At 38.3% G+C, this 72,089-nt stretch overlaps 3 protein-coding genes across 11 annotated transcripts in view; all 3 read left to right on the top strand.

The window, feature by feature from the left end:
• Positions 1-4,292: 4,292 nt before the first annotated feature.
• utp25 (UTP25 small subunit processor component) lies at positions 4,293-11,190 on the top strand. Of its 2 annotated transcripts, none has more exons than XM_084093054.1 (13): positions 4,293-4,456; positions 4,550-4,589; positions 4,959-5,145; positions 5,240-5,482; positions 5,661-5,749; positions 7,193-7,391; positions 7,498-7,691; positions 8,092-8,308; positions 8,932-9,134; positions 9,316-9,498; positions 9,726-9,835; positions 10,032-10,277; positions 10,727-11,190. In XM_084093054.1, the coding sequence occupies exons 1-13, from the start codon at positions 4,356-4,358 to the stop codon at positions 10,983-10,985; spliced, it is 2,271 nt and encodes a 756-aa protein (XP_083949180.1). In that variant the 5' UTR covers positions 4,293-4,355; the 3' UTR covers positions 10,986-11,190. The 2 variants fall into 2 exon arrangements, with proteins under 2 accessions (XP_083949180.1, XP_083949179.1); XM_084093053.1 differs by having other exon boundaries at positions 5,237-5,482.
• A 9,981-nt stretch (positions 11,191-21,171) lies between these two features.
• syt14a (synaptotagmin XIVa) lies at positions 21,172-63,114 on the top strand. Of its 7 annotated transcripts, XM_084092723.1 has the most exons (10): positions 21,182-21,196; positions 34,798-34,845; positions 41,354-41,506; positions 47,334-47,558; positions 53,669-53,940; positions 57,540-57,989; positions 58,286-58,475; positions 58,576-58,632; positions 59,060-59,116; positions 62,028-62,478. In XM_084092723.1, exons 1-10 carry the CDS (start codon positions 21,184-21,186, stop codon positions 62,339-62,341), a joined length of 1,779 nt encoding a protein of 592 aa, XP_083948849.1. In that variant the 5' UTR covers positions 21,182-21,183; the 3' UTR covers positions 62,342-62,478. The 7 variants fall into 7 exon arrangements, 6 of the variants coding, with proteins under 6 accessions (XP_083948851.1, XP_083948849.1, XP_083948850.1 ...); XM_084092724.1 differs by lacking the exons at positions 21,182-21,196; positions 58,576-58,632 and adding an exon at positions 29,945-30,076; XM_084092725.1 differs by lacking the exons at positions 58,576-58,632; positions 59,060-59,116 and having other exon boundaries at positions 21,172-21,196; positions 62,028-63,114.
• Positions 63,115-70,076: 6,962 nt separating this feature from the next.
• The window catches only part of sertad4 (SERTA domain containing 4), a 12,959-nt gene continuing 10,946 nt past the window's right edge, over positions 70,077-72,089 (top strand). The window contains exon 1 of one of the 2 annotated variants that reach the window (XM_084092734.1): positions 70,077-70,662. The gene's annotated coding sequence lies outside the window, so the exon portion shown is untranslated. The remainder of the gene's footprint in view (positions 70,663-72,089) is intronic. The other variant, XM_084092733.1, reaches the window with a different exon arrangement.

Genomic DNA, 72,089 nt, shown 5'->3' with positions numbered 1-72,089 from the left:
GAGTTCCAGCAGAGAAAATAAATGAAGAATTTAGGTAGAGTGTTGACTTTTTACTCAACAAGTTCTTGGTTAGAAATAAAGAGGGAATGGACAAAAAAAGGAGGGAGACCAGAAGCAGAGTTTATATTGATGTAGTGAAACGATACTGTGTGTGTATGCAAGAGATTAAGTGTGGTTTCTGTGCCACTTGCGACACCAAAAGGACCTGCAAAAATAATGATGCATTATGATCATAATGATGAAAAAAATAAAAACAAAAAACAGACATGTTTTGACAGAATTTAGAAAAGTCAGCCTAACTATGGTGTATTGAGTCCTCTTTGACTCCAAGGCTCCCACTGTTCAAAACAATATTGAAGGATTAAAATAAGTAACTACAATAGTTATAATTAAAATTACTTGAATTTGTTTTTAGAATTCCAGAAGTTTGGAGGTGAATAAAAAGACATAAAAAAAGTCTTGATTTTTAATTTTTAAGTCATTTTAGGTCATCTTGAGGCCCTCTTGGAAGTTTGCTAAGGTCCCCCTAGTGGGCCCCGGACCCTGGTTGATTCCACTGCTTTAGAGTAAAGTTCACAAACAGAAATACAATAATATTTTATTGGATCAGTTTGCAATTTGTTGAGTATGACTTTTTCCTGTCAACATAATTTTCTACGTGTCTTAAACAGGTGCATTCTGCTGGATGGAATAGTGATGGAATAGTGTAATGAGGTGGAGTGTATCAGGAAGCTTCAAGCCTCATTCCACAGAGTCAAGGAAACACAAACCATTAGACAACACTGTCTTTCAGAAACCAGACACTACCCTTTTCATCAGTGAACAATGTGTGTCTGCACATATTTGCTGACAGGCTGGCACGCCTCTGCAGGTAAATTGCATTTTCTTTTTTTTTTGACATCCTGTTGGCAGCTTCTATCATTCAAGTGTCTGTCCGTTATTGCAACACTTGGCACAGTTCAAATGAAAAACACTATAAAAAAAGATGCTTATATATTGGCAGGTGAAACTTGTTGATGTTCTTAATACTTGAGTTGTTGTGAGATTTCCTTCAGACAACAAACTGACACTGTTGTAATTCTCAGAGGCACTTTAAATGCAAGAATAATTTCAGTTTATATCTTTGTGAGAACTAGTGGGCTCCAGAGATGGTATACATGTTAACGTTAGCACTCTGAGGACAGTCCATGGTACATTCATGCCCTTGAGATTCATTCAATGTAAAGTTTCAGAACATTCAGAACAACGCATGCAGGCACAAAGGAGTGAATTAGTTCTCATAAAGTTGTCATCGCCGTCTTTGGAATGTTCTGGGTTGCTGTGGGCATTAAGTGTGAACCTTCACTCATTTAGACAGATTACATTCCATCTGTGGTTAACAGACTATCTAAACAAATACTAACAGGTGAAGTAATTTAATAAAATGCGCGCACACACCAACACACACACACACACACACACACACACATCTAATTAGGGTCACACCATCATTTTTGTTTTTACATTTTATTTTTTGCATTCCAATTGAGGACATCCTTGACATACAATCTCTCTCTTTGTCTCTCTCTCTCTCTCTCTCTCTCTCTCTCTCTCTCTCTCTCTCTCTCTCTCTCTCTCTCTCTCTCTCTCTCTCTCTCTCTCTCTCTCTCTCTCTCTCTCTCTCTCTCTCTCTAGAAATGTTGCCTTGCTAAAGATGCATTAGCATTAGCCCTGAGTTCAGGTCACTGTTTACTGAAACCCCAGGTGTGGGATCTCAGTCGGACATCATTTAGGCACAGTCCCAACGCGACTTTCTTCAACGCATGTCAGCCAACTGACTTCACAAGCGCAAAACGTCCAACAACAACAACATACAAAGATTTTATATATCACCCTATGCTTATGTTACCGTCTACATCGTCTGTTTGCTGCTATCCTGCCCCTAGTCTACCCCATATCACATGTATTGCGGTGCCTTCCATCTTTAGCCCACTATCTGCCCCATGCTAACACATAAGCCACTATCTGCCCCAGGCTGAGTGTTTCTGTAAAACTAACTCTGCTGCCAATTATTGGCAAAAGGCTGTTTCATTTTGATGTGGGTAATTTAACAAGAGTCCCGTAAACGTCTGCATTTTTCTTTCAGAGTGCTGTAGTTTTGTCTCTCATTTCTTTAACAAGCTGGAAAACACTTCAAGAGAAATCAGACTCCAACACATGCAAACCAGCTGCAACAGGTCAACACAAATGATCAACAACGGGATTTGAGTGTGTTGGATCCTTTACTGAACAGAATAAAGATTTTCTGTTTAAAAAATGAAGCCGTTCCATTAAGTTGGAAATTGGATAAATATTTGCTCAATTAAATGCAATTTGGGCAAGTAAGTGCTATTGATATGTGTGTGTAATTATCGTAATCTGAGAATGTTTCTATAATTGTGCAATTCATTTGATGCCAGTTTTGGAACAGGCAGAGAATATTCTGAACACTGCTCTTGCACTTCTAATGAAAATTAATGCTGCTTTATCCTCCCGTCTCACCAACATCAAGTACTTGCCTGTTAGAAGAGGTTTTATTAAATGGAAACAAGTGTGGGTATCTGCAGGTAGGAGTAATGGGCTTGTCAAAAGGTAGGGGCGTGGATAAAAGCCTTTATAATTGGTTGTGAAAGCTGCCTGCATGGGGTATGGGGTATGGGGTATGGGGTATGGGGTATGGGGTATGGGGTATGGGGTAGGGTTAGGGCAGGGGTGTCCAAACTCGGCCCTGGAGGGCCACTGTCCTGCAGAGTTTAGCCCCAACTTGCCTCAACACCCCTGCCTGGAAGTTTCTAGTATGTCGAGTAAGAGCTTGTTCAGGTGTGTTTTATTGGGGTTGGAGGCATGGAGATAAACTCTGCAGGACAGTGGCCCTCCAGGAGCAGGATTGGACACCCCTGGGTTAAGGGTTAGTTTCTGTATTATTCATGTCATAGAACTAAATGTGAACAGTTCATCTGCACATATTTAATATCTGTTGCTACTTCCTTTTCATTTTAACCGCTTAACCGCTGCAGCCAGATCATTGACATAGTGGCCTGGTTTCACAGACAGGGCTTAGATTAAGCCAGGATTGAGCATATAGGCCTTAGTTCAATTAGGACATTTAGGTAGCTTATAGTAGTACAAACCACTATTCGACATCACATTACATGAGATACATTTAAGGGAACATTTAGCAAATAAATACAAAACAAGACAGAACATCAGCTAAAGTGGATGAAGTTGCCTTTTGTTGCACATACAAAGCTTTATCACAGGAAGTGGTCACAAGACTCTCAGCCTACAGTAGATCGGCTGTGCTTCGTCTCTTTGGGACGGCGTTTTCGGTGGTGTTCACGGACACTCACCTCGCCTTCACGCTGGCACCCAACCGTGTTTTTCTAACCTTTGGTGTGTTTATGACTCACCCCTGAGCCGAGATGTGTGTGGTTCATTTGTTTCACTCCCCTTGTTTTCACTGGCCTCCAGCCCTGCTGTTATTCATAGGCACCCTAATCACCAGCAGGGAATATGCTTTATAATCACAGACCACATGTTCTCAGAGGCTGGGGGGGAGGAGGGTCTCTCAGGGAGAATTAAATAAATAAATATATAAATAACTTTTAAAAAATGTCTCCGTATTTGGTAACCACACATCTGTTTTCATTGAATGTTATGGAACAATTTTCAATGATCAAATCAATTACATACATTCTTACACACGCTCCAGCCAAGATATTTTCGGCTGCAGTCGAGTTAACGCACATCAAACATCAGTTCTGCTCTGATTCTGATGAACACCCGATACGTCTGCTGCACCTGAACGGATGGTGAGATCCATTCCTCCACGCCTGCAGTGTTTGTAATTAGTTAAAGCTGTGTGACGCACAGCCGGAGGAAAAGTCTGATTCGTTGACTCTTAGGGGAATGATAGAGCATTTTAAAGGCACTAATCATATTGTGGCAGAACATCTACTAACGTAACAGTGAGAAAATCTCAAAATGAGGTGAAAGATAAACCAATGATATGAATCTTTTGCTTTGACAGGTGCTCTAAAACATCATTGAATCAAGCCCATGAGTGCTTGTCTTATTCCTTTGTGTGCAGTAATCCGGTCTGTGTTTGTGGAAACAATTACACTTTAGAAATGATAAAACCTATTATTAAAATGTTGGTTTGAATTTTTTTTATTATTATTATATTATTCAGCAAAAAATATTTGCAATCTTGGTGTCTTTTTCGCTCTGCTACCTTTATTCCAAGCCGACAGGTGGCGACAGAGTGTGTCGACACACTAACTATCCGTGAAGAAAACACAAGCGCGAGTTACACACGTGTGTGTAGAACAGAAAACATGGGCAAAAGAAGGCGAGGAAAACAAGAGGTTACCAATTTAACTAAGAAACAGAAGAAACATCTTAAAGAATTTGGAGAACAGCACCCTTTTCACGATAAGTAAGTATCGCAATGTGTTGTTCTCAAAAAAGTAGACAGTACAAGTTAGCATTCAAGTTAGCTTCAAGTACTCATAATTGTTTTGCTTTTTAGTGTCGTTGATAGACCGGAGAAGACTGAGATTTTGCGCTTGGTAAGTAATGATAGACTAGTATTCTTTCTTGAGTGGTGACTGACTTGATCCTGCGAGTCAAACAACCTCCTTCATATTCCAGTTAATGAGCAGCATTTGACAGCAGATGGTGAATCTGAATGCATGTACACGACGAGTAACATTATATAAAGGAGAAAAAGGGAGAATAAAATATGTTTGGCTAGATCTGACAAGTATGAAAGCCCATTTCCGCCACGTAAAAAAAAAAAAAAAAAAAAACATGATTTGGTCCATCTTAAAGGGATAGTTCATCCCCAAATCAAAATGTTGTCAATAGTTGAAGTTCTTATCTTCTTGTTAAAATGGCATGTTTTGTTTGAAACCATCAAATTAAAAGAGTTTCTGCAGCCTAACAGGCCACAGCGCCGTGAACCTGACAGTGAGGAAGACAGTGATAGAGAGCAGCAGTCTGCTTATCAGAAACTGCTGTCCACCATGATCCAAGGGGCTGATGACAACAGTGAAGATGAAGAAAGTGAAGATGAGGATGACGGAGAGGAGGTTGAAGATGAGAATGACGGAGAGGAGGTTGAAGGTAAAGTCTCTTACTCTCTTATATTTGTTATCAGTTGCGGTGCTTCGTCTGAAAGAGTCTAATGGGCCTGTAATTAAAAATCATTCTCAAGTAGGAGAGAGTGGTGGAGAAGAAGAAGAGGAGGAGGAGGAGGAGGAAGGTGATGATGCTGAGGAGGGTGAAACACCTGATGATTCACAAGATAGAGAACAACCTGAAAAGACAAATGGTGACGTAGAGGAGAATAAAGAGGGAGAGATGGAGGGAGAGTTTACAGATAAGCAGAATGAAGCAGCGTTCTGTTTGGAGACCAACCTGCCTGCAGAAGAAGAGGAAAACATGGGAGAACAGGAGCAAGGTGAGACATTCCCATGATTTTTCACTGCAGCTCTTTAAATTCTGACCTGAGATCATTAATAATTGCTATTGGTGTGGGATTTCTTGTTTTGTAAACTCTTAAGTCTAGTACTCAAGATGGCTTGACAAGTTGAAAACCTAGGCCCAACTATGCCTCTGTGACTCTCTGGTTGTTGTAGACATGTTTGTGAAGCACCAGGAGATCGAACTGAGTGAAGAGGAAGTAGGCCGAATCTCGCAAGGATCAAAGATCAAGACTCAGGTTAAGGTATGCCAGTCAGTTTTTATTTGCTGCTTTGATTTTATATATATATATATATATATATATATATATATATATATATATATATATATATATATATATATTACAGTGTGTATACAGTGTGTGATTTGCTGCTCAAGAAACATTTTTTCTTATAATGTTTCGTTGCTTAAAGGGGCATTCCACCCATTTGAACATTGTTTTTTATTTAAAGTGGGTCATATATGTAGTCGAAATGTAAAATAAATTTTGAATTTGGTGCCTTCGTGACCGAGGAAAGACAAAAAATAACTTCAGGACGCATTTGTATGAAAGACAACAACTCCCACAATGCACCACATTGCACAGAAAGCGCATATCTGCATATAAGAGAAATCACTCTTCCGTCTACAAGGCTAGCTACCACCAGAGCTTGAAATTCATTTCACACAAAATGTCTAGTTAGTTGGCGAACTCATTAGTGCATTACTCCTCGTTTGTATTTCTTTCGAAAAGGTGAATTATTGCATGGTACAGTCAGAACATATGCGTTGCGAAACTAGGATAGTTCACAACACAAACGTCCGTGTCCTCGTCTGATTCAGAGATTTCGTCCAGGAGAAATTGTCATCGTTGAAATTCTTTACCGCAGACGGACTCTATCTCTGTGTTCATAGCGGTTCGTAGTTGCATAGTGAGATCACCGGCGCCACCAGTCCGCCCTAACTCGAGCCAGTCCGGGCTCCTCGTCCGCGGCAGGCAGGTCTTCTGCCTCGGCTGCTCTTCGCTATAATGCGGCTTGTAAAGGTAGCCACAAACACCTGATTCAAGCATCAGACTTCCGAAATCCTCTTCTTCTATATCATATTGAGCACTCTCCTCCGCTATTGTCATAACTTTACATCTGTCTCCACAGCGCCTGTTAGCTTAGCTTCAAACAAGATGGAGGATGTTGCTTTCAGTTTCAGAGAGTAAAGTCCCACCCACTGATCTGTAATAGGTCTGTAGCGTGAGCGGTTCCTGCCCCCTGGGAAAGATGAGGAACTAGTGCTTGTAGTCTCAACAGAAATCCCCCCCTCTTACACTTCCTCCTACAATGACGCAAAATGACGATTTTTGTGTCATTGTAGGAGGAAGTGTAAGAGGTAAATAACGGATTTCTCCCGTTTCAGGGGAAAATGAGAGAGTGTTGCACGACCATTCAATAGTATGACTGGGTTTCTAAAAATGCAAAGCTTAATGCAAATGGGTGGAGTGTCCCTTTAATGTTTTTTGTGAAAACCATGAAACATTCTTCTTTAGGATTCTTTGAACACAAAATTCATAAGAACAGCATTTTTTTTAAATAGAAATCTTTTGTAACATTATGAATATCTTTACTGTCACTTTTGATGAATTTAAAGTGACCCTTACTGACCCCAAAAAGAACTGTAAAACGTCACCATTAATTCTTTACTTCTCCCCCTCCAGTGGCCAAAGCTAGGCGTTCTGCAATGTGTGTGTCCACTGGAACGTTTCAAAGCCGTGGGGCAGCCCTCATCTGCCCCTCTTCCACCCATTCACAAAACCCTGGAGGCAAATTGGCGTTTGTTAAACCAGCCCTTCGGACCTGAAGGAGGCGCTGTGACAGATGTCTCAGAGCTACAGAAGGAATTGCTTGGGCTCATGGGTATTTCAGCAAAATCAAAATAATTTATACTCCATACATCCTAATTTTTAAAATAACACTTTGCTGGGGTTTTTTTGTAATCATCTCCCATATTTTGTTTTTACAGGTACTTACAGGGATGTGTATTTTACAAACCGCTCTCCTTTGAGGGAGGCTAAGGAAGTACGGAGTGCGTACTGTCTTCATGTGCTGAACCACGTGTTAAAGGCAAACACTCGTGTGCTTAGAAATAATGCCAAGTTGAAGGAAACTAAAGATGTGAATGAGGATTTTCGGGATCAGGGCTTAACTAGACCAAAGGTACCACTGTCTTCAGATTTATACCACAAGTGTGTTGTTTGTGCCATTGACGGAATTTTCTGTCATTTATGAAACAACGCTTCCCCGCTATTGACAATTTTCCAGCAATCCATGTTTTCACTGTTATATGATATGGCCACTATGAGAATCTTCTGAAAGAGTACAGAATTTCCAGATCAAAAAATCAGGCTTTGCTTTTTCTTTTGATATATTGCATGTTTAGATATTCACATAACAAAATATTCTGGGGGACATGAAATGATAGAAAATTGCTGTCGGGAAAAAAGTTAAAACTAGTTTGGTTTTCAATCAGTTTTAAATAACTTGTTTACATTAATAAAATAGCTTTAAATCAGCCAACCACAATCTCATAATTTTAAATAAACTCTCCATCTTCTAGGTTTTGATTCTGGTGCCGTTCAGAGATGGAGCGCTGCGAGTGGTCCAGACCTTCATAACACTATTGGAGCCCAAAGGCAAGAAGATGGACGCCAGTAACAAGAAGCGTTTCAAGGAAGAGTTTGGAGAGGAGTCGGGTGAAAGGCCACCTAACCTGCACAGACCTGACGACTATCATGCCATCTTTTCTGGAAATGTGGATGACCATTTCAGGATAGGTACAAGAACCGAAAATCCATGTTTGTTTATGTTTGAATGTTAGAGTACTAAACTCTAACCAAATATGCAGAGATACACGAACACAATGAGTTTTTTCCTTTAAAAATGTATAGTGTACTTTTAAATGTCACATCTATCAAGCCTGTGTAACTCTCAAACCTAAGGTTTTATTTGAATAAACTTAGGCCTGGTTTCACAGACAAGGTTTAGATCAAGCCAAGATTAGACATTAGTTTGATAGGACATTTAAGTAGTTTTTACAAACATGCCTTAGAAAATAACAACTGATGTGCATCTTGAGACAAAACAATGGTACTGACATATTTTAAGATGTGTTAGTGGAAGTTGCTTTCAGTTAAAACAGCTCAAACATGCATTTTAGTCTGGGACTAGCTTAAGCCTTGTCTGTGAAACTGGAGGATATGGTATTAAATATAATGCTGGATCAAGCCAAAATTTAAAGTTTCCCTTTGGTTCCCATGGTGACACAAAAATTACGTAATTCACTTTTAACCCCTGATGCTATTTAGAATGATGAGTTTAACTTTATTCACCTTTGTTTCACCTCTTAAATGTAACCTTTTATTGTGCATACTGATTACTCTTCTCTCTGTGTGGGCAGGTGTGTCTATCATGAAGCGTAGCATGCGTCTCTATTCTCCGTTCTACTCCTCTGATATTATCATTGCGTCTCCACTGGGTCTGCGCACAGTTCTGGGTGTCGACGGGGATAAGAAGAGAGACTTTGACTTCCTGTCTTCGATCGAACTTCTGATTGTGGATCAGGCGGATGTGTTTCTCATGCAGAACTGGGAACACTTGCTGGTGGGTTTCAGTTTTTCAAAAGTTCTAATTGGTTTTCATTTAAATGTTAGATTTAGATAGTTGCATTGTTGTCTGTTTAATGAGTTATTTTATATATATATATAATATGCATTTTATATTTGCAGTCAAATGAGCTTTTGGCTTCTACTTAATTTCCCATGATCCTTTGTGTGTGTTGCAGCATGTGTTGAAGCATTTGAATCTGCAGCCGCTGGACTCTCACGGTGTTGATTTCTCTCGTGTGCGCATGTGGAATCTGAACAACTGGGCGGCACATTACAGACAGACGCTGGTGTTCAGTGCCATACAAGAGCCTCAGATCACCAACATCCTTACCAAACACTGCCACAACTACAGGGGCCAGGTGCACAAACTCTCTGACAATTGGGCAGCTAATCTGATTGCCTCTGGTCTTAGGGTTGTTTTACATCATTGCTGAACTCATACAATATCTTTATATAAGTAGATGCACGTTCCCTTAGATGCATGAACTAATAAAATATTAGCCCTGAATGGAATGTTATGTGCTTTGGATAAAGACATCTGCATAATGCATAAATGTTAGATAAATAATGTTCTTCCTTCTCTCAGGTGTGCAGTAAAACCATTCCAAAGGTGGGCTCAATCTGTCAGGTTCTCGTGCAGCTACCGCATGTATTCCAGATGTTTCACTCTGACAGCTTCATGGACCAGGACGCCAGGTTAGAGACGGCTGCTGTTTTTCATTCTGAGCACTAGAGGGCGTCAGTTTGCAGAGGAACCTCTTAGAGAAAACTTTAGTGTTATAGTTATGATGTGATTGTTACATACACGTTACATACATTTTATTGTCGGTCGACCTTTGATGTTTGAGAATTATTTGCAAATATTTTAACTACATTACCCATGATTCTTTAGGTTCCAGTTCTTTGTGGATAAGATCCTCCCCCAGTACAGAGACTCTGTTATGTCCCACACTTTCATCTATGTGCCTTCGTACTTTGATTTTGTTCGCCTGCGAAACTACCTGAAGAAAGAAGACGTCAGTTTCGCCAGTATCAGCGAGTACTCTCAGAGATCAGAGGTGTCTCGAGCACGACATTACTTCCAGACTGGAGAAAAACAGTTTATGCTCTTCTCTGAGAGATTCCACTTCTACAAGAGGTGTGTGTTTGTATTATCATTTGCATACTTTATACACATTATAGTTCACAATTTTGAGGCAAGATATTTTTTTGAATAAAATGAATACTTTTATTTAGTAAGGATACTTTAAATTGATCAAAAGTGATAGTACAGACATTATAATGCTGCAAAAAAATATTTAGCATTTTTTATTCATCATAGAACAATAAGAGTTTCCACAAAAATATAAAGCTGCACAACTGAAAATAAGAAATGTTAATTAAGCAGCAAATCAACATATTAGAATGATTTCTGAAGGATCATGTGACACTGAATTTTCAGCAGCATTTGCTCCAGTCTTGAGCTTTGCCAACACAGAAATAAATTGCATTTCAAAATATATTATAGAAAAGTTGTTTTAGATTGTAAAATATTTCACTATATTTGTTTTTTAATTTATTTTAATTGTATTATTCTCTTTCTCTCAGGTACACTATCAAGGGCATCCATAACCTGATCTTCTACGGGTTGCCTGCATACCCTCACTTCTACACTGAAGTGTGTAATATGCTTCAGGCTGGAGTTAGAGAGGGTGGTGGTTCTGTCAGCTTCACCTGCACGGCCCTGTACTCCCGATATGACACACACCGGCTGGCTTCCATCGCCGGGGCCGACCGCGCCGCTCAGATGCTCCAGTCCAAAAAACCAGTGCACCTTTTTATCACAGGGGAGGAGAAAAACACATGAAGGAGGACTGTGAAAATCTAATGTGACTTTTTTTTACCTTTCAGAGAAAGAACATAATCAGTATTCATGGTAATGTACAGAAAGATGTTTTCCCTTCAATCCCCCTAAAATGAATTCATAAAACTGAATGTTATGATGATGTTCTTATGTCCTTTTGTGTTCTTTTAGTTAATATAAAGTCTTCCTTTGCTGTAGTCACAGCCCAGACCATTGGCTCCCAATGTGTATTAATGTGTGCCAGTATTAATGCCAGAGATTGAGACTTGAAGTTGAAGTGTCACCTGTCCTGTGTTGTTACGGTCTTACTTTGACCACGTACTGTGCATGAGTTTTATATCTTAACATCCAAGAACTAAATGTTTGGTTTATTGAACGTTGTGAAGTGTGCCAAGCAACTCGCACTGACATGTGCTCTTCAAGAGTGATTAGGATTAAATCTCCTTTGAAGTTAATACTGAATTATGGCAAATGTCATCTAAATTTTAGAATGGGGTAAACAATTAAATATCAAATATCAGCTGATACTGACACAAAAAAGCCAGTATCGGCTGATATGTTGCCAGTATGTGACCCTGGATTACAAAACCAGTCACAAGTAGTTGCACGGGTATATTTGTGGCAATAGCCAACAATACATTGTATGGGCCAAAATATTGATTTTTCTTTTATGCCAAAAATCATTGGGATATTAAGTAAAGATCATGTTCTATGAAGATATTTTGTAAATTTCCCACCTTAAATATATAAAACACTTACAGTGAGGAAAATAAGTATTTGAACACCCTGCTATTTTGCAAGTTCTCCCACTTAGAAATCATGGAGGTGTCTGAAATTGTCATCGTAGGTGCATGTCCACTGTGAGAGACATAATCTAAAAAAAAAAATCCAGAAATCACAATATATGATTTTTTAACTATTTATTTGTATGATACAGCTGCAAATAAGTATTTGAACACCTGTCTATCAGCTAGAATTCTGACCCTCAAAGACCTGTTAGTCTGCCTTTAAAATGTCCACCTCCACTCCATTTATTATCCTAAATTAGATGCACCTGTTTGAGGTTGTTAGCTGCATAAAGACACCTGTCCACCCCATACAATCAGTAAGAATCCAACTACTAACATGGCCAAGACCAAAGAGCTGTCCAAAGACACTAGAGACAAAATTGTACACCTCCACAAGGCTGGAAAGGGCTACGGGGAAATTGCCAAGCAGCTTGGTGAAAAAAGGTCCACTGTTGGAGCAATCATTAGAAAATGGAAGAAGCTAAACATGACTGTCAATCTCCCTCGGACTGGGGCTCCATGCAAGATCTCACCTCGTGGGGTCTCAATGATCCTAAGAAAGGTGAGAAATCAGCCCAGAACTACACGGGAGGAGCTGGTCAATGACCTGAAAAGAGCTGGGACCACCGTTTCCAAGGTTACTGTTGGTAATACACTAAGACGTCATGGTTTGAAATCATGCATGGCACGGAAGGTTCCCCTGCTTAAACCAGCACATGTCAAGGCCCGTCTTAAGTTTGCCAATGACCATTTGGATGATCCAGAGGAGTCATGGGAGAAAGTCATGTGGTCAGATGAGACCAAAATAGAACTTTTTGGTCATAATTCCACTAAACGTGTTTGGAGGAAGAAGAATGATGAGTACCATCCCAAGAACACCATCCCTACTGTGAAGCATGGGGGTGGTAGCATCATGCTTTGGGGGTGTTTTTCTGCACATGGGACAGGGCGACTGCACTGTATTAAGGAGAGGATGACCGGGGCCATGTATTGCGAGATTTTGGGGAACAACCTCCTTCCCTCAGTTAGAGCATTGAAGATGGGTCGAGGCTGTGTCTTCCAACATGACAATGACCCGAAGCACACAGCCAGGATAACCAAGGAGTGGCTCTGTAAGAAGCATATCAAGGTTCTGGCGTGGCCTAGCCAGTCTCCAGACCTAAACCCAATAGAGAATCTTTGGAGGGAGCTCAAACTCCGTGTTTCTCAGCGACAGCCCAGAAACCTGACTGATCTAGAGAAGATCTGTGTGGAGGAGTGGGCCAAAAGCCCTCCTGCAGTGTGTGCAAACCTGGTGAAAAACTACAGGAAACGTTTGACCTCTGTAATTGCAAACAAAGGCTACTGTACTAAATATTAACATTGATTTTCTCAGGTGTTCAAATACTTATTTGCAGCTGTATCATACAAATAAATAGTTAAAAAATCATACATTGTGATTTCTGGATTTTTTTTTTAGATTATGTCTCTCACAGTGGACATGCACCTACGATGACAATTTCAGACCCCTCCATGATTTCTAAGTGGGAGAACTTGCAAAATAGCAGGGTGTTCAAATACTTATTTTCCTCACTGTATTTTTGTGAGTGAATGCAGCACAATCGTGAACATAAATGGACAACTTTAAAGGCGATTTTCTCAATGTTTCGATTTTTTTTTTGCACCCTCAGATTCCAGATTTTCAAATGGTTTTATCTCAGCCAAATATTGCCCTGTCCTAACAAACCATACATCAATGTAAAGATTATTTATTCAGCTTTCAGATGATGTATAACTCTCAATTGTAAAAAAAAATGTACCCATGTGACTGGTTTTGTGGGGTCACATATATTCAATAGTAATTGTACATTATAAAGTGTTTAATAAGATTTCAGACTGTATGCAATAACATTTTTCCATAGTGTTTTTATGAATTTATAGCTGTCATGAAGTGTGACAGTTTAATGAAATTTAATTATGTATATATGTTTGGGTCCTGTAATTAAATATTTTTTTTATTAGGGATGCTTAAAATTGAACAAAAGTGACAGTAAAGACAATTATGATGGTACAAAAGAGTTCCATTTCAGATAAATGCTGTTTTTATCACTCTTTCCACATAAATATTTAGCAGCATAACTGTTCAACATGACTGGACTAATGGTTGCTGAAAATTCAACTTTACCATCAGAGGAATAAGTACCATTTTAAAACGCATTAAAATAGAAAACCATTTAAATTGTAATAATACTTCACAATATTTACAGTAATTTATAAATGCAGCAGCGTTTGTGAACATAAGTGAATTTGTTCAAAAACAAACAACAAAAAATTCAGACCACAAACTTTTGAACGCTAGTGTAAACATTTTTTATTAATAATACAAAAAAGCAACTGCTTGTAGTTGTTGGGTCACTAAAATAAAAACACAAAAACTACTGTTCAGCAGTGGGCAAAATGCGTAATATGAAAATTAGTGCAATCTGTATCCAATAATTATTGAGTGTAGCAAACACAATATATAAATATGATTTAAAAAAAAAATTAATGATCATAATCCCTGCTTTTAATTGTGGCTTTTTAAATGACATGAGCATGAGTTCACCTCTAATGATCACACTGGAAATGACTGTGATTCATCTACCTCCTGATGTGATCGTTTGGTTGTCAAACATTCTAACTCCCCGGTGATCAGATGCACTCTTCTGTTTCTGCTTTCTTTACTTAGCTATTGTTCTGTTTCTGTCTCTTTATTTGAAAAATGGAGCAGCTGTTTGGTTGCACAAACAAGCTCTCTCTCTCTCTCTGTAGCTACCACACGTATACACTCGCATGTCATAAATAATAAAAGAATTGAGTGTGTGAGTTGTTTGGTTAAGGTCAGCATCTGACTATCAAACAAAACCATTGATCCATCCTACAAATCTCCCAGTTTTTCCCCCCTGAACACACAATCCTGCTGTGATGCTTTCTGAATCCTCTCAAAACTCCACCTCTCTCACAGCGAAAACATTATTTCTGCTTAACTTGCATATTAATATACTGTATCATTTTATAACTACTGAATCTGAGGAACTGTATCAGAATAAACCCTCATATAGTGTTGGATGGATGCAAGGAAGTACTCTGTGTTAGCTTTTTCATTGAGTGGTATGTTATGAAATATTAAATGGTAAAGCTGGTGTTTTAGGTGCTTTAGCTAAGGCTATATTGTTGCATACAAACGTGGAAGAAGTGTGCGTATCTTTGTAAGTCTGGTGTGTGTGCCCATCTCTGCTTCTGAGCCCCATTGTTCTGTATTTAGAGTTTTTGGAATTGTTCATTGGTGTTTTTTATAATATAGAAAAAATATTTCATACAAGAATTCTCCATGTAATCACATCAGAAAAGCAGTTTTCAGTTTTGTTCCTCTCACATGGTGCAATTTCAGTCATATTTTTACAGTAACTTTAAATATTTGTGCATCTATAATTTCAATCAGGCTGATTGTGCAGGAATAGATGACTTGTGAAAACAGACCTGACCAGTGAAAGTGAACTTTTTTCTCAATTGCGCACACGCTTGTTTTCCATCTGTGTGAAATACTCCATCTTTCTCCTGTGTGTCCAGCCTTTCTTGTGTTTTTTTGTAGTCTGTTGCCTTGGAAACTCCTCTGTGCTCCCATCATGACTCCTGTGTCTGTGTGTAGTGAGAGAGTGAAAGCTCTGACCTGTGTTTGGAGCTCTGCCCATCAGGTGGTAGGTATCAGGAGCACATTTTCTTTTCACCTGTACTTAGACTGGAGTGTTTAATCATGTTGCATTTTGCATTATACAAAAGCTCTGGCCCTCAAATCTGATTGGCCTAGCTAGCGGTGTTCCAAGAGCACTAATATAACAGACAAACAGCACTCGAATTTTTCACTGTTTATATCACTCAGCTGGTCTGTCTACGGGCTATGCGTTCCAGACCAGTGTTGGTATTGTTAAAGGTGGGGTATGTGATTCTCTTTTTTGTCCAATTTTTTTCAAAATCACTTGAAATCCTATTCCTAACCCACTTACAGCCACTGAGTTAGAAGCACTGAAATGAAAATTAAGCAATTTAATCATCTGTGGAACGGGCAGGACTCGAAAAACTCCAGCCAATCATTTCCAAGACCACCTAGAATCATTAGACAGTAAGTTCGTCAATCAAACGGTCGTACCATACCCCCCTCCCCCCATCCCCCTCCCTCCACATGAATGGGTGGAGTCAGGGCCAGCGTTGGAGGAAAGAAGGTAGGACCATTTGAGTTGTGTATTTTCAAAATCTGCCGGCCGTTTTGCAAATCCCATACCCTACCTTTAACTAAAACTAAAAATGGTTTTCGTTAATGGAAATAAAGCTGAAATATAAAGCATAAGATGAAAAACAAACTTAACAAAAGTTGAAGTACTAAAATTACTCAAACTAAAACATGAAGCAAGGCTAAATTAAAATATAGAAATATAAAATCACCTGATTTAACCATACACATCATTATTTTTTTTAATTCATGTGCACTCATAATCATCTGGATGGATGGATGGATGGATGGATGGATGGATGGATGGATGGATGGATGGATGGATGGATGGATGGATGGATGGATGGATGGATGGATGGATGGATGGATGGATGGATGGATGGATGGATGGATGGATGGATGGATAGATAGATAGATAGATAGATAGATAGATAGATAGATAGATAGATAGATAGATAGTCTACTGTTTCTTGCTTTCTAAGATCAGGTGGTATAAGCTCCTGTGTAAATTGATAGTCACTTAAGGTTTTCTCCGTTAGAAAGCCCTCCAAAGTGAAGCTGACTGGAGAGAATGTCTCTAAAACAGACAGTTCTGTTTTCTGAAAGGTTACCGTTTTCCCTGAAGAACTCAAGTAACTCGTCTCGCTGACAGAAACAGACATGGTTAGGAGGCACATCCCTTCCCGGTTTACAAGCCCTGGGTTCTGTTCCCGAAAAAGCAAAGATCAGATTTTTCTTGCAGTTAAACAAATAGAATGTTGTTAATAAAGTTAATTTTAAGAAAAGAAAAGAAAAGAAAATGCTGTTAGCCATTTCATCAGTACGTTTTCATCTCTCCCAGAGAAAAGACCAGAGAGCTGTATTGATTTGTCTGAAGTCAGATCAATCTTCCTCTTCATCTCTTCCTGAAACTGAAAGGGTTAATAGGTGTCTGAGTGTTTCTATGACAACACAGATGAGACTGATGAGCGCAACCATTTGGAAGAGGCTCTCAATTCAGAATCCAAAAATAACCGCACACAAAACAAACCTAAAGAGATGGCAAGGGAGGAAGAGGAGGTCAATTATTGATAGACAAAATTCTGCCCAGACATCCAAACCATCCCAGTCTGATAACCTCTCACACTGACTGTAACTCAGCTGCTACTTTTAGACTAAAATAGATCTTGATGGTAATCTGCATCCAGCTTGGCATTTCCTTAATGCACAAAGAAGACAGGTTTCTCTCTAAAAGTTTCGCCCTGAACAGATGCTGCCTGTTTTCATTACCTGTAAAACACATTTTTGAATTTGAATTTTCCTTACTAAAATGTATTTGTATATACAATAAGATGCATATTCTTTATAAAATTACTTTTATCAACAGATGAAAAAGATATATCATGTTTAAACATACAGAGGATAAGATGTTGCATCCCTTTGTTAACACATACCCAATAACCACTGCTGGTTGTTGAAGCAACTCCATGGAGAACAGTTGAGGGGAGGATGATAGAAGAGTTCTCAAGTGGGCACCCTCCTTCTTTGATATTTCACTGATGAGCACATGACGCCTCCAGAGGGCTCAACGGCAAATTCTGGTGTCCCAGAATCACCCCATCTGTTTACTTCCATGCCACTAAGTTACTTTTGGCCCTAGCTAGAGTCTTGCTTTTTCATCCATAGCCACTATAATTCTTTCTGCTACCCCCAACAAGGCTTTGGTGGAAAGCTGAAGCTCTGACCTCTAATCCCCAGGTCTCTGAGGAGTCTGGTGGTTGATGCCGTCACAAAGCCTCTACATCCAACCTCCACAGGGTACACTTCGGTGCTTCAGCTGTCATGCAGAGCCTTAGCAGCTAGCTCTGCATAGCACAAATGCTTGCGTTCAAAGGCTTCCTCCACCCCATCCTCCCAGTGTAAAGTAAGTTCAACAATATACACATTCTTGAGTGACGAGGACCAGAGCACCAAGTCAGGCCTTAAGGTGGCATCAGCAATCTTTAAAGGAAATGCCAGCTGTTTGCTGATGTCAACCAGCATCTCCCAGTCACAGGCTACAAAGAGCTGGCCTCACTCTAGTGGTGGGGAGACACTTCTGGTTGCCTTGACCCCCTCTTGGATGAGAGCAATTGCCTATACAGGGTTCATTACTTGAGGTGAAAGGAAATTTGCGTATTTCGTTTACTTTCCAGGATGGAGGCGAGGCTCTTATAAGAGCTTGGTTGAGAACTCGCCAAGTATACTGTCCCTATGTGAGACTCACCTTACGAGCTGTAAGTATATGTTTGAAGGAGGCTGGTAATCAACAAAGGTCACACTCTGGGTCTTCGCCCAGCCACTGATAATGATTGGCCGGTGTTGGATAGATGTCATATTTAGCTCTGATGGTTAAAGCTCAACTGACTGACTTCCAACACCCACAAATCCTTTCAGGTAAACTTCCTCTTCTCCATTCCTTTCCACTTTGTTCATTGCCCCTGCTTGCCAAATGAGACTGCCTTGGCCCACCGTTCAGCCTCATCATGACAGTACTTCCTCTGCTACCATCTTCTTTCGCCCTGAGGCTTGTTAGGCACCAGGTACAGTTTTGCCAACACTATCTCACGACCAATTCGTACGAATGATAAAAAGGTGGCTACTTCGTACGAATTCGTACGACCTCACTCGTACGCATTTGTACGATTTGTCTAAACCCACGTGATGGGTAGGTTTAGGGGCAGGGTCAGGGGTAGGTAATTCGTATGAATTCATACGAATTGGCCAATTTGTAAAATATGTACGATTTTGCAAAAATCTTACTAATTCGTATGAGTGAGGTCGTATGAATTCGTACGAATTAGCCACCTCGTAGAATTTGTACGTTTTCCCGTGAGATCAGGTTGGTTTTGCCTATGGCAGCAAATTGGTCAGGCCCAGCCCTACATCAAAATACCACCAGTGTGATTAGAGAGGGGAACGTATGCTTTCGGATCGTTCTCGCGGTACTTTGATGTCATACACCGATAGGTCTGCACAGCGCCACTTCAAGTCAAACACACCTATTTACTTCATTTATGAATGCATCAGCCATTTGAACAATTCAGATTAATGAATGACTCAATAACTTACTCATTTAGACATTTACCGCCACCAACTGGCAGTTTTAGTTTCTTATTTAGAGTATCATTTCATTTAAAAAATCATATTTTGGGGATAGTTTGCCCAAAAATAAAAATTCTGTTTATTTACATTTACTCATGTCATTTCAAACCTGTATGACTTTCTTTCTTTTTCAGAATATAAAAGAAGATATTTTGAAAGAATTTTAGCCTGTAGCTAAATACCAATTCAGATGCAGCTTCTGAAAAAAAAAAAAAGAACATGGCCATTGTAGCCTAAAAGTTTGTGTAATAAATTCTATAATATAATATAGAAAAATAGAAAACTAAAACGTGATAATAAAACCAGATACCAGATGAAATATTTTTATTTTAACTATGCATTTTAGGGTTTAAAATGATATCATATTTGCCATGTTCCTACTTTCATGTTTGTTCGAGCATTTGATCCATTGATTTTATGTGTTGGGATCATTATCTATTTTTGCAGTTAGCTAGTGGAGGTGTGTGTCTGTGTGTCCTTGCATTTGCTCTGTCAATTATTAACAGTCAAATGGAGAATAAATAGAGAGATGGTAGCAGTCAAAACCCATTATTCCAATTTAAACCCAGAGAGAAAGAGGGATCCAAATTATTTAGTCATGTATGTGTCTCTTAATTGTCAGTGACATTTCTGTGATGTTATAGCTTTGAGAATTAGAGTAGATGACCTCATACACATCATTAAACCTCAGTCCCCGGCTCCAGTTAACATTGAAAGTTTTTTGTTCCTATTTTTAGGCTGGTATTTAATGTAAAATGGACAGGAAAGACTGAGGGGTCCAATGAGCAGATACAAAAGAGGATAGGAAATGATGGTATAGATGGAGAGAGACACTGATGGGGAACTGTTATTTCTAGCATGATGGCACATTCTTGTGTTCTTAACCAGAACAATGGGCACATGGCAACAGCTGGTAACCATGACGACTTTTAAGGTAGCCGGATGGGATTATGATTACGATAACAGTGACAATACTGTCAGGTTCATATCTTATGAAGTCCTTATTGGTATTTCAGGCACAATGTGTTTTTCTTTCGACGCTCTGAAAGGACAAAGCTAATTTCCCAAATGTGTTTCTCACCCTCTCCCTTTCATCATTTCTCCAGTAAGTGCTCTGAATGGCTTCCGGTACTTTCAGAAATCTAATGACATCCCAGTTGACAGGAAATACACAAGCACTTCTCTCAGAGCAGAGTAAAAAGCGAAGACAGAGAAAGCCCAGTTTACAACAAATAATACAGTTATCAGTGTTGAACAATGTCTCACAAATTGGACATGGTTATATAATCATATTAGGTGCTAAAAGATAAATAAATACATATATATATATACAGTATATATATTTTTTTTTTACTTCAAAATATCTCTAAATCATTTTCAAAACAATGTGGAACAATATAGAGCCTATGAGTATAAAGCTGTGTATTGACATGCTTTTGAATGCAGATGCTTTCTAAAGGTCACTGTCATTAGGCGAGATGCCTGCTGTTTGGCTATGATTTTTTTAAAAGCCCAGGAGAGCTGGTAGGAATATTGAATATAAACCATCATTGCTAATATTTGTTGCAATTCATATTTGTTCTGTGCTCCAAGCAGAAAGAGTTAATATAGTACTAGAATCAGAGTATGTCCTGTCCAAAACTATGATATACTGACTACATTATTATCCCTATTAATAGACAGCTACTGGATGGATTGATGGATGGATAGTGTCAAGTGTGTCAACTTGATTTCGATCAATCTAATATATATATATATATATATATATATATATATATATATACTTACCGTTAGCTAACGCATAATTTTGGTTTTCTACTGCTGTTTTCTAATTCATCCCACCCTTAAGCATTAATATTTAAAAACAGTTCATCAGCATCCTGCTAAGGGGCACAGCAGGAACCCAGCATAGACTTTTTTTTATTATTATTATTCCAGAATGTACCATTTGATGCGCGTCCCCATCTCCTCCCCCTGCGCACTGAAGCGGTCGAGCCCACCCCGTCTTAAGCGCGCGCCATGGTTCAGTCCAGATCAGAACATCATGGCGATAGATGGTAAGTAGGCCAATACCGCTCTCCCTCTCTCTCAAACTCTCTTCTCTTTTCAAACCTCCGCGCGCTTCTGTGCGTGCAGTGGATAAATTCGAATGTTTTCCCGCTGGTTGTGGCATTGAGTGTTTTTGTGTGTTGGGACGCTAGTGGTAAAGTTTGTGTGTTGTATGAAGTGAAGTGATTGTGGTGCTGAAAGAACAGCTCCCGCACTGGCGACTCCCTGATCAACTCACATCGCTATTTGATGGTTTCTTTCACTAATATAGTGCGAGAGAACCGGCGCTCTCAGCAGGTGCCCGTCTCTTCATTGAGGAAATCTGGTGGTTTCACTTCTACATTGGCAGAGTGCCGCCGTGTGTGATGTAACTCGGAGATATTATAGAAACCGTGCCTCTTCTAAAGTCACTGTTCAGTCTTTTAGTGTTATTTGACACACTCATACAGGTTGCTCGAAGAGTCGCGCGATGTCTATTTAGCAGAGATTTTCTCGCTGAAGGTTTACGTCGCTCTCTAATCTTTGCACTTAAGCAGTATTGTCCGTTTGCATAAGTAGGCTACTAATTGTAACGTGTTCATTTCATTGCGTTCTGTTTTTTAATTGCCTTCACATCGAGAAAAATTGAAAATATGTTTTTTGAATATATGTAGTAGCCTATATATTGTATGTAGGCGGTGAGTGTAATGTCATTTGGCTCAAGTTTATGAAAATGTTCTTTTGTATTTAAAGACTGTTTCTCTCTGTGAGACTGGCTTTTTTTTTTTTTTTTTTTTTTTGCAAGCCAGTACCAACACACCCACACACACATCCTCCACACCAAGAAGAGATGGAATTATTTCGTATTGAATGTGCAGTGCTTACAGTTAATTTAAATTATGCTGGTTAAGAGAGATTGGTAACATTTTAACTTAATTTTAAAAATTCAGTTAAGTTTAGATCTGCGTGCACATTAACTTAGCTCTAAATGTTTAGTAGGATTTGGAAGGAATGCAAATAGATATTTTTTGTATGGGTTTTTTAATGGGTTTTTTAGCTGATAAAAGAACCACACACACACACACACACACACACACACAAACATTATTAACTGGTTTAGCTAGCAAAATGGGCCATCAGGTAAAGTGGGACAAATGGTAGTTTCATGGTTGATTGCCTTTTAAATATGTACATTGTCAAGTTTTTACATCTAACTGATCTGAACAGGTACATGCAAAATCACATATGATCGCCTGTGAGGTAACTTTTGAGTGCATTGACCTAATTTGACCCCCAAAAAAATCAGTTTTCATAGGATAAAATTGCTTTAAATATGTTATTGCAGTATTTAAATGACAGCAAACGCATTTGCTTTATCAATATGAAATCACTGTCCCACTTTTGCTGATGATCTGTCCAAGTTAACCTGGAAAAATTAAAACCCTGAAAAATGGTGCATGTGTTTTATCATTGTCACATAGAAGTTACATAAAATATTTTTGACTATTTGTTGTGCTGAGAGTAAAAAGCTTTTATCAGTGCTCCATTGAAAGTCTATTTTACATTGTTCACCCTAAAGAAAAACAGCAAATTCTGACATTCGACAGGAACTGAACTACGCTTTTGTCTTCATTGTTGTGATGTCAGATGCATAATGTCATATCTCGACCTTACCGATATTAATGTTTGTAGCTGCAATGATAAACAATACCTACAGAACTGCATCCAGACCAGGGTTCATGCCTTTTGCCAGAAATCAGGAAATCTATAAGAAAGTGTAAAGGGGAAAATTTATTTTACAAGTACTAAGATTCTGTGTAAATGTTAATATTGAAAAACATTGCAGATGTGTGTGTCATGTAGAGATCCCATAAACACTGCGATGCTTACAAGGGCTGGTTATTCATTGTACTGCAGGTCAGTTAACCATATTGACACATTTACATCCAAACAGATTCTGCCTCAGGACAATCAGATACTTGATTTCCTCTCCCCTCTCATCTGTTGGCACTGTCAGTCCATATCATATGTTTACAGCACTTCACTGCTGTTCTGCAGAGCGTAAAACCCCAAATCATGTTGGCATAACAAAAGAGCTGCACATCAAGCAGGATGTACATTGCTGATAAGGAAGAATAGGATGAAAAAAGAGGCTGTTGAGTATTTGTTTAACTGTTATCACTTCAGTGAAGTGTGTTGCCCCTGAAAGAGCTCTAGCTTTTGTTCTTTTCTCTTTGGTTCCCATGAATCTCTTGAATGTAAAAACTCTTGACACTTTTTATGACAAACATCTGGTGCGTGTTGTTGTGAGATTGTATTTGCAGAGTAAGTGTTTGGTGAGTTGTTTACTTTTCTAGATAAATGCTTTAAGGAAGAGAACTTGATGGCCGACGTAATGGATTTTGAAAACATGTTGCATTAATTTCACATGTCACTTGCAGCTTTTTGTTTCACATGAAGGACGAATTTGGAATGTACTGGGAAGTAATTCAACCATAGCCAGAAGAAGGCACTTTATCATCAACTCTGACAGGTGAATTTCAAACTCTGATGGATCTCTGTAATAGATGACCTTTAAAACTCTCAAATGATGCATGCAAGATTGCTTTGTTCTGAAGTTGGTTTTATTTAATCTGAAGGTGGATGAGTTTCACTGCTCACCAGTTCATCGTCTCATCAGTTATTTGGCTCACCATTAGAGTGTTGCCTCGTTTTACCTGTACACGAGAAAATTAGCTTGTCTAAATCTGACAACACGTTTTACAAGATGTTATTTCAGAGCGCTGGTGGCAACTTAATCTCAGCTTCTTCAGCTCCATTGCTAATCACATTAAATAGCTGTCATTTCCTGTTAACACCAGAGTGACTGTGTCAACAAAAAACTATTGGATATAATTATTAAAATAATATGTGTATTTTTAGATCTGCTACAGTATCTGGTTTCTACTTCTCTGCAGAGGTATTTGATGGTTTTCTTTACTTATTTACACTGGTTGGTTGAAATTAAGCGCTGGCAGGTCACGTCATAAGAGGTTCGAGTGACATGATGTTTTCATTTTAATGCAAAAAGTTTTCATTTTAATGCAAAAGGATCTGTGGAAGATGTGACTCGATTGGATGAATCAAATTTAGATATCTGAGTTTTCTTTTTTTCTTTTGTAATACACACTACCATTCAAAATATGTTTGACTGTTTTTGAAAGAAGTTTCTTATGCTTACTAAGGCTGTATTTATTTGATCAAAACTACTGTAGAAACTGTGCCGCTTAATATTTTGTGTAAGCAGTGATAAATTACAATAACAAGTAATAAAAGAACACTTATTTGAAAAGTTTTTTTGTTACATAAATGTTTGACCAATTTAATTTGCATCCTTGCTGAATAATAGTATTTTTCTTCTAAAAAATAAAATGAAATATTTTTTAATGGTACTGTAGAAATAAGAATTTTTTTAAAGTACCAAAACTTTTTTTTTAAAGTTGCATCCAAAATCAACTTGGCTCAAAATTCTGAGGGGGCGCATTTGAATGGGCATGACGCTGGATAGATCTCTTATACCAAACAGGCTGTATAATATCTTTAATTTCTCTCTCTGGTTCTTTCCTGCTGCCCGTGGGATGTTGATGTCTCTGCTTGGCCAACTGTGGTTTACTTTATCCCAAAGAGAATCGTATACACTGGATTTCCAGCAGTACACGTGATGATTTGCATTTTTTGTTTCACTCCAAATGCAACATCAAATTTCACCTTTTCAACACTAATTGATTAAAACTAAAAGAAATGAAAAATGAAAAACTGACAAGACTTGCCTGTACTATGCCTGTAGACGGACATTTACATACAAACCCACACGCTGGTCTTTAGGGGCATCTTTGTGCATGAAATCGACTGCGTTAACTGCAGCGCAGTCCTCAAGAGTCTGACTTCTGCAGGGTCTGTTTTCATGACTCAGATTAGTGCAGACCGGTCATGAACCCGATCCAATGCAAAGTCTGATTGCAGAGTGTGGAGTTGGTGAAGTCCCAGCAGAGTACAGTCACCAAAACACACCCACAGAGCCCCACTCCTTCTCCCAAAGGCAGCGGAGGACTCCAGAGAGCACAGGTGTAGGGTCAGAAAGCAAAAAAGACATTTTTTCTCTCTTTTGATGTTTCCAGATTAGCAGAGTGAACGTCACTCACAGATTACGAGATTTAATTGTCTAATCAATAAATCATCCGTGAAATCAAGTGGACTGTAATAAGTGTTATTTAAACTAGCTGAGCTTAACGTTTGATTTACAGCTCTTCACAGGACTGTAAGCAGCCTGAAGGAGTTTGTGCGGTGGAGGCGTATGCCAGCAATCACAATCTTCTCTCTAATCGGTTTGGGACTTGAGATCTAGTGCAGATTTTAAGACGTGTTTGCAAATGCCCATTAGCTTTAATGTTTCTTGACTTAAATTGCTTCTCTCTCCCTTGAGGAAGAGAGACAGAGAGAGCAAGAGAGAGAGAGTGAGTGAGTGAGTAAGAAAGAAAAGGAGAGAAATGTAGACTGTAGTGAATAGGATCTACCTTAGAGGACCAAACTGTTAATTGCGGCGTTGTGTGTCAGACTGGTAATGTGTGTGCAGGAGAGAGAGAAAGAGTGAGACTCTCTAGGGCAAAGTTGTCTCTTCTCTGTCTGGTTATCAGTCTGGGTCACTGTTAGTCAAGACAGCTACATGTAACCGATGCTGGAACCTTCAACACAGCCACAGAACAGAAAGAGAAAAGTCTTGCAAAGAAAGATGGTTTTAATATTCAGACCAACATTGCTTTTATTGCTTTAACAGTTCAATAAATTGCAATACTGAGTTTTATTTTATTATTTATTTATTTAACAAAATTTGGTTTTTGTTCTTCCAATGAAAATGGTTCCAAACGAAGCCACAGCAGAATTAATTGTTGTGCGTCTCTGAGGATCACACAATAGTGGCTTTCTGAAAGAATTAGTAATTGTGAACAAATTGGTTGTCACGAACTGGCGGTGTAGATAAACACAAAGAAGGCTAATTTAGTTCAGACGGTCTCTTTACTTGATAATTCACTAGATACACAATGAAGAAGGCAGGAGAAAGTACTATTCACAGACGAGACCGAACAATGAAACACAAACAGAACAGAACAGAACTTACAGTAGGCTAAATAGAAGTGATAATGAGGGAGATAATGAATGCACAGCTGAACATAATGAGTAACCAAGACAACAAACGACTAACTCAGGCAGAAGGTGGTGAGACACAAGAAGTCTAAACTAACAGAACTGTGACATTGGTAGATTCATTGACTCATTTATAGAGCCATTTGCTTGCTTTGTAATAGCTCACTTATGAAGTCACTTATAGTTGTTTTTGTTCCTGAATGTAGATTTTGAACAAATTGGTTGTGTCAGTGATTCAATAACTCACTTAGAAAGATATTTACTTGTTAATTTCTTAAATGAATTAATGTTTTTTAACCCATCTACTGAGTCAGTGATTCAATGACTCACTCAAAAATGTTCACCACCTACTGGCTTAACAATGCAACCTAAAGAGTCACTGAAACACCCTGCCACTAAACATAGGCTAACACAAGCAAATAGATAAAAACAGTGGACAGTGTCAGTGCTGTTAGACTGTATATTAGCACTCCTGAACCAACATTGTGGATCAAAACATGTCACTTTGAATAAAAGCATCAGCTAAATTAGCACATTTCTTAGCTGATGATATTGAGTCATTTTTCTCTTTATAATACCATTTTGATTTAGATGAAGTTAAAATTGTAACCATGCCTGACAAATGCACAGATGACCCATGTGCATTTAGGGCAGTTTGTAATATCTTACTTTGAAAGCAATGATCTCTCCGGAGAGTGTGGTCTGGAAGGGTGATAAGTAATCCTATGAATCAGCTCTAATGATTCTTTAATGGAGTTGGCAGAGGTTTAAACTGTTGGCCGATAGAGTTGGTTCATATTAAATGACGCTACCCAACCCTCAGCCCTTGTCGTTCTAATTTGTGTGTATTTAGTTATTATTTTACCAAGCAATTACTTTTGCCAGATTTGAAGATGATTAATAAGATGTAAATGGCCTAAAATTAGTCTTTAACCGCATTTAAATTGGTTACTAAAAATTATCTTCTGTCTTGAAACTGTATGTCAGATATTATTCTTTTCTAAACTCTTGATGATAAAGGCATATAACACTCTGCAAACCCTTAAAATAATGTGTTGATTGGACACTGACTGCTAGAGCTGTATTCGGCATCACATTCCCAGAATTAGTTGACTTTGTCTAACACACACTAAACTTACATGTGATAATATTTTGCCATTTCTTGTTAATGACATTTTCTTTTCCTCAATTATTTTCTTATTATTAAATCATTCTGATTGATAGTGATTTACTGTAATCTGTTCACTTCCGCAGTTGCTCCACTGTGGCATACTTCTAGTGTTGCAGAATTCTAGTCAGAATTTCACAATATGAACAATACAGGTCTTTATCCAACTATAGGTACTTCCCCCGAACTCTATCCTTTTGTTAAATTCAAAATGTTTCATCCATTGTTTTATACTGTCAGTGGTACAAAAGAAATACAATTTACTAAATCTAATAAGAATGTGATGTTTTCTCGCTCATTTTTTTCATTCATTATTCACAGGGCCAAAGGTTCCTATAACTGAAAAACACCCATACACTCACTCAACCATATCCTACTGTATAGCACAGCATAATGCAGAAAATACCTTAGCCTGACCAATAATAATCCACAGCCACATTTAACACTAGAACTGCCATGGCGGTCATTTTGACCGTTTTGAATTTTATATCTGCAATAACTTTGTTGAAAAAATAAATAAAATCCTGCTGGTACCTGACTTTTCCTAAAAGTGTCTGTATTTTCATTTAAAATGTTTTTCATATAAATTACACATAAGGCAAAAAAACAAATGAACATATTTACCTATTTCGGCCATAGACGGTCAGATTGACCGCACTGAATTTCGCGGTATTATACATATACCAATATACACAACAATAAAATGTGGTAAAAAATACACAAAACATATTCCACAACAAATCATTTAAATGTAATGATATTCAGAACAGAACAAGAATGAAAAAATAACTATGAACAAGCCAAAATTAAATAGGCTACTTTCAAGCGAAAGTGAAAGTAAGCGCCGTTGGGCTCACGTAACTCTCTAATTAGAATCAAAATGTTTCAACATTTGCGATGGATTTGGATGGTAAACTATTCTTTATTATAGGCTTTGTACTTCACTCACGTTCCAATATCGACGGAAAAAATCATCCTCTTCACATGCGCAAAATGGTACGAATTGTACTACTGACTATATAAACAGAGCAGTGGAATTTTTATATGTTAGTTGACTATTTTATTATTATATTTTATTATGGCTATAATGAACAGGCTGCAATGTCAAGATTGCAATGCTGGAATATGGTGTGTGTGTGTGTGTGTGTGTGTGTGTGTGTGTGTGTGTGTGTGTGTGTGTGTGTGTGTGTGTGTGTGTGTGTAAGGCGCAGGCGCGATCGAACAGTGTAAACATGCAAACATAGGCTGCTCCGTCATTTTGTTCAGGACATCTACGGATATTCATATTTATAGATGTATAATTAAACTTGTTTAAATGTACAGTTTGGTGTTGTTTTGTTTTTAAAAGATATCCTAATACAATAAATGCATTAATCTCTCAATTGGGTATTTATCATTAAAGATATAGAGTTTGGAATCTAGCGGTCAAAATGACCGCTTGCGGCAGTTTTAGTAGTTATGGATTTCTGGCACTTCTAGTGTTAAAGACCCAAAGAAAGAAAAAAAAAGGAACATTTCAAATGATCTTCAGTACTCAGTCAGCAAACCCACCATGGGATACTGGAAAATCACAAGTTGTGCTGTTTCTCAGTGGCATTTTCATCACATCCATTCTGGGGAGCTGCTTTTGTGTGCTTTTGTTTCTGAAGCCAAAACGGATTTGTGTGTAAATCTGTCAGTCTGTGAGGATAAGATGTTATTTCTTCACAGAGAGAGATGGTGAAAATAGCACATGAAATCTGGAGCTGTTAAACCCAGGCAGAAAGGATTCTAGATATAGATATGATATAGTGGTAGGCGAAGAATATATTTGAATATCTACCTTGGTCTCACTATAGTTTTGATCTGGTTGGGAGGTCAGTGTTAGTATTTATAGTACTCACAGATACTTAACTCTCCTCGTGAGCTGAGAAACTGTCCCCACTTGTGATCCTTGGGACGAGTTTAAAATGCATTATGATTAGTAGAGAATATTGAAGGAGTATTCTTAATTTTATATTATCTTTTTGAAAATAAGTTGTGTACATCTTAGAGCTATGAAGTACTTTATTATGGTGTACTATGGTCCTTTTGGTGGCTTTCTTCTTGTTGATTGAGATTTGAGATTCTTCTCTGAGGAGACAAATGTGTGATTGGTCTTTAGCAGCTAAGGAGATGCAAAGGTTGGCATGACTTTGCTTCACAAAAGTGTGATCTCCAGGTCCAAGGCCAATTCTTTCTCCCCCTATCTATTTATTTTTTCCTCAGTCCAGGATTTGAACAAAATACCTGTGCAAAACTGGGACGGGCCTCTATAAATACAAAACAGCCCTGTTGAAAGGGGGTGATGGATGAAAGCGAGAAAGAGGACAAAAGTACTTGGGGTTTGGCCCTGCAACTTCACCTTGGCTTAGTTTACTTACTTTTTACAGACTTGGCATCAATCAGATTTCCCTCAAAACTGAATCCGAACTGGCCTCCAGAGCAGAATCCTTGGAGATGAACCACAGGCCTCAGAAATTCTGACTTATCTGGTCCAGTTTGCAGTTTAAGCTGACCATGAACCACCCAAATAGAACTGGTAAGTTCACAAAGTCTGCAAACTCAAATCCACCAGCTAGATATTTGTATCTGAGTATGTGAGTTCAACTTCAGTTCAACTAGAATGGAATATTGCATATTTAGCAGGGGAAGGGCTGTTAGACCTTAATGTAATTGTAATCTGCTTTATACACTGTGGGTCTGAAAAAACTGGCTGTGTGACAAAAAACCTTGTCAGTAGCTCTTCAGTGCGACTGTGGAGAAATCTTTCTCTCTGTGCAGGCTAGTTCTGTTTTAAAGGTACATGTGTCAGGATTCCATTTAAATTAATGCAGATCATACATTTGGGACTCTCTGATCTTTCGTCCAGTAGCGTCAATTCATTAAAAGCTAAGGTATGACGAACTCTGATGACGTCATCAAATCTTACTCCCTTGACGTGACGACAATTGTGTGTGGTGCGTCCATAGATGAATCACATATAGCTTTGAAATAACTTTAGGAAGAAAATTAGGCAGTTATAGACCACTGTTATAAATATGAAATACTTTTCAGGTACTTCGCACAACTTTTTACAGCACTCCAATTTAAATTTAAATTTTTTCATGTAATGACCAAAAACTATTTTTGTTCATCCTTCAAAGATTGTCCATGTTTGTAAAACTGTAGGAAAACTGACACTCAGTGAATACAAACATGTTTATTTTAACATTTAAAAAGACCACTAAAACCAGTAGATGGCTGCAAATACTACTATTATACTATTTTACTACTGTGACTCTTATAACTTAAAAAAAAATCTATTTTTGTCTATTTCTGTCACTTTTTGAATTTGTACTGAAGTGTGAAGTATACAGTGTATTTGTAGAAAAGGTCACAAAGTCTCATGAAAAACGAAAACTTTTCTTCAAATTGCGAATGAAATTACACAGACAGCAAGTAAAGAGCTCTTCCTTTATAATCATTGAAGCTGTCAGTCAGTTCAGTGCAAACTCATTGAGTGTGAAAACTCACGTTTTAATCAATGAATCTGACTAAACTCCACAATGAATAAAAAAAATTTAATGTAAAAAAAAATAAAAAAAATTTTTTACATCGTGTCTCTGCTTTGTTTGTTATAATGAGAGGATTTGTGCACATTTATAACTTAAGCTTGCACTTAAACGTAAACTCATTCAGCGTTTTGAGCGATACTCACTACCTTGTAACTTTAACACTTCCGATTGGTTATTATTTTCAACAGAAATGCCTGTGATTGGCTACAATACTCAACGCTGCAAAAGCACATTGTAAATAGACACATTTGCAGTGCCATTGAATTTGTGTGACATGAACAAACAGATCGCTTTAATTTACTTGGTTTTCTCTTTTATTAAACAATTACAAAATGTATGTTACAATACTAATATAACCGTTAATCCTGCAATAAAAATATCACTTTGCATTGATCTGACCAGGCAGCCAAGGTATGGCAGCCATCATACACTGCCATTCCCAATTGATGCCTCTGCTTTTGTCATATAACAGTATGTGACTTTCCAGTGAGTAATCTAGATGCTTCCTAATTACAGTACTGCTATAATATCAGTGAACAAGCTTCATTACCATGGAAAGATCCACATTGTGAAATTTAGTCTTAGATGTAATTCCACCATGATTAGACTCCACATCACAGATGTCTAGGGTTTCTCTCAGGTTACAGCCTGACAGCACGCATTAAGAATGCATAAACTGACATCCTTGGCTGCATCCATCTCTCTCCTCCAGAATGACCTTTACTCACCACAAACAACCTCACCTCTGCAGGTCAACGGGAACATTACAAGCCCCCACAAGCTAAAGCCCAAAGTTATTTGATTCACACCAATGCTCAGCCAGAATCAAAGCCAGCTCTATTCAGATTTAATGCACAAATTGAGAAGTTCTCTTAAAGTCAAACACATGGCTTTTGCTCTCCTTTACTGTACCCTTATTTGGACATTATTCGTATGGACAGTGGGCATTACTTCGACACAGTCACCTCTGACCAATAACTTCTCCGTTGTAACATTGAAACTTGCATTTTCTGTAAAGCTTTTATTGAGAAAAGCGCTATTCAGATAAACTTGAATTTAATTGATTTTTAAAGGTCACTAAACCCTTCAACTGAATGTGATTTAATAGACTTGTAGACAAAATACAAGTCCCATTTGCAGTTGAATGAAGCTGTTATCAGTGCAGTGATTCTCATTCAGGACTCAAGTGTTCTCAGACTGTAGTACCATACAATCTGTTGTTCGTTTGTTAATTTTAGAAGCACTTGAAATAAATGGGGTCAAATGGGTCAATTTTGTCTATGGAGGTTTGAGAGACCTGTCAAGGACAATGTCATCAGTAATCACAGTTATAATATTATTTATTGCACAAGTATGTTTATAAAACAGAAATAAAATGATTATATTAATGTTTAAAAATATACTCTACCGTTCAAAAGTTTGGGGTCGATTTTTTTTAATGTTTTTTGTTTTAAATCTTCTTTTGTGTTTTCTGGCCCTTAAACTACTTCTTCATTTGTGTTTGAAGTTGAACATTATAATGTTCTAATTGCCATCACACAAGACAGAGTCCAAATATTTTACCCCTTAAACACGGCTTCATGTTTAAATGTAGCTCTGGTGTAGGGTATCACTTGATTCAGTCCCAGGTTTGAATCAACTGCCAACTGAAATCTTCTGCAGACCATCTTGGGTTAGTCTTACGCTGGACATAATGGAAACTCTTATTTGCTGCTTTCTAATGCATGAGTGTGAGTTTCAGCTTTTAAGACATTTCTGACCTAAACTGTCTCAGCAAACACCTGAGCACAGCTGCAAAGTGTAAAGTGAGCCGTTCTGCTGAGGTGATGTCTGAGATTGTGTGTCTGAGTTTTAACTGCACTGAGTTCAGATTCACATGCTGGTGATCCCTGTTTGAAATCATTACCTTTAAAAGGTGATTTGGCAGAGCATAGATTAAAGATTACAGTATACTTTAGATTAAGTTTGCTAAAGTTAGAAACCAGGGTACATTGAAAGGTTGTTCAGGGAAGGTTGATGCCAAAATTTGATGTGCTACAGTTTTTATGAGCATATTGAACATATTTCAAATATGTTATATAATAAAACATTGACTGAAGGCCATATGCCTTAAACTGTGTAATTCAAGGGCACTTGAGGTAAAATTACCTTTTGATTCTCTACCCCTATCCTCCATACAAAATATCAATAAAACACCACAGGGACGTGCCTGCAGCCTAAATCCGAATTCGGAAAGGCACGGAAAATGAGTAACGCATTCGGAGCTCCTAAAGGGACATGGTTAGGCTTGCTGAGGTAGTTGGTTACAATATACATCAGAATTCACTTCTCACATGAAGAGAGTAAGGAGAGATGACTGACAGAATGATGTCGGATGATTTGGTGTGCAACACATCCTGAACATTCTTGTAGCCTAAAATGTGCAGTCATTTCCGCTGCTCCTTATACACAAGAGTACGCGTGATCGCGAATTGGAAAGTGAAAGTAAAAAGCGAGCGTGCATTCGAAAGTGATTTCAATAACCCGCATATTGATAGCGGCTCCCTGGTGCCCGCAAATTATAATTACCCAACTATTTAATTGCGAGAGAATGCAAAAATATGTTGAAAGATATATTTTTGCCCCAAACTCGTATTTTTTCCCATCATCATGTCCCTTTAGGGACTCCGTAGAATGCATCATTTCCTTTCCGAACACAGTATTCAGTATTCAGTATACATTCACTGAAATGGCTAATTAAATCAAATTGATTTTGAAATAATTTGATTGAACATTTAATATTTTTTCAAAATCTTACAGATTTAGTTGCTAATGAAAATCCCTGAAATTATCACATATGTTTTTACGTTTTAAGATTTTGTCGGGTTTGGAATGTTACGTTATTTATACTATTGTATCATAGTATTTACATATAGATTGAATTTCCGTTTCCGTTTTCATTTTAATTTTAGTTTAAATTATAGTAATTTTTTTTTTTAAAGTATGTGCTTCGTTTTAGTTAAAGCAACACTAAGGAACATTTTTTACCTTAAAATAATGTTTCCAAAATCGTATCAGTGGTTCATCATGTCATAACAGGGTGAAAGGCACTTCTGGATTGGCTTTACAGCCATATATCTGCTATAACCACATTATGCAAGTTTGCCAAACCGGGTCGCGTTTCTGTAGTTCGAATGAGACATAGGAAAACTACAAATTTGACTTGCTTTACGTCAAGCGTTACAATAGTCATTATTTAGTTTTTCTTCGTTTCTGATGTCGCAATACATCATACTTTCATGAAATCATGCAACATACTCTACCTTGTCTGTGGACATTGTTCATTCCAAAGCCGGTGCTAGATAAACAGCGAGCGTGTGTGCGACAGTAGGCTGCGGGCTGCGAAATTATTTACTACAGCGGTAATGGACAATTCCGCTTCCAACCTGTAGGGTGACCGAAGAGGAAAAGTTCCTTAGTGTTGCTTTAACAATAGCAGCCAAGGTGCCAAATATCAACACAAAATAGTTCCCTTGTATATGAAATTTTACATTGTTTCTTTGAAATCCATTTTCTGTCTTTTGTCTTTTGTCATTGTGATGAAGTCTTCAAGTCTCATGTGCATCAGTTATAAGTGTCTTGTTTGTTTCTCTGTGTATTTGTCTCTGTTTAATGTCTTGTTGCATGTGTGTATTTTTTGTCATTAAATGTTGCTTTGTTTCTGCAGGTGGAGAGCGGAATTGTGGAGTACATGAGCTTATCTGCATCAGAAAAGGTAAGCGGCCAGTTTAAACAGGCTGCCACCTGTCCTGTACCCCAGCTTTGACTCCAGACATGGCACATTTACGCTGGTCTGGAGTGATGTCTACCTGTCTTCTCAGTGTGTTTGTAATGTCACACTATGTAAATGCATCTTTATTTGATCTTTAGTGCTCTTTCCTTGTTGCATCTGTTGTTTTGAGCTTTCATGCTTAAGTCTTTAACACCAACTTATGGTTTTAAATTTTTTGTTGTCCAAGTGTGTAAATTGTCAAACCTAACTTTTCGTCCATCATTCTCTCAGAAAGATTGTAGTGGTTTGACTTTGATCTTTATTTAGTTATATTAGTAAAAAAAGGAAGGAAGGTGTGAAATCAGATTGAAGTGTAGGCTCTATGAAATTAAATAAAGACAATATGTTCTGATAAATATTTTGTGCACTAGAGGGAAACTAGATTTACTGAAGGATTTCAGTGGATGAGACATCCAACTTTTTCTTTTTTTAGATGGTGCTGTTGTTCTTGAGGTCCTCTGGGGTTTGTCCAGCTGTCTTGTTTGTTATCGGCTGGCTGGCGTGTTTAGTGAGAGCTCATTCTCTGCAGATTTAACGTCATTAGTGAGGATCTGTGGTCCCAGAGTAATAGTCTCATGTTCCAGGTGGACCGGATGAGCGCTGGGTCCCTGCAGAGCTGTTCCAGAGGCTGAACCAATCAGCACTGCCAACCTACTGATGACCCTATTTAGATATGACTCTACTTAACAGCGACCACAGGGCTTAATATGCGTCACTCTGAGGCACTGACCATGCTCATCCTTCTGCTGCTGATTTTATGGTACTAAATTATATTTATGGAATAGTTGTGATCCATTTATTTCTAATCTAAACAGTTGTAAATATTGAATGCTTTGGAGCACAGACTTAAGTTCGGTCTCTTTTTAAAGAAGAAACTTGGCAGATTATTGTTGAATTGAAAAAAGTTAGTAAAAAAAGTTATAGAAGTTTGAGTTTATTATTATGAAAAATTTATAAATTTTATATGAACTATACTGTATATTTTCTAAAACTGTGAGAAAATCAAAGCCATAAATCTAGTTTTGTTCCAAATTTGAGGTTGGCATCACAAGAAATTAGCTTTCAGTAAGTTTTTTGGGGGGGCGCAGTACCACTAGATGAAATTCTGTGAACAGGACAGGTGTGACTATTTTTTTCAGGACCATTTAACCGTCGAATCGTGTGTGTATAGTGTGTGTGTTAGTTTGTACACTCCTCAGGAAACATCTGTCTACTGTCAGTCAAACTCATAGGTCTTTGTTGACAGGACATTATTGCTAGGGCTAATGCCAATTTCCTGCGAGTTTCGGGGAGTGACTAACTAAATTTGGGATGCTACAAGAAGCTACAAATTTCAGCGATAAGAGAGTAGTTTAGATGTTTTAGTTTTTTCCAGTAACATGCTTCTTTTTTTTTTCAGCAAGAAGCAGTTTAGCATAACAAAGTGCTATACTGCATTGTTTTCCACAGCTTTACAACCGAGTGAACTTCAATGATAATCAAAAATGTCCTCCATCTCTGATATGAAGCTTTAGGAAGTCTGATTCATTTAAATGAACTGGTTCAATAAACAATTCACCAGTTCATTTGTTCCCATTTGGTCTGTTTTGTAGTGATGTAGTGTAGTAAGTTTTTAAAAAGGATATTGAATCACCTCAAACTGTTTTTATATAGTTAATGTACAGGAGTTAGCTACAGTTTATTAGTAGCTTAACGTAAACTGTAATTTAACAACTTGAAAGTCTGAGAGGAGAGAGATGGAAGTAATGGGATGAAAGAACACGTGGAGCAGCACTGCAGAAGCTGCGTAATGTTTCATTACTGACACTGCTCTGTTTTATAATGAAAACACTTTAAGATTAAACAGACTAAATCCTGTATAATGACACTGATGATATTTTAATGTGCTTCAGAAGAAGAGCTGTTTATGAGGCTTATAAAATCAGCTAGTGGAGGTGCTGCTTTCTCCCTCTCTAATCAAGTATGACTAGACATTATGTGTTGTGTTTTCAGCATCATTTTGCAGACGTGTGTGTTTGTGTTTTCAGAAGGCATTGCGTGTGTGTACACAGCGCTGGTGTATGTCTTTGTTAGTGTGTGTGAGAGTGTGTTATGACTGAGGGCGTGTGCGTGGGCCTTTGAGAGCAAGGTCTTTTGTTATGTGGGAGTTTACAACAGCATGCAATGTTTTTTTTGTGAGTGTTTTTGTGTCTGTAGTATTTTGTAATTCAGGGGTGGCTGAGCATCCTGACATGCTTTTACCTGTTTCTATGACAACAGAACCAGCCAACAGTATCAGAGAAGCAGAAGGCAATTTCTAGCTGTAATAGCATGATAATAATTTACCATAAAAGGATTATTTGAATCAGTGCTCAGACTAACTATCTCAGAGACTCCGTATTAAAGAAGAAACTAGTAAGTATGTTTAGAGCGCATTTATGTGAGGTGGATTTATTTTTGGTAGATGTGGTCACAGTGGATATTTGAAGGGTTAGATTTAGTGTAGTTTCAGGTTCTCTCCTCCTTCGGTTTGAAAGGCTTGGATGCACCTGCTCTGTCCAGCTGTGCGTTTCTCTGGCTTCCTCTCATTGGCCCAGATTCTGTCAGGCTCAGGTGATTCTCTCTGATGACCTGGATTTAAATCAGAGATGCAGTTCTGCATCGTGCAGCAGGTGTGCAGAGTCTTACCATCAACTCGAGGGCTCTTTCTTTCTTTCTTTCTTTCTTTCTTTCTTTCTTTCATCTGTCTGTCTGTTTTTCTGCCTCTTTCTTTCTTTCTTTCTTTCTTTCTTTCTTTCTTTCTTTCTTTCTTTCTTTCTTTCTTTTTCTTTCTGTCTGTCTGTCTGTCTGTCTTCCTTCCTGTCTGTCGTTTGTCTGTCTGTCTTTTTTCTGTCTCTCTGTCATCTGTCTTTCTGTCTGTTGTCTGTGTTTCTGTCTTTCTTTTTCTGTCTATCTGTCTTTCTGTCTATCTTTCTTTCTTTCTTTCTTTCTTTCTTTCTTTCTTTCTTTCTTTCTTTCTTTCTTTCTTTCTTTCTGTCTGTCGTTTGTCTGTCTGTCTTTTTTCTGTCTCTCTGTCATCTGTCTTTCTGTCTGTTGTCTGTGTTTCTGTCTGTTTCTTTTTCTGTCTATCTGTCTTTCTGTCTATCTTTCTTTCTTTCTTTCTGTCTGTCTGTCTGTCTGTCTTCCTTCCTGTCTATCTCTCTGTCTGTCGTTTGTCTGTCTGTCTTTTTTCTGTCTCTCTGTCATCTGTCTTTCTGTCTGTTGTCTGTGTTTCTGTCTGTTTCTTTTTCTGTCTATCTGTCTTTCTGTCTTATATCTTTCTTTCTTTCTTTCTTTCTTTCTTTCTGTGATCTGTCTGTCTGTCGTCTGTCTGTCTTTCTGTCTTTTTTTCTCTGTCTGTCTGTCTGTCTTTCTTTCTTTCTTTCTTTCTTTCTGTAATCTGTCTGTCTACCTTTCTGTCTGTCTGTCTGTCTGTCGTCTGTCTTTATTTATTTTTTAGTTCTGTCTGTCTGTCGTCTGTCTTTATTTTTTAGTTCTGTCTGTCTGTCGTCTGTCTTTCTTTCTTCCTGTCTTTCTGTCTGTCTGTTATCTGTCTTTCTGCCTAACTTTCTTTCTGACTGTCTTTCTTTTTTCCTTTTATGTTTTTTCTAATAGAAATGAACACTTTTATTCAGCAAGGATTCATTAAAATGATCAGTGTCAGTAAATAAATGTATAATGCCAACAAATATACAAGCATATTACAATTTATTTAATATGCTGATTTGATTGTTAGACTGGAATAATGGCTGCTGAAAATTCAGCTTTGCAATCACATCAATAAATTACATTTTAAAATATGTTAAAATTGAAAAAAATTATAATATTTCACATAACTGTTTTTACTGTATTTTTAATGAAAATAAATGCAGCCTTAGTGAGCATTAGTGACTTTGAAAGTGACCTTTGAACTGTAGTGTGCTGTATATTATTTGCATTTTTTACTACTTATTCAAACTTTTGATTCAGACATATTCAAAACAAAAAGGTCCCCAGGTCTTTTGTGTCAGTGTTTCTTTTTTTTTATTTCTTTTTTGGGTGAACTACTCCTTTAAAACCTTGCGGGTTTGGGAAGCCATACCGAAAACTGCCGGTTTATCTTGTCAGCTTCCCTCTAATAGTGTGCGGACAGTGACAGTAAAAACTCTCAGTACAGTGGATTATTTTGTCCTGTTATTGATGTCTGTCACTCAGGCCTCGTTGACTAAATTGCCATCTGACTGCAAGACTTTCAGGAGGTCTTGTGACTGATGGGTTTTTTTTTTGTTTGTTTTTTGTAAGGTGGCTAAATGCACCTCACTGCGAGTTAAATATATTTCAATAGAACATGACAGGACACAAACCAGAAATAATTGTATATGACAGAAGGGAAGGGGGAAACATCAAGGGGGAGAAGAAGCAAATGGGTTATCAGGGAAATGTTTTCATTGCATTGATCAGGAAACATACAGGCTGTAAATCAATTAGCATCACTAAAAATAGCAGATGGAGGGAGAGCTGTTTTATAAGTGCTTGTTTGACCAGAATCACCTCATACTCTCAAAGACTGTATTAACTCTCTCAATGCCTGAATTCATAACAAAACATGAAAAACTTTTGTTGCAGTTATTTTTAGCCTATGTTTTAGAACATATTGTAATTATTTGTTGCATACTGTATTCAAGTTGTAAATCTGTGAGTTATCTACAAGTGCTGTATAAAAATGTCTCTTGTTGTTAGTGCTTTCTTATGCTATTGATGTCTTACCGCAGTTTGTAATCGTTTAGAAGCAATAGGGACGTTAATGTCTCTGTTGTCAGGAAGCACTGTGGCAAATAAGGAAAATTAGATTTCAAATTTTCATCAGCCCACCACATTACCGTCGTATGCACATCAAATGTGTTGTGTGCATGACTAGGCTAAACAAACAACAGAGACCAGATTCACTATACCTAACAGGTATTCTTTTTAAAGTTTGGGGGGGGGGGGGGTTTCTTCTAAAAATTAGCTAATTATGGTAGTTCAGTAATAATTCACAGTGTACACCGTGAAAGAAAAGTGTTGTCATTTGCCATTGATCTGTTGATCCTGTGTTGTGACGTCCTCCCGCGTGCTAAAAACAGCAGCGGCTATAGCTGGTGTCAGTGTTAGATCATGCAGTTAGCGGTTAACTGGCTAAACAGGATCAGTGACAGCAGCAGCTCTGTTGCCATGGTTAAGTGCTGCTGTTATGTAACAAAGATCATTACATTGCTTTTATTTATTTTTTTTCCACACTCTGGAATGGAACATAATGGATTCTCTCCATTCTGCATTAACAGTGTCGTTAATTACTTTTGACCTCGTCTTATCCTGATTGGACCTCGGACGCATTTACAAATTTAAATCTTATCGTCAATAAATCTGTAGTATAATTTATTAGTCATTTTTCATTAGTAATGTTACAGTTGTCGCTGACGTTACAGCCATAATAAGATTTTCTATGGTATATTTGTAGCTCATGGTAACATTTTTATTATCTTTTAACCTGCAGCCCAGAGATAAAATAGATGTTATTTTGAATTGGAAAGTGATACAAGATCGCTCAGTGTTGTGATTGACCAGTCAGAACCACATATTCTAGATAGCTGTAATAAAGTGATTTAATAGTTTAAAACATGAATTAAAGTGGTCCAACATGGAAGGATTTCTCCTTTTAATATTTCACTCTGTTCCTGAAAGACAGCAGCACTAGAACTGCCATCCTGAGGGACAGAGAGGATGATGGGACAGAATCACATAGCATAATTTGTGTGAATAATTCACACCTACTCTTGCAGAATGTGTGTGTGTGTGTGTGTGTGTGGAGCTTTAGAGTCAAATCCACTCACACAAAGCTGTGATACAGTTCAGTGCAGAAATCATTGCTGGTTTATTTCTTCTCGAAGTGAGTAACCAACCGTCTGGAATCGGGTCATTTCCCTCTGTCATCCTGGAATATGTGGATACACAGAGCAGTTACATTATATCTTTTTTCGTGGTTGGTGTTTTTAATTAATAAAGGAAGGTGGTTAGGTCAAACTAACCTAATGGTTTCAGAGTAATGGCTGGACTAATGTCTTTCTCTTGGACTGATATGTGATTGATTTAACGGTTGATTCATCCTAGATCAAGCGGAAACCTGCTTCAAATGTACTGAAAAATATTTATAAAAGTTCTCACTGTCACGGTAAACCTGGATTTTAAATTTGGTTTTCCAGGCCTGGAAAAGTCAAGGAAAAAAAAATGTAATAGAAACCAAATTTGAATTGTATCAGAATTGAAATGCTGATACTGTTACCCAACCAACTGGAAAGGTCATGGAAATTCTTTCTATATATTTTAAGTAAATATTCTATCATCTATTTCTCTCTCTCGGTCTCATTTTCAATGTCCCTTATTGTAATAGTAAATGAATTTGTCTTTCTCTCTACAGTGTCACCAGAGGCTTTGGGGTTCCTGTCCGGCATTGGCGTGTTCATCTTCCTTGTGATTGTACTCTTTCTTTACCTCAATAACAAACTGTCCCTTGAGAGTGCCAACCAACTGCCCAGCCTTGACCAGTACAGGAAGAGCACAGAAGCAGCAGGTTTGGGTTTGTTTTTCTACGTGTGTGTGTGTGTGTGTGTGTGTGTGTGTGTGTGTGTGCGACATACAGAGACCCCTGGATTTGGACGCTTAAGCCATGTTTATAGTAAATGATGAATTATATACACTACCCTTCAAAATGTTTGGGTCAGTAAGATTTCTATTTCAAATAAATGCTGTTCTTTTGAACTTTCTATTCACCAAAGAATCCTTGTTCATAAATGGAATCATAAATGTTTCTTGAGCAGCAAATCAGCATATTAGAATGATTTCTAAAGGATCATGTGACACTGAAGACTGGAGTAATGATGCTGAAAATTCAGCTTACATACATCTAAAATACAAGTTATTTTTAATAATATTTTACAATATTACTGTTTTTACTGTATGTTTCTGACAGACCCCAAAAATTTTGAACTGTAGTATATAGGAAAAAGTGTGAACTTTAGGGGAACTGACTTCATACATCTATTAAAAATTAGTTTTCGTTTGGTTTGGTGTTTTGAATCTAATGCAATGACAGAAGTGTCCAAAATACTTTTAAGGGCAACTATATAGGAAGTTTTTTGTTGTTGTTGTTTTTTAACTACTGATATAAATAGTTCAAAGGGGAATATAGATTTTATTTTTCCCCCCGGGGTGAACTGGTTGAGGGTTAGTTAAAATGAAGAGAAACAGAAATGCCGGATGTACAGTACAGTATGGATCATCATAGCTGTAAGTGCTTGAGTGTGTGTTGAACTCTTCACACTGGTATTTTTATCACAGTAGCGATCATTCATAAAAAAAACATGATTTATTTCTTTCCTTTACATTAAAATAACTTCATAACATTCTGTAATGACTGAGACCAAATTGTGAAGTTTTTGAAGCTGAGAGGTCCAGGATAACATGAGTCCAAATTCCCAAACACTGCGTGACAATCTCCAGAGAGGTAATTATCTGCTAAACTCCAGATTAGAGTCTGTGAGAATTACTAACAGAGCTTAATTAGCAACACTTAGGCCTTGGAGATGTTTGTTAGACACGATTTGGTGGTTTGAAATTCTGGGATAGGCCGTAAACTCCTTCCTGTTTGTCTGTCAGACACGGTGACGTGCTGAACTGGTTTGGCTTGTGATCTTCAGTGCAGGATATTGATCGGAGAGGACCGATGCCACTGGCCAATTATTAGATCAATAGTATATGTGTGTGGGTGTGTGTGAAAATGAAGGGATCATGTAACAGCCCTGAGAGAAAATCTGGGCAGAAATCCAAACACAATCAGGATCAAATGTCCACATTGTCAGTATACATGCACACACACACACACACTCACACAATAAAACTGGCTTGAATAAACTCAATGAACCATACACACACCTTTTGTTTAAAACATGAAGCACTCAATCACACCTACGCACTTATACTGTTGACAGGGGCACTTAATGCCCACACACACATCCTACAGACAGGTTCTGGATCCATGGCATCACTGTGCTGCCCACACACAGGGCTTTACATAACTCTACTCAGCATCAGAATCAGTGGCTTAATCAGAATGTCATTTACTAGATATGTATGTTTGCACTTATTTGACCTGGTGAAGCACAATAAACATGGATGTGTATTAAACATGAAATCATCATGTTGTAGCGTAGTGCAGTGGTTCTTCGTTTACTGCCATGTTGTGATCCAAAAATCAGTTGCATGTCTGTTAGGGTCATGCGAACAGCAGAGAAAAACAATGCTGAAAGCAAAAAAATACATTACCATTCCATTTAAAAGCTTGGGGTTGGTATATTTATTATTTATTACACGGCTCTGTAGAATACTTGATTCTGATTGGTCAAACACGCCATCCAGCGATATGTTATTCCCCGATAATAACCGCTGAAAACAGATAACACAGGCTCATCCAGGTTACTGATGTCAGCAGCGCTATACGCTTGCTAGGAACGTTTTTTCTTTGTGGATGTTTTGCGTTTGGTTAGCTAATAAAATATTAAAACTCAGTCAAATCAATATTTTGTGTGCAGTTATTTAACTATGCCATTCAGTATCATGAACTCGCTCTCTCTTGTTTCATACAAACGCAACTGCTGCCATTTTTGCTACTATTGTTTTGTACACTGCTGGATTATAAGTAGGGATGCACGATATATCGGCCACCAAATCTGTATCGGCCGATATATGTAAAAAAAAAAATGATGTTATCGTTATCAGCGCGATAAGAAAATTTGGCCGACAAATTAAAGTTGATGGTTTGAATTGTTTTAAATATGATTGAAATCGCTTCAAAAAAGGACAATACAGTTAAGTGCAACATCGGTTATCGGCTTACAAATATAAAGAATTATCGGTAATCGTATCTACAAATATTTTCATATCTGTGCATCCCTAATTATAAGATAACAAACATGTACGATTTTAAAACAGTTTTCATCTCAAATCAATATCTCTTATCCCCATAATTATTTATGTGGCAAAATGCTGTGTAATAAGTGGTATGACTGCAGTACCGTATCCATTAAATGGCTGTCTAGTTCGAACTTGCCGCGCTAGCAACTGCTCTCTCCATGGAGGCTTTGCATTTAAAGACCTAATAAAATATTTAGTTTTTTTACACAATATAAACCGTGTTTTTTTGTTTTTTTTGATACCGGTAGTAAGCTCAAAAAACAGCCTTTTATTTGAAATATATACATCCAATCCATATATATATATATTTATATTTAATTCAATGTCTTTGTGTCTTCACTTTTGATCAATTTAATGCACCCTTTCTGTATTAATCTCTCATTTGAATCCCAAACTTTTGAATGGTGTGTGTGTGTGTTTGTGTGTGTGTGTGTGTGTGTGTGTGTGTGTGTGTGTGTGTGTGTGTGTGTGTGTGTGTGTGTGTGTGTGTGTGTGTGTGTATGTATATATATATATATATATAGTAGCTTCATTGTAATTAGCTATTACTTTTTTGAAATAGCATCTTGACTGAAGTTTACCTACTTTAAACTATGAGTAGCTTGACAAAGTAGCATTCCCAGCATTGGTGCAATGAATTTGAGTCCTGTGTGAAAACCAGATGTGAACAGTGAGGAATAATGCGTGTTATATGTCGCTGTATACGCAGACCACAAAATACAACTTATATTTAATAGTAAATATTCACTATTAAATTGTGTTTAGGTGTGAATGTTCACTGACTTTCATTTAGTTTTTTGCTTTGCTGTGTGTCTGATTGGCTGTGCCAGTCAACCTTACACCCTGCCAGAAAGGACCTCCCTTATGGTGTTCTCTGTCTATATGAACAAAAATATGAACAGAACTCATTTGCCCTCTGTCTCAGGGGAACATCTACTTATGTTCTCTGCCAAATTGATCAGACTCCAGTAGAGTAAACATGCTGGACACGTCCACGAAAACTCTGAACCTGGTGTCTGTGGTTCCCTGATCCATCTGCTGCATGCATTACAGCTGCATAAACTACAATCATTATATATAATTACAATTATACATCGTAACATACGCACATCTGATTGTGTTCAGAGGTAAATTGGTTCATTCCTAGTTCAGTCTGTGTGTGGTTTCTGGTGGATTTTGGAAAAGCATAAATGACTGTCATAATGGTGAGAGATTTGATCTCTGACTCACTTCACCTGTGTAGCAGTTGTTTGGCAGAGCATGCTGGGATTTCTCACCTCCTGGGAGACTTTTGTGTACCGTTATTTAGTTGTTTTATGAATCATGATTTTATAAATATGGAAATTATGTGTTATGTAATGATGATTTGTTTTTCATTTTTCTTTCTTTTTTCAGGTGTTCAGATAATTTTTGATTACAATATTTTTCGCCATTTGAAATAGTTTTTAACTGTAGATTTAAAGTGGTCTATGATGTAAATATATTTTGTTTTTGGAGGATTTTGAAATGACTGTCCCATCAATGATAAATTTAAGAATGGCCTGGAAAATTGGACATTTCAGAGAAATCATAAACTGAGCAATTAAATCAAAACTGCAACATGGCATTTTTTAAGAGCTTCCAGCTAAGTCTCCCCTCCATGTCTGCCATGTTGGAATCGGTGACGGAGAAGGTTGATGACTTGGCTTATGCGCTGAGCGACGTCACGTACACAGTGAGCGGAGAACTCGCCGAGCATGTGAACACCATCGTTCACAAAGTCAAGACCGAAGAGCTGAAGAGGATTCGTAAGAAAGAGGCGGAAGAGAAAGAGGCTGCAGCACGGCAGGCCCAGGAGAGAGATCCTTTTCTGTGTAGGACTGAAATCCAGACCCAGGCTGCATCTGGCCTAGAGAAGGACCCTCAGCCTCAGACTGCAGGCGACGACAATAGTTTAGTGCTGTCAACTGAGACCTCTACAGAAAGTGACCTCTCACAGACTCCTCACACAAATGGATCCTGTGTTAAAGAAAGAACCGGGTCTACTAAATTAAAAACACCTAGAAGCCCAGTGGATGGTGGTGAGAAGAAGAAATCTAGCAATAGGGAGAGACGTGCTGGAGGTGAGAGAATGAGGCTGCTAACTTTTCCTTCCACTCTCTGAACCTCATTAGATGACTTTGTCCAAAAAGTCACAATCTTTTCTTTCTTTTAAATCTGCCTGGACTCCTTCGAACTGAACTGATCTATCATGTCTGTCATCTGCTGGGAATGATTTCTGCTGCGGTCAAAATGCTGTTTTGCTTTCCCTCCATTTTATCTCTATGGGAAGACTTGAACTCACTGTGTTTTATGCTCTTCTTCTTCCTGTCACTCTTTTATGTCTCTTTCTGTGTAAAAGTACAGGGGATTTGTTTTTCTTCCTTGGTATAAATTATTAATGCTTGGCCTCTCTAACTGAACTTTCACAGATGTTAACTGAGAATTGTGGCTAAAAGAGGATATACATATTACTGCATTACCTGCATGTACCTTCTTTGAGTCCCATGTTTTATTTGAGAATGTGTTTTTATTTGTTAAACCATATCGCCCTCTAGTGTTTGTGACAAAGGACAAAGGAAGATGTTTATCTGCTTTGTGGTGTTTGTTTGCAGTTACTGAAATGATAAATAGGCCTGGAAATAAACATAATTTATGACACATAAGTTTTCTGTTGATTAGATTTGTATGTTCAATGAAGAATTTGAGAAATATATATATATATTTATGGTGTGTGTGTGTGTGTGTGTGTGTGTGTATACAGTGTAGTATGTAGTAAATGCAATTTTTCCCCTTTTATTTGGTGATATGCCTGTGCTAAAATGCATAAATAATAGAGATGCACCAAACGACCGGCCAAGAACCGTAATCGAACGATTTTCCGTATGATCGCCCCTATGAATAACACAATGAAGACTATCCAGTGTTATTTTACATTTGATTACTTTAATTTCTGTAGTATTTCTTACCTGAATATACTGTATACCCACCTGAAAAACGTAGAGCCGTGTTTATTTCATAACTCTCTTTATTCTATTGCATTTATTTGTGCTGTTGTTTGAAATTTATTTGTTCTTATTTTATTAGTCTTTTTACTTGTTTTTTTTTAATGAAAATAAGATTTTGCATTGAAGAAAAGTAGATTTTTGTTTGTATATGCCGTCAATTATAGCCCTTTGAAAGAAAATCAGAATCGGCAAAAATCTATCACGTTTACAAAAAAAAAATGGAAATCGGAATCAGACATGAAAATTGCAATCGGTGCATCTCTAATAAATAGGCTGTTGAGAGAAGTTGGAGAACATTTCACAGTCATGAAACTTTCTCAAAATTATGTTTGCTTTCTTCTCGTGCTTAAAATACAGATACAAATACATTTTCACTTTTCTTCCACTCTTTCTCTCACTCAGATAAGAGTTACGTGAATGCAGACTACCACTGCTCGTCGTCAGACAGTGATGATGAGGTGATTGGCCAGTACCAGGAGGCCGTGTCTCGATCACAGGGTCTCCGGGGGGGTTCAGCGGGGACTAACTCACACCACCAGAAGGGCTATGGCTGGGACACACGGAAGAAATACTGCCCCCTAGCGGCTGAATATGATGGCTACAGCAGCGAGGCCTCAGCAGATGACGGTAAATTTACATTTCACACAATAAATGGCTTTCTCAAAGCTATATGGGATTTGTTGTGTCTGTGCTAGCTGAACCTCTGCTATTAATACTGATAGGAGGATTACTAGCGAATAGCTTTCTACAGGTATGATAGACCACTGTGGATAAAATCAAATCAAGTTTGTTGTTACATTAAGGCTGTACATTAATGTTGTTGCTGAATGGTTTTTTATGTCTTTGAAAGAAGTCTCTTATGCTCATCAAGGCTGCATTTTATTTGATCAACAAAAACAGTAAAACAGGTATATTGTTAAATATTAATACGATTTTAAATACGTTTTCTTTTTAAATATATATTACAATATAATTTATTCTTGGGATGGCAAAGCTGAATTTTCTGCTGCCATTACTCCAGTTTACAGTGTCACATGATCCTTCAGAAATCATTCTAATATACTGATTATAGCCTACAGCTACTACCTACTCACTGTTATATTTTATTTTCTCACTATTTGCTCTGTTCCTGTTCCCTTGGTTACTCATTCACGTTCTAGTTTGTTGCTATGGTTATTCACTCATTATTAGATTCTGTTCACCCTTGTTCATCTAGTTCCCTTTGCTTGTTCCCTGTATTTAAGCCCTGAGTTTCCCTAGTTCATTTGTCTGTTATTGTTGATGTATGTGTGTTTGTTTTGTTTATTATTAAAGATTACCTTGGTTTTCCATTCCTGTGGTGCGCGTTGCTGTCCAACACCAACGTGTTACAGAATAAATTAAGCGTAGCGTCAGTTCTGGCAGGTCACGTTAGTCAAGCTCACATCAGCTGACTCTCAGCTGATCCACGTCTACCAATAGGAATACGACGCCTATCACTGTATATAAGCTCCTTCAGTATTATCAGCAGTTATTGCGTTTCTCAGGAGCGAATTACCCTCCTCCATCCCCAGCTCCTCCTCTCGTCCAGTCAGTTTTGCATTCTGATTCCCCTTGAATCAGAATAAATTCTCGAATTATGTTGTACTTTAAAATCTTGAGTTAATGATATCTGCAATACATTTATGTTGGTTCTGTTCTGTTTACCCTAAGGGGGGTTATTGCTGCTCTCCCTGCTCTTATCCATGCTAGGCTGCATGGATGCGCAGGGAGTTCTCGCCCAGAACGGAGCCATACCGCCAATCTTAACTGTATGCTAATTGTCAATCTTATTTGACGATAGTGGTCCTGACAGAACTGACCCTCTTTAAAAGGGTACAAAAAAAAGATGGACTTCCTTTGTCCAGCTGCTATGCCTTGAGCAGGAAGAGCAGTGCCTCAAGGACCACATCCGTGGATTTCTCCATTGGGCGAGCCAAACTAATTTTCCTGATCTCTCCTTGTGCGCCTTCATGTATACCAGCTTAAACGAGTGCAGATAGGCCCGCCTGCCCGGTGTTGGTCCTCGAGAAAATTTCGCAGAGTTCGTGGAGTGAGTGCTGGTAAACTGCGGGTCCCAGTACAGAGCGTATGCCAGAACCTACCGTAGACATAGAGCTCGAGCGAGCTGTGATGTACAAGCCAGATACTGAAAGGAGGACCGAGCCAGCCATCGCCCCGGAGCCCGAGCCTCTCGAAACGTCTGACCAGGTGCGTGAGCTGGCTACATCGTTTGTCCCTCTGGGGTTGCTTGTGGAAGCTTTGATTTGGAAGAGGATAGATTTCTCCCATCCCCGCTGGTCCCGTCCAGCAGGAAGTCTCCGGAGTTCCCGCCCAACCTCCTCTTTCAAAATCAGCCAGTCCGTCAGCCCCGCCTCGGCTGGTTCACTTCAGCCCCTCGACTCTTCCTCTGACATCAATTCACTGTGTGAATTCGCCTTGAGTCCTCAGTTCACCAGCGTGGCCTAGGCAAGTGGATCCCCCGTCTCCACCTTCAGCCACTGATCCTGTCACTCCACCTTGGTCCGTCGACTTGTCGGTTCTGCCTTGGCTCCTCCCTCCCTCGACTCCACCAGATACCATCGTCCTTGCGGCACCACTGGGCTCCCTCATTCCTCCGGCTCCGCCTTGGTCAGACGTAGCCCTGCCTGCGCCATGCACTTACAAGCCGCCTGCTGTGCTCCATCTCTCCACCCGTTCGCTACGTCTGGCGCCACCAGCTCAGTCCCACCAGCTCCACCTCAATCCTCAGGCACCCTTGCTCCACCTCGGATGCTCGTTGCTGTGGCTTCGCTTCGGACTCCAGGACCATCTGCTTTATCTCTGTCAGCCAAGTCTCCACCATGGCTCCTCGCTCCATCGACTCCGCTGTGAGCTTTCATACTGGCTGCTCTCTGGATCACCGCCTAGCTACTCTTGCTCCTGGCTCCTCCCACCGTCATCGCCACCCTGGTTTCTCCCGCCACCATTGCACTTTATTTCCTGCCCTTCGCCAGCCCCTCGTCCACCCCGAGAGCACGCACCCTCCTCAGTTGGACTGTTTAAAACGTGAGGACACGCCTTCCCGGTGTCCATAGAGATAGTTCCTTTTCCCTATTATATTATATATTATATTATATTATAGAATCCCCAATTTTCCCTATTCATTTGTCTGTTGTTGTCAATGTGTATTTGTTTTGTTTATTATTAAAGATTATCTTGATTTTCCATTCCTTTATTGTGCTCGTTTCTCTCCAACACCAACACGTTACACTGATGTGGTGCTCTTATTATTATCAATGTTACAGTTGCGTTAACAGTAGTGATGCTCAATATACTTCTATGATAGACTATGATAAAAAAAAATTCAGGATTCTTTGATGAATAGTAAATTCACAAGAACAGCATTTGTTTGGAAGATAATTTTTTATAACATTATACATGTCTCTACTGTCACTTCTGATCAGTTTATTGCATACTTGCTGAATAAAAGTATTAATATCTTTTAAAAAATAAATAATATAGCCGCAAGCGACAATCTTCGGGGTCCAAAAATCATTGTTCCATTTGAACGAATAGCAATCCAATTGAAACGTATCTTATGATGTGATTTTTGTAGCAAAGTCCCTCTTGAATCTCCACTGAAAATTAGGGTTTGATCAAAATATATATGTGGTGTATGTGTGGAATATTCAACATGTAAATTTACTGTAGATGCATGGATAGGACAATGTCAAATGATTGTGAAGATTTGCAGCTCAAAACTCAATCTCAAGAATGTATCTTTTCATGAGCGAAGCAAAGTTTTGAGAAGTTTGTACTGTGCACACAAGATCCAGGCATAATAGGCATACTGGGTCATATCAGACACATATCAGACAGAATTTTTTTATCTGCTAAACAGTTCAAAAGATCAAAATAATTTTGATAACTTTTTGCCAGCATTGTCTAGCTGACATGTGCAAAGTTTGGTGAAGGTCTGACAAACTGCCTAGGAGTAGTACAAACACAGTAGGGTTCCAGCAGCTTTGGTGCTTGGACCTCTAAAAATCGTATGGACCCTAAACTTTAATTGTAAGTGGGCAAAGCAAATAGATTGAAACCCAAATTAAACCACCAGATGGCGTTGCTCAACTACAAATCCTCTGCTTAGGGATGTTTGACATCTGAGTGTCCTTTTTTTGAAGAACACTCAGTACAGACACAGTAGAAAAATCTGAATGAAACCTGTTTTCAATAAAAATGACCGTGGGTTGTTCTTTCTCTGGCAGGAGTGATTCTTACAGAGAGCAAAGGGTTTAAGATCATGAATATATCAGATATCGAGTGAATTAGGACATTTCTAGAAGAAAACATATGGGCATAATAAGTCAGAACACATTTTTTTCCCTCCTTGCTTAAGATGAAAGATGAGAGAACAGAATAAGAGAGTTCTTGGCTCTCTTTTGCTCCTCACGTAACAGGAGAAGATCAGATGTTATTCTGTTTCGGAGGAAGATGATTGTCTGATATTATATCAACGGATGATCAATGATCATTAGTAATAGAAATAATTAGGGTTATTTTTTTGTACTTCCAATTGTCTATTCATTTGTCCTTATTCCATTCTGTGCCAAAATCCCTGCTGGAATCATTGCAGATGCTCAGAGCAGGAAGATAATGGATGATGATGAGGAGAAAGAATGAAAATGTGTCAAAGGGAATCGCTTTCAGAAAGAAAAAAGCAAGAAGCTGGTGGATATCTCTCTCAGATTTCACCCTCTGCTTCTGTGAACTACTGCACAGAGAGACAGATAGAGCTGCATGCTTTTCTCTTGAGCTGTTTTCCTGGAGGCAGGAGAGGCTGTAGCCTCAGGCCATCTGTATAATACATGAGGCGCTAACACGCACACACATTTACATATACACTCACACGCTCATGTTGCTTGAATACTCACAAGTACATTAAAAAAACCATACTCTTGTGCACACATACTCACATTCTTACACTCATACATAACAAATGAGCCGAGTGTTTGCTGTTGGAACCAAAGAGGGTTATAATACTTTTCTAAAGCATTAGCATTGCCATTCTGAAGAAGGTGCTTGTTCGGTCCATGACCGCCAGAAAATCAAGTTAACCAAGCTGTTAATGTCATGTTACTAATCACTCAGTGATGTCCTCAATACTGAATATTATAGTTATGGCATCTTTACTGACATTCAGATCAAACTGAATCATGAGAGATGTCTGACATGATAGTTGATCAAAACATCATAGAGATAGAGGGCACACTCTCTCATGCACATAGACAGACATTTTCTCTTGCTCTTGTTCATAGCCTGAGGTTAAAAATGCTGCAGTTTATGATCAAAGACGTCATTCAACATTGAGACATAGAAGACAAACAGACGTGCTCTTCCATCATTGTAAACAGTGATGTTTCTTTCCTCCATCCTCATTAAAAGTGAACTTAGATTCTAAGTTTTCATCTTCTGTTCCATACTTTGGTGCTTTTCCATTTTAGGATTCTGAAATTGAAATGAAATGTTATGATTTAAAAATAAGCAAGGAATATTTCAGATTCTGCGCTCTTTTTAGGTCACTAATCAAATTAGTAAATTTGTAAAAATAATGATGAGTGACAAAGTGTGTTTGTTGATTGGCAACCCTTGCTAGTGTTTGGGGAGAATGAGATGATTTGAGACACAAGTGTGTTGGTAGTGCATTTTGAATGTGAAATTAACTGCTGTGCCAAGTTGAAAGTTGGTAAGGAGATTGAGAAGTATTGAGAAATGTGTCCTAGCAATTGTACAAAACTGTCATTGAAACGTATTACATTAAATGAGAAATAATACAAAATATCACTGCAAACTAAAATGTATGAATTGAGGGAGAGTTTCAAAAAAGTGTTTAACTAACTTGAAAATTCACAGAATCAGCAATGTCTGAGGTGTCTCTTCCCAATAGTCAGAACCACTTATCCCAGCCACACTCCAACAGAGAGTGTGTGTGTGTGTGAGAGAGAGAGAGAGAGAGAGAATGCACTATATTTATGAGATAGCTAAATCTTCCTGTCCTAGCCAGTAGCATGTTACTATGGCAACAGCCACTTGGTTCATTCTCTTTACAGAGCAGTTTATATTGTAGAGTACATGCAGGTAAATCACAGCACGCTTTGCCATTTATTTCAATTTCAGATTCTCATAAAGCCACTAGCAGCATCAGTATATCCTCAAATTTCCTTGATTTTCTACATTTAAAATGAGAAATGGCGATTTGTTTAATTGATCTCATTCAGTGATTTGTATCTCTTGAAGGACACCTGAATCATTTATGAAGATGCAGGTTTAATGAATATGTCTACACTGTGTGTAAAACCAAGTTTTGACCTTTTCTTGAGTTGAGCTAAGTGGTTTCAAAGAACCACTCTTTTCTTAGACTTTACCAGAGACCTTTGAATACCATATAGTATGCTGTATCATAAATTACAAGGTCGTGATGTGTGCTGCTAAAGACACAAAGGCTTCAGTTTCATTCTCATGTAGGAGTGACACATGAATTAGAGTTTCTGAGATCATTCTGTCATTGAGCATAAATCTAAACTTAATATAATGTCATATTGTCACTCCAACTGATGCACTTTCTAAGCCACTTAAGATGATATTTGCCATTTCATGTCCTGCACTTGAACTTTTTGATATTGAACATTGAGCTAAATAATACCTAAATGCATCTCTTTCACTTTGCCCTACATCAGTAAACTGTATCCAGCGGATGAGGCGGACTCCGCCATTGGACGAGCTGCAGCCTCCGCCCTATCAGGATGAGGATGGGTCACCACGTATGTCGTGCACACCCTCTGACCTGGGCGATGCCAAATGTGACCTTTCCCATGGGAGCGAGAGCCCTAGACACAGCTATGGGAAATGTCCAAGCGAGGTCAGTGAAGCACAGGACACAGAGAGTTTCCTTAACAAGGGCTATGAAGAAGATGTACCCAGCGACAGCACAGCTGTACTCAGCCCAGAGGTGAGTGTTTGAGCAAAGAAGTACTTACCAAAATACTTACCTACAATAACACTGGTCTACAGCCAAAATGATTATGAAATAAATGTAGTTAAACTTTCTGATCAACTAATCAAACTAATTCTAAGTCACTGAGAATGAAAATGATGCTTAAAATTGGCTCTAGTTTTCAAGATATGCTATTAGGTCATTATATACGACCCTTGATTTGAATGGTGAAGGATAAGTGAGTTTTTCAATTTAAACCCGAAATGATTAAAATACATCTTTGACTGGATCTATGAATAAATCTATGAATGGGTTTGGACAGTACTTGCTTTTTAGGCAAAACAATGAATGATGCAATCTGAAGCTGGTATTGCATCATTCATGATATTATTATATCATGTTATTACTAGAAGGCATGGATGATGCAATCTTAACGAAGCTTACATCCATCTGCTGAACAAATTGCCCTATATCAGCTCTAGAAATCATACAGGGGTGCGTTTCCCGTACAACGAAATAAGGCTGGTCACACACTTGAAGATTTTAAGCCAGATTTTAGGCCTGATTTGCAAACCCCAACAATCTGGGGCACGTGGTCCGATTCGAGGCTTCTTGCAACAGAGTTTTTGTCCAAAAAGTCCTCAATTGTGTGGTGTCATTATGATTATTTTACTGCTCCAGATCGCGTCGGAGTCCGCACGATCCCAAATCGTAAATATCAAACATGTTTTTGATATTTGACTCTTCATCGGGCTGCCTCTGACGTGATGCGTGCAACAGCCAATGAGAGCGAGCAAGCTTCACCAACCGGATGTTGCCTGCTTTTTATATAGCTGAAACTTGGCAGCCACAAACATGCCACGAAAGTGGAGTATTAAGAAAGAAGATCACCCATATTCTTTTTTTCTCCTTCGTTTTTCTTCCCGTAAAACAAAACTCACGCCAATGACACCGACACCGACTCGTTGAACTATTCTCATAACGATGGAACTTGCGACTTGGGAAACACATAACTCAGTGCCAGGAGGGCCAGAGCCATACAGAGTTTAGTTTTAACCTTGCTCCAACACACACACCTGTAGTTTTCAAATAAGCCTGAAGGACTCAATGAGCTGGATCAGGTGTGTTTACTTAGGGTTGAAGCTAAACTCTGCAGGTCTGTGGCCCTACAGGAACTGAGTTTTGCACCACTGTTATACAGTGTCATGCTCTCTTATTTGTCAGTGTTTGATTTTGCAAAGGGACACATTTCTGTTTAGTCAAAGTGAGCAGAGATGCCTCGTACTTTTTGAACAGTGCAGATAACTTCAAATTGAGCCCATCATTGTTTGCAGACTATTGCTGGACAGTGACAAGAGACACTCCATTTAAAAAATACAAGAGAACAAGCCAAGAAGCGCCTGAATAGGACTAAACTATGTTCAGTTTTTTGCCTTTTGTTTCATAATAAATTTGATTTATATAACCCTTTTGCTGATGTTTAAAGTCTTACATAAACAGGACAGATGACAGGCACTATCTAAACAATATACATAAACGTAAAATATAATAACTTACATATCTTGAAAACACTAGCCAATCAGTTAATTGTCATATTTAAATACAGCACATCAAAATGCATAATAAAAAGCACATTTTATCTCTGAAGCAAACGAGAAAATTGTAGACCAGTGTAATCTGGCAATTTCAAAAATACAAATAGCCCCCTTTGTTTAAAAAGACATGTTGCTTCCTTGCTTATTCATTCAAAAACTGTTTTCCAGCAGAAAGCTCATTTTGATTGGTCTTTTTTAAAGTTGTTTTTAGGGCATTGCTGTCATGTGTGATTTGCTGAAGTACTTTCATGATTTCATTACCTTAACATCACATGCATTCAAACAGATGCATGCACAAACGCCTTCATAATTCATTATGTATGTGCTGTAGACACCTACGTAATCATTTATATATTTACAGCAGTGTGATGCAGCAGCACTCATTGTACAATACTGAGCCACATTTTTAGTCTAACTTATGTTATATGAATTATAGCAATAAAAATCTTGTCTCAGCAAATGTCATAACTGTCTGTTTTATGGATTTAAAGCTGTCATATACAGTTGTGGTCAGAATTATTGGCATCCCTGGTAAATATGATCAAAGATGGCTGTAAAAATCTGCATTGTTTATCATTTGATTTTTCATTTAATAAAATTTCTAAAATCCAACCTTTCATTGAAGTAAAAGAATTGGAAGTGGGGGGAAATCACATTATGAAATAAATGCTTTTCTCCAAAACACGTTGGCCATAATTATTGGCACCATTTTAATAAATACTTTTTGCAACCTCCTTTTGCCAAGATAACAGCTTTGAGTTTTCTCCTATCATGCCTGATGAGTTTGGAGAACACCTGACAAGAGATCAGAGACCATTCCTCCATAAAGAATCTCTCCAGATCCTTCAGATTCTCAGCTCCATGTTGGTGCTTCTTCTCTTCAGTTCAGCCCACTCATTTTCTAAACGGTTCAGGTCAGGGGACTGGGATGGTCATGGCAGAAACTTCATTTTGTGCTCAGTGACACATTTTTGTGTTGATATTTACGTTTCTTAGTGTTTGGTCTTTTGGTATTTGGTAGAATCCATGATGCCATGTATCTGAACAAGATGTCTAGGACCTCCAGCTAAAAATAGGCCCACAACATTAAAGATCCAGCAGTATATTTAGCCTTGACTTGTTTGCACCAAACCCATCTGTTTTTTTGTTTTGTTTTTTCATATGAACATAGAATCTGGTCCCTTTTGAAGTTCCAGTCGTGTCTGACAACTGAATATGCTGGAGTGTGTTTTTGGATGAGTGGGAAGGAATTTTTCTTGAAACTCTCCAAAAACAACATTTGGTGATGTAGGTTTTTTTTCTGACCCCAAGGCTCAACTAATCTCTGCAATTCTCCATCTTTCATCCTTGGACAGTCTTTGGCCACTCAAACTTTCACACGGCCTCTTCCAGGCAGATTTGTAACATCTTTAGTTGATTGAAACTTCTTTATTATTGCCATTTGTGGAAATGGTGGAAATGGATATGTTCAACGCTTTAGCTATTTTCTTAGAGCCTCTTTCTGTTTTGTGAAGCTTAATCTTTTGCTGCAAATTAGAACTATATTCTTTGGTTTTACTCCTTGTGATGGATGATTAAGGGAATTTGGCATTTGTGTTTCCTCAAATTCATACTCCTGTGAAACAAGTCATAGCTTGACAATTTCATGTTCCTAGTCACCCTGGTGTGCTAAAATTTCTAGGGTGCCAATAATTGTGGCCAACGTGTTTTGGAGAAAAACATTTATTTCATAAAGTGATTTTCTCCCCACTTTCAATTCTTTCACTTCAATGAAAGGTTAGATTTTTGCTAATTTTTGAATGAAAGATCAAAAGGATAAACAATATTTTTACAGCCATCTTTGATCATATTTACCAGGGGTGCCAATAATTCTGACCACAACTGTATGAGTTCATATGAATGTAAACACACTGTGCACATTTACCAAAGAGATCAATCTGCCGTTCACCACATCAAGCCTCAGATGGTAATTGTTCCTCCCTCTAAATATCTCGGTTTTTCTATCATTCATCTCTTTAGGATCTGTCAGCACGTGGATCAGCGGCTCAGCTTCCAAAAGGTTATGACCCTGAGCCTCTCGCTCAATACGGAACTCTCGACGTCATCTTCGACCATGATTCGTCTGACCAGCGTCTGTCCGTCACGATAACAGCACTGACGGACATTCCTTCTCTCAAACGCACGGGTAACATCTCCTGGCAGGTGCATCTAGTGCTGCTGCCCACCAAAAAACAGAGGGCAAAAACCATCATCCAGCGTGGCCCCTGCCCCGTCTTTACAGAGACATTTCACTTCAGCAATATTGAGTCGGAGATGATCGGGAACTATGCCGTCCGGTTCCGCTTGTACAGCGTCCGCAGGATGAAGAAGGAGAAGGCTCTCGGAGAGAAGGTGTTCTACCTCACCAAACTCAACCTGCAGGGCAAGATGTCAGTCCCCATCATACTGGACCCCTGCTGCAACATACCTGTGAGTGTGATAAAACTTTATGTACAAAAGTCTCAAAAATGCTTCAGAAATGTATATATATATATATATATATATATATATATCATGAACTAACAATGAACAATATATTCTTATAGTATTTATTAACCTTTGTTAATATTAATAAAAAAATGTCACAGTGCATTAACTATGAAAACGGATGCAACATTTGATCTAATATTATTATTTATATATATATATATATATATATATATATATATATATTCTGTAAAAACTTTGTAAATGTTAGGCCTAAACTAAAATGATTTGTGTCCCAGGGCAGTGACTCTCAGGCAAGCGTGTCAGACGTGTCGTGCAGTGAGACGGCCTCTTCGTTCCCGTCTGCCGGTCAGGGGGCGGCTCCAGAGATCCTGCTGGGGCTTGTGTACAACGCCACTACAGGACGACTCTCTGTGGAGGTCATCAAAGGAAGCCACTTTAAAAACCTGGCGGCAAATAAACCTCCCAGTGAGTCCAAGAGCTGCTCAACATGATTGCTTTAGATAGCCATTCCAGAGTACTTCACCAACAAATTTGTCTTTGTATTTCCTGTATCATATTATATAAGGATTGCAGGATCAAAACGTGTCACCTCTCACCTTTGACCCCAAAGGTGCCCGTAACCGTATGTTCCCTCTTTCTTTCTCGCTCTGTAATTTTCTGTCATATCACCCTTCTGATAAACGCTGCCCTAAATGACCTCCTAACCTTCCCAAAGCTTCCATCACACTTCAGTCAAAGAGTGCAATATAAGAGCTTTATGCCTTCAAAAAGCACTCATAACTCCATGTCATTAAACGATATTCAGCCCATAGATTCAGACAGCGTTATGAAATGGTGATGAAGGCTGCATGTCTCTCTTATGCATTGACCTTTAACCTGAAGTGATGCTGTGTGTGCTTTATGAACACGTTACATCTGACCTAATGTCATTGAACCTTCAAACCTTTTTACCTGCTCTTTTCCTCCTGCTGTTGTTGATATTCTCTCTCTTTCTCCCTGATGACTGCCGACCCCCTCTGCTCTCGCTGTCTCTCCTCTCCTGTTGTCAGACGGTTTGTTCTGTTGTCTAAAGCACTTGATAGGTGGGCAGGTGTACATAATCCGAGGTGAGTTTTCTCTGGCTACCTTTATCAGCATCGGACGTTGTTCATCCATCTTTCTTTTGTCACGCTTCCTCGTTTCATCATCGATCCTTGGTGTTAGACTGGCGAATACTTCTACATGGATGCTGAAGGTTTGATCTGTGGAAAATTTGAGCGCAAATTAATGTAAAATTCTATACAGAAGGAAGATTTAGAAAACATGTGAAGCATGTTATCCATTTAGTCTTCATCCATGGAGAAGGTTCAAATGCTTCTTTTTTTTTAGACCATGTTATGTTGGATGGTACAGTATGCTATTATTTTCTCTGTCCTCTGTAGTGATGTTTGCATGCATCCCCTAACCTTGTGTCTTTTTTTTAATGTCTGGATTTTTTAAACCACATTTACTAGATCATTTGCTTGAATCATTTGAATCGTTCTCGTCATGTGACTGGTAGTTCTAGTCCAAGATGCCAGAGAGATGTAGAGGTCTTTGTAGGCATGTAGCCATGTGAGTGGTTCTTCTATGTTTGCAGACAGTGGGAAATTTTAGGGCTTTTACTGTTAATTAAATATGTTAAAACACTTTTTTTATTTTGATCTAGATCTGTTTGTGATCTCTATATCATGCTTCATTAAAATAAATAATTGTCATAAAAAACTCTAAATTAGTCTAACAATATGTGTATACACTTTATACACGTATATACATAATATATATAAAATATATAATATCAGAGTTTAAATTTTGGGAAGAGAATGCTTCATACTTAATTGTGACCCTGGATCACAAAACCAGTCACGTCGCACGGGTATATTTGTGGCAAAAGCCACTTATACATTGTATGGGTCAAAATTAGCGATTTTTAGAAGATATTTTGGAAATTTCCAACCGTAAATATACAAAACATTTATTTTTGTGAGGGAATGCAGCACAATCGCGAACATAAATGGAGAACTTTAAAGGAGATTTTCTCAATGTTTCGATTTTTTTGTACCCTCAGATTCCAGATTTTCAATAGTTGTATCTTGGCCAAATATTGTCATATCCTAACAAACCATACATCATTGGAAAGCTTATGTATTCAGTTTTCAGATGATGCATGAATCTCAATTACAAAAAATTGACCCATGTGACTGGTTTTGTGGTCCAGGGTCACAATTTTGGGATCAAAAAATTGCAAAAACTGCTGTACGCCACAATAACTTTGTCTCATTTACAGCATTGATACATGCTAACAGATATGTGTAATCCTAGTGTTTTCCATAACTTTATCAGTGCAGATGACTAGTATTTTATGTACTGTCAACTACCGAAGGTTGATTTCTGTGGCAGGAAGTGTTTAGACTCCTGAATAACTGCATCACAGAGGCTAATCAGCCCTCTTGAACTGCTATTGAACTCTTTCACATTCAGCTTGAGGAGCTGCACTGATTTCCTCAGTGCCAGGTATGAGTCTACATTCCCATCTCTAAAATCAGCGCTTCTTTAGCTCGGCTCTTCTATTAGTTGGAAAAATAGAGGAGAGTGAAACATTTTTTTGAAAACGCAGCAAGATGACTCCACAGGAAGCCCGCACTGACACAAAGACACAGAGAATACTAACGTCTGTTGTATTCTAGTGTATTCAGGCAGGGCAGCAGAAAGCACGCTCAGAGGAGTTCAACTGCACTCTGAATTCGATCCCGTGAAAGGCCCCGTGCTGCACCAGAGTCTGCTTTGAGTGCATCTGTAGAGTCGCAGTTCAAAAGGTTCTGAAATGAGAAGACAGAGGAGTGATGCGAGACTCAATTATTAATCAGTGAGCATTGATTCGTGCCGTGCGTTAATGAAAAAGAGAAACTGAATGGCTCGTTTTCAACCAATACATTTCATCCTGTATTAATGAATGGAATAATCAATTGCTTTTCAGATAAATTGAGAGATTGAAGCATTGCCAGGCAGGATCCGTAGCATTGAAAACCTCCACGCTGGCAGAAGAACCGCACCACAACAATATCTTGTTACTAAATTTAACGTCTCAACTTCCGAACCTACAATTATTGAAATAGTATTGTTTTTGTAAATAATTTTTCCCGGCTGAAAACTGTGATTATTGTGGGGTTTTTTTATTTATTATTGTTTTATTGTACTTTTATTTTATTTATTTTTTTGAATGCAAAAATGTGTATTTTTGTCTTGTTTTCCAGTAAAAATGTCTAAACCATCTTAAAACTAGACATATTTATTTTATAAAACTAGATTTCTTTATTTTATGACACTTTTTTTAAAAGCCCCCTGTAGTCAATTATTTTATCCCTTAAAACTCATCTTTGATCACCAGAATAATGTTTAAGCGTTTTTTCCTTTAAAAAAAAAAATATTTATGCCTTAAATTACCTTGAATGTAACTCTACACCCTTGCCTCATTTAGTAGGCTATATGCTGTTTTATGAATATGCAAATTAGCCCCGCCTCCACTCACTCACAACAGCTCAGAGATCCACTCGTTGAGGATCACTTTGACGTGATTGGTAACAATGTAGTTTGTGATGTCAGAAACACCAGCGATTTCAAACCGCGTTTCTGAAGAAAATACTCTGCAATGATTTTGACTTCACCACATAGACATATAAACAATATTAAAACCTTGATTTTCACCACAGGTGGATTTTAAGAATAAATCTAACAAACACTGTGTGAGATTTAACCTTAAAAATAAATTTCCCACTGGGGTAAAAACTGATAAACTTAATTCAAGATATACTTACATATTTTTACTGGAAATCAAAATACTGGTTAAGATTTTTTTCTTCTTCTCAAATTTCTTCTCAGATTTCTCAAAGTACTCTTTTGGATTGGTTTGGATGGACTGATTTGACAGTAAAAGTTTTAGGACTACTGAACATAGAATGAAAGTTTCTCTGACTGACATCCTGTTTCATCCTGTTTCAGACACTTACGTAAAGCTGACTCTACTGAACTCAATGGGTCAGGAGATGTCCAAGTGCAAGACATCGATTTGCCGCGGCCAGCCCAACCCTACCTACAAGGAGACCTTTGTGTTCCAAGTAGCTCTGTTCCAGCTCTCTGATGTCACGCTCATCCTGTCGGTCTACAACAAGCGCAGCATGAAACGGAAGGAGATGATTGGCTGGATCTCTCTGGGGCTGAACAGCTCTGGGGAGGAGGAGCTAACACACTGGACTCAGATGAAGGAATCGAAGGGACAACAGGTGTGTCGATGGCATAGTCTATTGGAGTCCTAGAATGTCAGTATGTGACGGCAACGATATGTGTAATGGGGTGGGGGGACCAAGAGCAGGTCAGGCCCTCGAACGGTCCCAAACCGACAGAGCTGGCCCCCACTGCAGTGCATTATGAGAAACGCGAGCAGTTCTAGGGATGTAATCTGCTTTCCTTCCCAATGCATTGCAGGAAATGGGTTAGAGAAATTATGAAAACAGAGTTAAATGCCACACCGTTAACGGAGGAAACACTAATGAGACAGAGTTTTATGTTTATTTGGATATTTATTTGGATATTTTCTGACTTGACTTGATGTTTCTATTTTTGTTCTACTTTAGTTGTAATGTTTCTAAAGGGGTTATAGGCACAGTAAGAGAGAAATAATAAATTAATATATGTGTGAGTGTGAGATCCAGGCATGAAAGATCTGCAAAGATGAGGCGAGTTAAAATGTCTTCGCTCAGATGATAAACTGGCATTCTGAGATTACATTGCATTGACTTTAAAGCAGGAATAAAATTACTGTCCGGTTGACTACTGTATATGCCAATTTTAATGGATACTCTGACAGATGTGCATTATCTACATGAATGGCTGGCTTTCCTTGACATGTGATCAGATTGTCTAGATCTCATTCTAATACATGATGTGGTTCATTCCACTTTGAAATCTACTATCAGAGTGCCAATCCAGACTTCACTGCATACAGCCTGTCATCCGGCTGTCATTTATATGTCAGCTATTTTATTCCACTCATTCTAAATTTAATACCTTGCAATCAGAAACATGCCACAAAATAGAATAGATAAAAGAAAAATATTCTTTTCATTCTCAATATGACATTAACAGCCAATAAGTAGCCTATAGAACTTTTAATGTATTAACTAGGCCTATACATTTCTAGAAACACCTTATAAAATCAATTTAATATAATACATATTTAATATGATAATACCTTAATAATAAAAATATGATATAAAATATATTAAATTATTTGTTAACTTGTACAGTCATGATATGGAACACACATTATTAGTTTGATAAAACCTTGTAAAATTGAAGCATTTATTAATTGATTTAGGTTTACCAGCAAATAGGTAAGCTAAGTGAACCGCTTTCATATTTAAACTATATATTATAGAAGAAAGCCCTTACAATAAAATAATATAATGCAAATTCATATTTGGTCATGTTGACCAAAATGCTTTCACCACTGCAAAGAACTATCCAAGAATATCTAAAAAGATAAGTATAATGATAATTATAGTTACAGATACAGACGACATGTTCTGTTCATTGTAAACGATATTCAGCCCATAGATACAGACAGCGATATGAAATGGTGATGAAGGCTGCATGTCTCTCGTATGCATTGACCCTTAACCTGAAGTGATGCTGTGTGCTTTATGAACATGTTCATGTGGTTATGTCGCTTGCCGCTTAAATTCTCAAGCGTGTTAAAGTTGGGTGGACTCTGATTGGCTGTCAATGTTTTTATCATTCTTCGGCTAGGGAAAAAATCGGATTCCAACAATATTGTCCCTCTGAGTTGTTATCGTCCACGCTGTATTGACTCGTTGAATGAGAACGGTAATTCAAACATTATAGTCATAGTTACGGTCCTTGGTGTGAACAGGCTTTAAGCCCTGTGTAATACAATAAACTCTTTGTTGACTTAGCTGACTTTGACTGGTACCAAATCAGTGTCCTAGACACGCCAATGTTTGAGTTTTGACAAATGGGATTTAAAAAATGAAGAACAATGTGCAAATGCATCATCAGCTCTTACTCTGACTTTAGAGCCGTGAGACATTACAAAACCATTTTTGAGTAGTTGCTAACATGTGGTGAAATGAAGAGTGTATTACGTTAAGTTAAAGCCATACTTTAACAACAACCTGTTCCCTCTTATCTTTTGTATTGAATTTGTGTGATCTTACGATCCTGAATGTTGAATTTTAGTACCTGAGAGACTCAACAATCAGTACTGCAACACTAGAGATACAGACTGCCAGTGTTCTGGCTGAATGTCCTGTAGAGGACCAGTATGAAACTGTGAGGATGTTTAAAGTACATGATGATGAGGATGCTTCTCAGCGCTTTTGCTCTGTCTTTTCAAGTGTCCTGATCTCTGTGCGGTCAACCTGTGAAATCTGTCTTGAACTAGTTTCTTTCCTTTCTTGAGCGATGGTCAAACTCACTCAGTGATTGTTACGTACTGTAAACAGCACATAGATTTTGCTGATCTATTTTTGTATCTATATATTTGAGAAAATGGACTCACTTTCTTGGTAAATGTATGAAGCTCTGTGAGCAGTATGGAGTTGTAGACTTTGTTCTACTTTCACAGTTCAGTTGATATTTGGTACTATTTGGTTAAAGGAACTGTTTTATTAGTGAATGTGAAGAGGGTGAAGAGGGTGTAGTTTGTGTGATGTTGCATACTGTTATATGTATTCTTAGCTCTGTTGATGTCGTCATTTCAGGTGATGATGTATGAACCTGTTTACTCCCCTCAAAAAAAAGAGAGACTAAAAGGGTCAGCAATGTCAAGTAGCTCAACTCTGAGCTGGTATGTTTTGTAAGACCTGAATTAAGCACATGTTTAGGGCACATAATGGAGTCATGAAACACATCTTGTGAAAGAGTCAGACTGTAACGGTCTTCAGAGAGTCACAACTGGACAATATCTTCCACAAAACGCACAGCTGGGCTGATCTTTCTCTCTCACGCTGGGAGATGTTCTCAGTTTCTTCTTGGCAAACTGAGTAGATAGTCCCAAAATCTTATTTTACCATTCTGTCAACCATTAAGCCTGAGAAAATGCCACAGCTGTCAAAATTGCGATGACATAATACAGCACAATGTTGAGATGTAGGATGTTAAATGCGTTATGACTAGAAAACAGCTGTGTCACAAACTGACATAAAGAGGCTATTATGTCTCAAGTGTGACAGTTTTATGAGTGGCTTGGAACACTGTTGCCTCCTGCAGATATGGCTTCCAAATTATTTTCCCACTATACAGTAAATGAGAATCTGACTGTACCCGCAGTCCCTTCGGCTCAACCCTGACAGTAGCTTCAGACCTGTCCATCTTTAAAGGGACAGTTCCCATAAAAATTAACATTTTGCCGTCGTTTATGCACTCTCATGTTGTTCTAACCTTGTATTATTCCATGAAACACAAATTGAGATGTTAGGCAGAATGTTCAAGCTGTACTTTTCCACACAACAAACATGCTTTCAGGTTCTGATTTCTTCTGTGTCAGAATATAACTTTTGTGCTATTTTCCAAGTGTTTCCAAGAACAATTAAATGTTTTTGACGGAAGTCTCTTATGCTCACCAAGGCTCTAAGTATTTGATCAAAAATAGAGTAAAACAGTAATATTGTGAAATATTAATACAATTTAAAATGTAATTTATTCATGTGACCGTAAAGCTGAATTTTCAGCATCATTACTCCCGTCATCAGTGTCACATGATCCTTCAGAAATCATTCAAATATGCTGATTTGGTGCAGATGGAACAAGTAATATTATTATCAAAATTGAACACAGTTGTGCTGCTTGAAGTTTTTGTAGAAACTGTGATAAAAAATGTGAGGGTTTCTGTGATGAACAAAAAGTTTAAAAAAAATAGCATTTACTTGAAATAGATGTTGTTGTATCGATGTACTGTAAAATTATTTGCTGTAACTTTTGATCAGTTGAATGTATCCTTGCTGAGTAAAAGCATTAATTTCTTAAAACAAACACAAACAAAAAACGTACTGACCCCAAACTTTTACAATAGTGTTTGTCTTTAAAATATAGAATATAGAAACATTTTTATGTCCATTTTATATCATGGCAGTCATCACGGGCAGAATGTCCAAGCTGTTATTTTGTATAAAATATCATATTTAACTGAAATACAAAAAAAGAAATATGGGGTCTGAACAACATGAGGGTGAGTATACGACAGCATTTTCTTTTTACTAAGAACTGGAAAAAATTCTAGAATTTTCAAACCTAGCCTGAACAGACGCTGGAATGCAAAGCAAACGCTCTGCTGTGTCTTTACAGCTTGACAGATGAAACGGCATTTTCTCTTATAATGTTTAATGTGTGTGAATGAGTCCTACCAGTGCCTGATGAAAGCTCACAGCTGTCACAGCTCCTCTCCCATAAGGCTTTTCCACAGCTCTGCAGAAGTCTGTAAGTGAGAAGACAACTTACAGACCAGTGATGGACATTTTAGGAACCCATCTTATTCTAACTCAGTGACAGAGGTTCTGTTCAATTTACAGAACTTATAAACACCAGCATAAAAAATAAAAAAAGTTTTAGGATTTATTGCACATGAAGCACACTCTCCCTGTGCTCTCTCTGTGTCCCAACATGATTCAGGTGTAACATGCCACTGACACCTTCAACTTTCACAAGGTGTGTTCCAACTAAAACCAGTTTTAAACAATCTATACATGTTCTGAACATTGTGTATGTGTTTCAGATTCTTTTTATTTTGCTTTTTCACTTTATTCTCAAAATGCTTTAAATGAATTGCCTATATACCCACCGATTCAGTCGGTGCCTTACTTTTCTCTGGAGAATGTTTTTATGATGTTTTTGAAACGTTGCAGCATTCCTATACAGCAATGTTGTGTCACCTTGTGTATTCATACTTCTGTACAACCGCTGTAGTTTTGATTTGTAAATGAAGTCTTACATGATACATTAAAAAGATACATTTGTATGTGATTCTGTTTTGAAAAGAATTATCTGCTAATAGTCTCTGTCTGTCTGTTTTATCAAGGAATGTGTGATTGTCTCAAGTATAGGATTTCATTTTAGGTTTGAATTTTTTTTCAAAAATAAAGTTTTTCTCCGATAAAGGCAATCTCCGAATGCAACTGAGCTTTCCATCTTTACTCTCCTCATGTTACGTTGCATTCGGAGATCGACTACTTTTGACTGACACAATTCCAGCCACCGGAAACACTAACTGATAAAGCGAGTCGTACAAAACCTTTCTTTTTAGTAAACTTTGTGTACACAAACAATGTTGTCAATGCTCGAGATCATGTGTAGAGCCCCTGGTGATACTTCGAGCAAAGTTTCATGGTGTTGAGCCTCCTTAGTGTTTTAAAAATAGCGATTTTTGATGCTATCATAGTAGTGCCCCTAGCACTACCATTCAAAAGGCATTTTGACCGAAAACGAAAATACGGTCAATCTTAAAAATGGAGTTTCCATTCTAATTATGCTTTTGCACATGTTTGACTTGGGTAGATTAACAAAAATAGCCTAGGTTGCAATTTGGCGAGAGTTACCCTTTAAGAAATAGCAAATTAAAGTTTGGGAATTATATAGCAAAAACAATTTGTAGCAATTTTTTTAGCCCTAAAATGGGGAATAAAAGGGAAATGATAGGTGAATAACACTGATGTAGAAGCACCTTACTCTGATTTTTAGCCTAAGCTTGACATAAACTCTAAACTTGTCCTTCAAATCTAATTGGTTGATTGGAATTTTGTTCCAGAATCAACAAAGATGTTGATCCAGGAACATGTTGTACTTTGTGAAATCAGGTTCTGGTAAGAGGACGACAGGAAGAAAAAAACGGGAAAAACTACACCACCATGTGGTGCAATGTTACGTACAGCGTGTGAGCAAAAATCCAGTTGTTTGACTGTAGATCCTTTCTGTTGAATAACTGTTTTGGAAACATTAGTGTCAAAAGACAAATTGCTGTCAGCTACAGAAGGTGAAATTCTGTGACTCAGTTTAGAGGAGGAGACAGAAAAGTTGTATTTGATTTAAGAGGGCAACTGTTTTACCTCACACATACATTTACTATCATACCAATCAATATGTTCATGTACCTCTCCTGCCATATGCACTTTGGATGCTCATAAATAAGTAGACATGACACGTCACAACCCTACTAAGTGCTTGTCTGCGTGAGGGGAGTGTGTTTTGAAGGGCCCATTAAACTTTCAGTTTTATCCTGAAGGAAAGAGCTATCTTCAGAGTGCTTAAACATGGACAGCAGCTCCCTGCAAGTCAATATTTATTCCCGCTGCTTGGCTGGAGTGAATAAAGAGGAATCTGAACTCTGTGACCTTACTACTATAATGTAGCAGAAACCGAACCATGCTGTAAGATTAGAGGGTGAATGAATAGTCTTCAAAACAAGTGTATTTGTCTAAAGATATAATTCATAAATCAAAAAGTGTCCTCTACTGCTGAAATAAGAGCAGGAATAAATGTTTTCTAAAATATGGACTTTTTAAAATATGGTCCTGCTTATTACAATCAATTCCCCTTTACTACATACTAAAGGACAGGGAGAGAGATTCACTATAAAAGTGCTGGTACAGTTAACCACAATGCATGGTTTCCATTTATTTAAAAGATGCTGTTTCTCTCTGGAGCTCCCAGTCACCTGGAAAAGTACTTCAACACAGGGCTGCTTTTCACACAAGAAAATAAATTACCGACTCTGGCACAGAAGTGTATGTCTGCTTCTAACTAGAAACAGGGTGTGTTTTTTGGAACCTGGCGTCAGTTAAAGAGAAACTGAGCAAGAAAAAAACTTTTGTGTGTCTGTGTGTGTCTTGTTCTTGTAAGGGTTAAAACATTTTTTTTTTTTTTTTTTTTTTTACTTTTAAAGAAATAGCTTTTTAAGGACTACAACAAACGGCTGGTAGGGACTACACGACATTCCTCCCGGGTTAGTGACATCACTAACCCTACAATTTGCATAAACCCCGCCCCCGGGAACGCCATTTATATATTATCATGACAGAATATGCTAATCAATGATTAGATGATAACTACACATAAACTATTTAAAATCATCAACTAACCATTCAGAAATGTCCGGTTTGAAATAAAAAGCTAAAAGTTTTTGAAATTTTCAGTGCATGTCTGTGTGAGGTAAAAGGACACAAGCTGTTGAAGCTCCGCCCCCTGTGCCAGGAACAGCAGCTCATTTGCATTTAAAGGGACAGACACAAAAACTGTGCGTTTTTGCTCACCTTCAAAAAGTGACAACTTTACCATGCTATATAAAAATATTTGTGGGGTATTTTGAGCTAAAACTTCACATACGCACTCTGGGGACATCAAAGACTTATTTTACATCTTGTGAAAAGGGCATTATACCACCCCTTTAACAAACAGGTGTGTGTGTGTGCTATATTTGCCAATAAACTCTAAAGATCATGGGAAGTCTATTGGAGACCTTTACACTAAGTGTAGGCTACAAGTTTCCCAGCTAGCAAAAAGTCGTCTATTAGACGTTGAATAGACGTGAATCTTCAACGTCTAATTATGACTTTTCAACGTTGAAAACAGGTCGATCTTCAACGTCTTGATGGAATATGTAAAACTCTTTAAAGTTATTTGAGATAATAATGAACATGGTTTTGTAGTTTGTTTTTCTCCATTATTTTAGCATGTATAACAGACTTATCCTGTCTTTGATGATCAGTTGAAAACACGTAGTCAAATAGTCCGGCCGAAACTACTTAGTTGAAATCACGTCGTAAACCAGTCCAAGGCGGAACGACTTATTTTCAACCATATTTCAACGTTGAAAGACAGTAATTGTTTACTGGGTTGTGCGTGTGAGAGTGATGGAGGGACCTGTATCGCAGCCAAAGAACCAAAAATCGGCACGACTTGGCGTTCACTCCACCTCTTCTACAGGGAACACCGGAGAAAAGCGCTCAGGAGCGCGGCTGGAAAATACGGACCGCCGCTCCTGAAAGGGGAAATGTCTAACAGATGATTGGCCACGTGCCCGCCCGCTCCACTTATGCTGCGCGCTCCCGGGCGCAAGTTAACGCAGCTCCTCTGATCAAACCCAGACACACACACACACAAACCACCGAGGAAGCATTGCTGCTGCTGGGACAGGACGAGACTGATCCTGAGGGAAAAAGCTGCTGCTGTTTATTCCGAGGAATGGGGCGACGCTGCTCGTGTCCACTGACGTTACGAGCCCAGTTCAAAGCAAACACTGCAACGTCGCACCGTCTACCGGTGAGGTCACTGAGGCACAAAGCAGAGCGACCTGCACAGCGGAGATTCCTTCACATCACAGCGGCTTTGTTCGTGCGCTGACTGACTGCTTGGCTTTGGATGGTATATTTTCCGTAGAACCCTATCGATTACTGTAAGCCAGAGAGCCGCGCGCTTATGGATCGTGGATAAGTTGTTATTGATGAACACAGCGGGACTACAGAAGCGGAACCCAGAGGAGAAAAACAGAGCGCGTCCGTAACGACACATCTGAGTGCGCTTCATATATAACAACACATATTTGACTTAGCCATCACCATAGTTAAAGGTAAGCCTGAGTAATATCTACTGAACAGATTGATCGGTTTTCAGAGTTCCGCGCCACCAGTCTCCGCGGAGGCAGACAGATATGGCACTGTGCCAACACAGATAAACTACACTTATGATCTCTGAAGTGTGTTACAACTATTTCGTTCAAGCACACTAGAGTACACACAGTCTACCGCGTTATGGGAAGTTGTAGTAAGGAAATATTAGCCTAAATGTATAACTATATAATGGGAATGCACAAGGCAAAGTGTGTAAAATTACGTCCTGTAAACACCCTTTCGCCTTTACTAGTTTATTAAATGGTCCTGCGGTGATAAATTCGCTTTTTTAAAGTATTTTTAAAATATTATTTGATGTCTATTATATAGGCTAAGCTATATATTTAGCCAAATAAATATATTAAAACACACACACACACACATATATATATATTATTTTTTATTTTTTTTAGATAAACCAAGGTCTTTATTCCTTCATTTATTAATTATGGTTTGTAACATTTACTGCAATCACACTTTGAATCTCTAAAGAAGCTATTGACAGTGAGATCACACAATGTTCCTTTCACACATTAAAACACTTAATCTCTCTCTCTCTCTCTCTCTCTCTCTCTCTCTCTCTCTCTCTCTCTCTCTCTCTCTCTCTCTCTGTGTGTGCATGTGTGTGTGTGTGTGTGTGTGTTTTTTTAAGGGCAGGGTGCCATAATTCTGTTACTGCTTGATTCCCTTAGAAGGAGATGAAGTGTACAACATGAAAGCACAATACCTTTATAGATGGACACAGAGTGTGTATATCTGTCCTGTCCTCATGAATGCACAATTACTGCTGCACAGGAAAATTGTGCATTGGTGTCTGCGTAGTGTAAGGCAATTGCACATCTGTGTGTAAGGCTATTGTTATTGTTGTTGTTGTTGTGCAAGAGAGAGAGAGATGCTATTGTGCGTGGCTGAGATGGTATGTGTGTGTGAGTGGGATTATTTCTTGCTTCATTATCAGCAATGGGTTCACTGCGATGGCTGTGGCATCTGTTCCTGGTGCCGGGGGGCAAGAGTGTGTGTGTTTGTGTGCATGTGGGTATTCCCCCTGAGATCACTGTGCCAGTTTAAGAGTGTCTGGCATACTGCCACGCATTGATCCCTCGATCTACAGCAGGCACAAAGGAAAACCCACGCAATCGTTTACCGCCTGTGGTTCTCATCAGTCCATTCCAGTCATTTGTGTCTGGGCACAGTGAGGATTTACTTCAAGAGACTTCTGAGGAGTCTGCGGGCTGCTCATAATCATCTAAAACTTTAACCAGGGCAGTTTCAGAAACTGTGGTTTGGGAGGGACACGGCACATCCTGTGCAGATCGTTTTCCTGTCAAACTGACTCATTCAAAGGCTCACCTCATTCAAACACCCACAAAAAGAAACTGTAGATCAA

Source organism: Abramis brama (genome assembly GCF_963993115.1).
Source record: "Abramis brama genome assembly, chromosome: 19".
Taxonomy (NCBI): domain Eukaryota; kingdom Metazoa; phylum Chordata; class Actinopteri; order Cypriniformes; family Leuciscidae; genus Abramis; species Abramis brama.
This window is presented reverse-complemented; position numbering and strand designations above follow the sequence as displayed.

What these genes read in the sequence shown, in the direction of transcription:
- syt14a (XM_084092720.1), top strand. Translation starts at nt 45,506, where the DNA reads ATGGCATTTTTTAAGAGCTTCCAGCTAAGTCTCCCCTCCATGTCTGCC. An exon ending in ACCCCTGCTGCAACATACCT is followed by an intron (nt 57,990 to 58,285) that starts GTGAGTGTGATA and finishes TTTGTGTCCCAG; the next exon opens with GGCAGTGACTCTCAGGCAAG. An exon ending in GGCGGCAAATAAACCTCCCA is followed by an intron (nt 58,476 to 58,575) that starts GTGAGTCCAAGA and finishes ATATTATATAAG; the next exon opens with GATTGCAGGATCAAAACGTG.
- utp25 (XM_084093053.1), top strand. Translation starts at nt 4,356, where the DNA reads ATGGGCAAAAGAAGGCGAGGAAAACAAGAGGTTACCAATTTAACTAAG. An exon ending in GGATGACCATTTCAGGATAG is followed by an intron (nt 8,309 to 8,931) that starts GTACAAGAACCG and finishes CTGTGTGGGCAG; the next exon opens with GTGTGTCTATCATGAAGCGT. An exon ending in AGATTCCACTTCTACAAGAG is followed by an intron (nt 10,278 to 10,726) that starts GTGTGTGTTTGT and finishes TCTTTCTCTCAG; the next exon opens with GTACACTATCAAGGGCATCC.